Source organism: Vulpes vulpes, chromosome 6 (genome assembly GCF_048418805.1).
Source record: "Vulpes vulpes isolate BD-2025 chromosome 6, VulVul3, whole genome shotgun sequence".
Taxonomy (NCBI): Eukaryota; Metazoa; Chordata; class Mammalia; order Carnivora; family Canidae; genus Vulpes; species Vulpes vulpes.
The window spans coordinates 130,206,965-130,261,736 of record NC_132785.1 but is presented as its reverse complement, the minus strand read 5'-3'; the positions used below and the strand labels follow the sequence as shown (position 1 = coordinate 130,261,736).

General features: G+C 59.0%; 2 protein-coding genes across 8 annotated transcripts; one reads left to right on the top strand and one right to left on the bottom strand.

Annotated features, from left to right (window-relative positions):
• Positions 1-24,850: 24,850 nt before the first annotated feature.
• Positions 24,851-38,731, top strand: TMEM179 (transmembrane protein 179). 3 transcript variants are annotated; one of them, XM_026012685.2, is made up of 5 exons: positions 24,851-25,376; positions 26,140-26,414; positions 33,340-33,477; positions 34,122-34,200; positions 36,121-38,731. In XM_026012685.2, the coding sequence occupies exons 2-5, from the start codon at positions 26,245-26,247 to the stop codon at positions 36,298-36,300; spliced, it is 567 nt and encodes a 188-aa protein (XP_025868470.1). In that variant the 5' UTR covers positions 24,851-25,376; positions 26,140-26,244; the 3' UTR covers positions 36,301-38,731. The 3 variants fall into 3 exon arrangements, with proteins under 3 accessions (XP_025868470.1, XP_072618514.1, XP_025868469.1); XM_072762413.1 differs by lacking the exon at positions 24,851-25,376 and adding an exon at positions 25,444-25,592; XM_026012684.2 differs by lacking the exon at positions 24,851-25,376 and having other exon boundaries at positions 25,974-26,414.
• An 818-nt stretch (positions 38,732-39,549) lies between these two features.
• On the bottom strand, positions 39,550-49,365 carry C6H14orf180 (chromosome 6 C14orf180 homolog). 5 transcript variants are annotated; one of them, XM_026012689.2, is made up of 5 exons: positions 49,212-49,365; positions 44,287-44,401; positions 42,688-42,811; positions 41,134-41,169; positions 39,550-40,726 (listed from the first exon to the last, which is right to left on the bottom strand). In XM_026012689.2, the coding sequence occupies exons 2-5, from the start codon at positions 44,383-44,385 to the stop codon at positions 40,521-40,523; spliced, it is 465 nt and encodes a 154-aa protein (XP_025868474.2). In that variant the 5' UTR covers positions 44,386-44,401; positions 49,212-49,365; the 3' UTR covers positions 39,550-40,520. The 5 variants fall into 5 exon arrangements, with proteins under 5 accessions (XP_025868474.2, XP_072618517.1, XP_072618516.1 ...); XM_072762416.1 differs by having other exon boundaries at positions 44,287-44,439; positions 49,212-49,276; XM_072762415.1 differs by having other exon boundaries at positions 49,093-49,248.
• Between the last annotated feature and the right edge of the window lie 5,407 nt (positions 49,366-54,772).

The following is a 54,772-nucleotide window of genomic DNA, read 5'->3' as shown; positions in this document are numbered from 1 at the left end:
CCGACAGCGGTCTCCTCTCGCCGCGTCTGCGCGCCTGCTGCATCTGTCCACTGATTTCGAGGTTTTTGATTTTCATAGTTCTTGGCTAATATTTTAATGATTCATACACGTATTCATTAAATGATTGACACCAGTGCTGTAATTCATATTTTATAAATACCGCATGTCCCTGTCAGCCTAAACGCCTGAGTTCTTATTTCTCCACTTTAGCCAATCCTCTTGGCACGGGGGGCTCGTCGCAGTTGTCTCACGGGGTCTTCGGAGCGCCTCTGTGTTTCGGGATTGTTCTGTTCTTTCTCTTCCCGGCTCTTTCTCCAAGACGCCCCGGTTCCTTCTATTGATTCTTAATTCACTTATTCGTATTTGGGCGTGGGAACCATTCACGTGGTCCTCAAGGTCGGCAGCACCCCGGGGCAGGCTTGCTGGGGGGCGCGTCCCCGGGCCGAGCCGCGGGCTCGTCGTTCTCCTCCCCGACCCTGCCAAGCCCCGTGGGGAGCAACCTCCCGCCCTCCTGACTTCCTTCCGTGCCTCTGTTCGCACAGATGAGCAGATCCACGTAGTTCCGGGGAATTTCCTGTTTCCCGCTGACGCAGAAGGTAGCCCGACAGGTGCTCTTCTGCTCTTTGCTTTTATGACTCGCACCCGTCCCCTGGAGGTCCCGCTGCAGCCCCGGGCTCCTCGGAGCCCTCACCCCTCTTTATGAGCTGCGCGCCCCCACGGTGACTCATATTTGTCCCGCTGCTGGCTGGGGGTGCGCCCGTGGACCCCGCAGCCGCCAGCACGGGTGCAGCCAGTAGCTGTGTGCAGTTGTATTGGGGGTGGATCCCTGGACATGGGGTGCTGGGCGGGAAGGGGAGTGCATGGTTCCCTGAGATAAAACCCCCGGGGAACCCCTCCAGCAGGACCCGCTTGGCGCCCCACAGCCGCACAGCGCAGGCCGTGGTCACGCCTTCCGGTTTCATCTCTCTGAAGTGCTGTCTCGTGTTCTTGTTTTTATTGTGGTAAAATCCACGTAATATTTAGGATCTTTTTTAAAAAATATTTTGTTTATTTATTCATGAGAAACAGAGAGAGAGGCAGAGACCCAGGCAAGAGGAGAAGCAGGTCACATGCAGGGGCGCCCGTTGCAGGACTCGATCCCGGGTCCCCAGGACCACGCCCTGGACCAAAGGCGGCGCAAAGCGGCCGAGGCCCCCAGGCTGCCCAGGAGTTACGATCTTAACCACTTGTAAGTGCCGCGCTCGGGGGCTTCGTGAAGCACATTCACGCTGTCCTGCAGCCGCCACCACCGTCGGCCTCCAGAACCTTCTCTCCTTCCCTGACCTGAACCCTCCCAGCCTCCGGCGCCCCCCGTCTATTTTCTGCCGCCGTGGACATGACCCAATCCGGGGCCCTCGCGTCAGCGGAATCACATAGTCCTTGTCCCCGCGTCGGGCTTACGCCACTGAGCAGCACGTCCTCCCAAGTCCTCCCGAGTCCTCCCGCAGTGGCCCGTGTCCGCAGGTCCTGCCTCTCTGAATCCGAGGATCCGATTCTATTTTAGTGTGTGTTGTCTCGTGACCTGCGTTCGAACTCAGCGGTTGGAGACGCCTGTGTGAGGTTGAGCATCGGGCCAAGTTCACTTCTTTTCGGGGGGTTGTCTGTTCACGTCTTCGCTCCATTTCCTAGCGGGTTGCTTTCCTTCCCCCTGCAATTCTAAAGATTGTGAATAGGTGAGGAATATTAACCTTTGCCTATGAAATGACTTGTAAATATGTATATCGGGACCCCCGGGTGGCTCAGCGGTTGAGCGTCTGCCTTCAGCCCAAGGTGGATCCTGGAGACCCGGGATCGAGTCCTGCATCGGGCTCCCCGCATGGAGCCTGCTTCTCCCTCTGCCTGTGTCTCTGCCTCTCTCTCGGTGTCTCTCATGAATAAATAAATAAATAAATAAATAAATAAATAAATAAATAAATCTTAAAAAAATAAATATATATACTTTTATACCCGTTTGTCAGTCATCTCTTGACTTTAGAGTGTGTTTTGCATGTAAATTTATTGGCATTTCATTGCATCTGGAATGTGAGTCGTAGTTAGGAATCCTTTCCCTGCACCACAGTTACAAGGATTCACCCCACATCCTTCCTGCACTGGGATGGGTTGAGTCTTTGGATCCCTGCACCGTCTGGACCTCGGTCGTGTGTGTGGTGTGAGGTAAGGATCCTATTATGTTTCCCACGTGGCTGCCCAGTTGCCTCAGCGCCTCTCAGCACCTCAGCGCCTCAGACAAAAAAATCTGTCTTTTAGAACAAACTGCAGAGCTTCCAGGGTGTCTACACCATTTTACCTCCCCGCCAGCAATGCGTGTGTGAGGGATTCAGTTTCTCGGCATCATTGTCAGCATTTGGTGTCATCAGAATTTTTAATTTAGCTATTTTGATGGGAATACGGTGGGGCTTTGACTTGCATTTTCCTAACTACTGGTTGTACTGACCATCTTTCATGTTTAGCTACCATCCGCATATCTTCTTCAGTGAACTGTCTATGTCTTTTGCCCGTTTTCTAGTAGGACCATTATTATTATTTTACTGCTTAGTTTTGACAGTTTTCTTTTCCTTTTTTTTTTTTTTTACAAATTCTAGATACAAGCTTATAGACAAATATAGGGTTGCCTGTATTTTCTTCCTGTCTGCAATTTGTCTTATCATCCTCTTAACTGGGTCTTTTGCAGAGAAAAAGGCTTAAATTTTGATGAAGTCCAATTTATCAGTTTTTTTGACAGTTTCTTTTAAAGTGAATAATGCCCTTACCGTGGCCCAACAATTGCACTCTTTGGCTTTTATGTCAGAGACGAACACTTAAGTTCATGCAAAAATCTGTCCATGAATGCTCACAGCCGCCTTGTTTGTAATAACCCCAAATTAGGGGCGACCCAAATGCTCTTCAGAGGGTGAACGGTTTAACAAACTAGTTCACCCCCACCAGGGAGTACTGCTCAGTAATAAAAGGAAACAAGCTACTGATATACATAATAGCTTGGAATCAGGCTGAGTGAAATTCTCAGAAGGTTGCCTACTGTATGAATCCATTTATAGAGCATTTTGGGGTCATGCAGCAGGAGACACAGGGAACAGACTAGTGGTTGTCGGGGGTTAGGGTCTGGAGGTAGAAGGGGTTGGGGGGCTGTAGAGTGAGGAAGCTGGTGGAAGCCCTCTGCAATGTGATCGTGGCGGTGGGTGGGCTTGTGCGTGGAACATGTTAGGACATGCACAGATCTGCCACACACATGCACACGCACGCACGTGCACACACAGCCCATCTCAGTCCTGTGATCTGAGCTGTCATCTTTCTGATACACTAAATTTTCATATATGTACGTGATTCCTTCTGCACTTCCACTCCATTCCACAAGCAGCTTTATATAGTACGTTTGAAGCTCGGGTAGAGACACTCTTGCCAGTGTTTTCCTGGCACTGTTTGTATATACATATATTTTTTTTCCCATATGAACTTCAATATTAACTTGTCTTGCTCTATAAATAACCTTGTTGGGATTTTTTTGAGATTCCAATGAACTTATAAATCAACTGAAAGGGAACTGATGTCTTTGTGGTGAGGCATTTTATCCAAGAACTGGGGATGTCTTTCCACTAGTTTAAGTCTTTCAGGAGCATTTTAAAGTTCCCTTCATGTAGGTTTTGCACATTTTTTTTTTTTTTTTTTGCTGAGTTTTTCCCTAAGTACTTAATCTTCTTTTTTTTTTTTTAGACTTATTTATTTATTCATGAGAGACACAGAGAAGGAGAGGCAGAGACACAGGCAGAGAGAGAAGCAGGCTCCCTGTGGAGAACCCAATGTGGGACTTGATCCAGATTCCAGGATCACGCCCTGAGCCAAAGGCAGATGCTCAACCCCTGAGCCACCCAGGCATCCCTAGTTAATCTTCTTTATTGCTACGTAATTGGGGTTTTCTGTCCTATTACATCCTCTACCTGGTTGTGTTTTGTATACACGAAGGCTATGGGTTTCTGTATGTTAATTCTGTATCCTGTCACCTTACTGGAATACTCTCCTGTCTGAGATTAGTTTTACCATGTGTTCTTCAGAAGTGTTAAAAAAAATATGGTATATCATCTGTACATTGACATAGTTTTACTTCTTTTCTAATCCTTATGCTTCAATCTGATTTTTCTTGTCTAATTGCATTGGCTAATACCACTGGTACAATACTGAACAGCAGCAGAGATACTGGACATCCTCGCATTGTTCCTAATCTTAGAGGATATTCCTTACTGTTTCTGCATTGAGAGAGATACAGGCTTCAGGACCAGGGCTGTGTATAGATGTCTTCACCTGGAGTCTTCTCTCCGACTCAGTGCACAGTGTGTATGCTGTGGTATACATTTTTCTTAATACTGAATCAACTTTGCACACCTGGAGAAACTTCACTTGGCTGTGGTCCATTATTTTCTTTGTGTGGTATTGCATTGTTTATTAATACTTTCCTTAGCACTTTTGCATATTTGTAAGTGCGACCACTCTAGTTTCCATTTCTTAAAAAGATTTTATTTATTTATTTATTCATGAGAAATGAATAAATAGACAGAGAGAGAGAGAGAGAGAGAGGCAGAGACACAGGCAGAGGGAGAAGCAGGCTCCATGCAGGGAGCCTGATGTGGGACTTGATCCTGGGACTCCAGGATCAGGCCCTGGGCTGGAGGCAGGCGCTCAACCACTGAGCCACCCAGGCATCCTTATAGTTTCCATTTTTCATACTGTCTGTATAAGATTGAGGTTTCAATGTTACCTTTCCATGTTTTCCTTATTTTTCAGTAATCTGGATCAATTTGTGAGACACTGGAACTATATATTTGGTCTTTGAAAATTTGGTAGCAGTTTCCTGCGAAACCATCTGGGTCTGGGGCATTTCACGTAGGGAAGTTCTCAATTTCTTCTCCTGGAATTATTCTGTTTGTTTCGTATCTCCAGCTGGGTCAATTTTGGAAATAGGTATTTCTCTAGGAACTTATCTCTTTAATCACATGTATTGGTTTCCTAGGATCTCTAACAAAGTGCTACAAACCGGGGGGGGGGGGCTTAAAACAATGGAAACTGGGATCCCTGGGTGGCTCAGTGGTTGAGCGTCTGCCGTCTGCCTTCCGCTCAGGGCGTGATCCCGGAGTCCTGGGATCTACTCCTGCACGAGACTCCCTGCAGGGAGCCTGCTTCTCCCTCTGCCTGTGTCTCTGCCTCTCTCTGTGTGTCTCCTATGAATAAATAAATAAAGAAAATCTGTAAAAAACCAAAACAATGGAAACTTGTTGTCTCAGTCTGGAGTCTGGAGTCTGAAACAAGATGTCAACCAGACTGTGCTCCCTCTGAAACCTGTATGGAATCCTTCCTTGCCTCTTCCCAGCTTCTGGTGTTGCTGGCGACCTTTGGCATTCCTTGGCTTGTGGATGCATCACTCTCATCTCTGCCTGTTTTCATGTGGCATCTTCCTACTATGTGTGCATGCCTCAAATTCCCCTCTTTTTACCAAAACAGCAGTCAGATTAGGGGCTCCCTCTCACCAAGCAGTGTTGAGGGGACCACAACTTAACCAATTTTACTGACAACAATTCAGTTTCCAAATAAGGTCACCATCTGAGACACTGGGGGTTAGGGCCTCAACATATCTTTTTTTGGGACAGGGGACACAATTTAGCCCATAATATCAGTGTTTTCAAATTTATTTGCAGAGATGTCTGCAAACCAATCCCACAACTTTAAGCTTTCTTTTTGTCCAATGGTTGCTTTTCTTGTCATTTCTCATTTTGTGTACTCGAGCTTTCTCCTTTTTCATGATCAGGTTAGTTAGCAGTTTGCCTATTTTGTTAATTAAAAAAAATTAGGCTTTTGATTTATTAATTAGGTCGAGTGCTTTTCTGTTCCTCTACCTCATTAATTTCTACTTTTATCTTTATTATTTCATTCCTTGAGCTTTCTTTTGGTTTACTTGGGGTTCTATTTCTAGTTGCATGAGCTGGGAATTTTATTGCTTTTTTTAAAAAAATTCTTTCATGTTTATTGATAAAAGTGTTCACAGTTCTGAATTTTCTTTGATCACTGCTTTAAGTATATCCCATGGAGCCAATACTACATATCTTCCCTGTCATCATTTTTTTTTTAAGTAAGTGATTTCAGTGTGCATTTCTACTTTCACCCAAGAATTGTTTTACAGATTAAAAAAAAATTGTTGCCCCCAATTTTTCATTTTGTCAATAGTTTCTAGTTTTATTATATGATGATCAGACTGTTGATTGCAATAGTTCTACTTTATGGAACTTACTAATTTTTAGTGACTTAATAGATGATCTGTTTTTGTGAATGCTTCGTGAATGCTCGAGCAGGTGCATCTGGGATCCTCCAGGTTTAAAGCTGTGTGTGTGCAAATATTAGCTAAATCCACAAGCTCTGCCTACTGGTCGTGCCGGTAGCTCTTCTATATCCTTACGTGTCGCTCAAAGCTCCCCTCCAGGAGGAGCGTATAGCTCGGTGGGGAGAGCACAGGTGGCTGATGCCCTCTAGCCAGAAGCACCTTCGAGACCACCTTGCTCCTTGTGGGGAGGTCCAGCACCGGGCCGGCTTTGCCCCATGTGCAGGCGTTCATACCTCCCACGGGCTGCTGGCGACCGTGTCTGACGCGCATCTCCCAGTCGGAGGCTATTCCTGACCCATCCTGTGTCCTCACCTTTATCTCTGACGGGTGTCCCCCATAAGGCTCCTGTGGTCCCGAGTTCCCCTCCTGCCTTTGCAGGCCCTGCCCCGTCACGTGCCTTCTACTTCACTTGGTCCGTCCTGCTGTGGGCGTGAGGTGGCCTCGTCTCGGTGGTCGGCGGTGGTCTGCGGTGGTCGGCGGTGGTCGGCGTGCTTCTGCGCCTCCTCCTGAGCGCTGAGTTTTCGTCTCATAAAGGTGGTTGCTGTGTTATTTGTTCCTCGACTTTTTCACTTTTGTTGAGGATTGTGTCTTTTTTTGTGTGTTAAAACGTCCTTCTTTGTCATGGTTAGTGATTTTGGTCTTTAATTCTACTTTGGTGTCCCGGGACCACTGCCCTCTTTCTGGGGGCTTCTGTTTGCCTGACATGCCTTTATTCAGTCCTGCTCATTGTAGCTTTTTGACTCACTTCATTTTATGTGTGTCTCTTGTTCACAGCTTGTAGCTGGGTGCTGCTTGTGAGCGAAATTGAAATCTTTTTCTTTTCTTTTTTAAAGATTTTATTATTTATTCATAAGAGACACAGAGAGAGGCAGAGACACAGGCAGAGGGAGAAGCAAGCTCCTTGCCTGGAGCCCGACGCGGGACTCGATCCCAGGACCGCGCCCTGCGCCAAAGGCAGACACTCAACTGCTGAGCCACCGGGCGTCTCCACATCTTTTTATTTTAATAGACAAGTCAAGCCCATTAATTGTTTTCATTTTTAAAGATTATTTATTTGAAAGAGACAGAGTGAGAGCAGGAGCAGGGGGGAGGGGCAGAGGCAGAGGGAGAACTCGATCCCAGGACCCCGGGATCATGACCTGAGCCGCAGGCAGACACTCAACTGACAGAGCCACCCAGGTGCCTCCCACTAACATTTACAATATGACTTATGGGCAGCCCGGGTGGCTCGGCGGTTTAGCGTGATCCTGGGGTCCTGGGATCGAGTCCCTGCGTGGAGCCTGCTTCTCCCTCTGCCTGTGTCTCTGCCTCTCTCTCTCTCTGTCTCTGTCTCTGTCTCTGTCTCTCATGAATAAATAAATAAAATCTTAAAAAAATATATGACTTATATGTTTGGTGTTATACTTGATAATTATATGCATGCGGTAACATTTGCTATGTGATGTGTGTTCTTTGCTCTTTTGTTTTTGTTGTTTTTCTTAAAATATTTGTATTTTTTTTTAAAGATTTTATTTATTTATTCATGAGAGACACACAGAGAGAAGCAGAGACACAGGCAGAGGGAGAAGCAGGCTCCATGCCGGGAGCCCGATGCGGGACTCCAGGATCACGGCCTGGGCTGAAGGCAGGCACCAAACCGCTGAGCCACCCAGGGATCCCTGTATTTTTATTCTTATGATTTTCTCTGTTCTTGTACTTTTTAAATGCTCCTATTTCTGTTTTGTTTTTTTATCCCCCTATTTTTTCATTTGTCACTGCACCCTTGGGTTGCTGATTTTTAATGGTAACTGACACCCGCCGACTGCCTTTCCCTCTGCTGTTTCCCAAGCGCCCCGTTCCCGCTGTGTCCCAGCCCAGACAGGAGTAGGCTACTTCCCGGCCTCCTCCCCACATTCATCCTTTTGCAAAATCTTTCCCTGTCAATTTTTCAGATGGATGCGATGTTGTTTTAGGAAGAACGTGGGTGAGGTGGTTAGTGGTGGGCGAGGTCCGGAGCTGAATTCCTGAGATGTGTCCTTGGTGCAAAATGGTGTTTTATTAAAACCCGAGCACGGGACCGTGGGCAGGAAGAGCTGCTGCCCGGGGCCTGTGGGGGTGGGGGGCTACGTACCTGGTTGTTGGGAGAGGTCAGGACAGCGGGAGGTGGCCAAGCGGAGTTGGTACCCTGACCAGGACTCTCCGGACCCCGGGGGCCTGGCCACCGCCCAGCTAAGGTGTTTTCTCCCCCTGCTAGCAGGGGATTCACAGTAAGACAGTTGGGAGCTTCCTTCCCGAAGTCCGACTCTAGATAATACTGTTTTTCCTCGTAAACCCCTAAGACCCTGGGGCCCCGAGGGGGGCTCCTGTCCTGCTGTGGTCTGGACCATTCCCCTAGCCTCAGCGCGGGCAGGAGCGCCTGCGGGGTGGGGGCCCCGAGCGGTTTCCTCAGCCTGCTGCCGTCGCTGCCCCATCACAGGAAGTTGACCTTCTGGTGGATCCCTCAGGAAGGGCTCGTGGTTCGGGACTCCCCGAGCTCCTGTGTGCGTGGACGTGTTCTCTGGGCACTTGGAGGACACCGTGGACACCAGTCCATTCTGTGTCTCTGCTTGTTTCCCTCATCCTGAGAGCAAGCACAGGGGGTCCGGGTCGGAGGAGGACCCGCCGTGACTCACCCACGGAAGGCCTCCGCGTTGGTCCCTATGACCCGTGTCCACGCGGGCATCGTGGGGGGAAAGCCCCGTGAAACGGGAGCTCCGCATCCCTGGAGGGGTCTCGGGGCTCATATAGGATCTGCTGTCCAGACCCGGCCAGGGGCATCCTTCCCGGGCAAACATATTCTCCGCGGGAGAGGACGGGGCCCCCTGCGCTCAGCCCTCTGGGATGTGGGGCAGGCGCCTGGGCCTTCTCCCCTCCCACGGCACAGGGGCCGGGTGTGGGATCCCCTGTCCTGGGTCTTCACGGTCTCGGACTCCCAGGCTGCTGGCTTTCAGGCCCCTCCGCTCGGGCTTCCAGGGACTGCTGCTCAGAGAGCCACAGTGTCGCAGGAACACACACACTTCCTCTCCCGAAATAGCGAACGCTCCATCGCGACTTCCTCTCGCTGACATTCTGGGGCTGTTGCCGCACTGTCGCTTTGCTGTTATCTTCGAGACGTCGGGCGGTTCCTCTGCTCCTAGTTGTGTTTGCTTTATCTTGGAAACATCTGAGCTTCCTTGGGGGATGTGATGTCTCAGGTTGGTCATTTCAGGGTACCGACCCCAGATGTCCTCGGGGATATGGACTTAAGCACGTCATCCGTGGGCCGTGCTCCTTCTCCACCCCCCGGCTCTTTATATTGTCCTCGTTGTCTCTTTTTTCATTCTCTTGGGTGCTCCCCAACTTTCTTCTAAGGCCACTTGTGCATTTATTTTAGAGCGAGCATGCGTGAGAGTGAGGTGGGGAGAGCAGAGGGAGGGGGACGGAGAGTCCGAAGCCGACTCCCCGTTGAGCAGAGACCTAGGAGGCTTGGTCCCCCAACCCTGAGAGTCAGACGCGCCCCTGACGGTGGCCCCCCTCAGCCCAGGTGCCCCGGCCCCCTCCCCCTTTGAAACTGTAAGTCTGTGCCTTCTTGGGTCTCTTGAAACCCGGGTGCACTGCAGACGGACCCTTCCTCCCCGACCTGTGTGGAGGGTCCTCTGGCCACAGCCGTCCTCTGGGAGGATCTGAATTCGGTTTGGAGCAGGGTCTCACGGTCTCGTGTTGGTCGCTGCTGTTGCTGGCATGGCCAACGTGCCCCTTATCAGGTGTGTCGGTTTTCACATGCTGTTTTCTCTTTTTAAAAAGATTTTATTTATTTATTCATGAGAGACACACAGAGAGAGGCAGAGACCCAGGCAGAGGGAGAAGCAGGCTCCCTGCAGAGAGCCCGACGCGGGACTCGATCCCAGGACCCCGGGGTCACGCCCTGGGCCGAAGGCAGATGCTCCACCGCTGGGCCCCCCGGGCGCCCCTCACATGCTGGTTTTGGTGGTGACTTAGAAGAGACGAAACTTCTTTCCGACGATGCTGTGGCTTCGGGCGGTTTACAGGCCCCTCTCGATGGGGTCGCCAAGGCTGCTTTCCTCAAGTGGCTCTACTTTCTGGTGGGAGTGGGAGGGACCGTGTGTCCTCCAAATCTGTGGTTCCTTCTTTTTTAACGGGACCTGAAACTTCCCCCTTTTACCCCTCTTGCCCTCGCCACCTAGTTCCTGAGGGCACACCCGCCTTCTTTCCTGCTCCGCGGGGCTTCGAAGCTTTGCCCTTCAGAGACCCCGAGCTAGGTTGCACGGGACCCGCGTGCAGGGTTGGTGCGCTGAGGGCCCGGGACTCGCGGCCAGCGCTCGTGCCCCGCAGCTGCAGCCCTGCGCGCCCACCCCACGCCCTCATGTTCCCTCATCCCCGAAATCAGTGATTATTCCTGGGCTGCCCTTACTCTCTGCAAAGCGTGTGAGCAGCCGCCCGCTGGGATGTCCCCCCTTTCCTCTGTTCCTTCCTCACGTGCAGTGGTGTTGAAGCCCGGCGTTCCTTGGGGTCCCATCGCGCCAGGGAGTGGCTTTCGCGTGGTTTTGTTTGTTCTCCTCCTTGTTCTGCGTGGATTCTGGTGGCCGGGCGGCGGGGGACGCGGGCCCAGGCGGCTTCCGTTCTCTCTGGTGCCCAGAAATCTGTGCAACTCTGAGTGATTCTTTTTTTTTTTTAAATTTTATTTATTTATTCATGAGAGGCACAGGGAGAGAGAGAGAGAGGCAGAGACACAGGCAGAGGGAGAAGCAGGCTCCATGCAGGGAGCCTAATGTGGGACTCGATCCCGGGTCTCCAGGATCATGCCCTGGGCTGAAGGCAGGTGCCAAACTGCTGAGCCACCCGGGCTGCCCGACTGTGAGTGATCTTAAGGCCTTTCTCACGTGCGAACAATCAGTCCATTTTATTTTCTGGGATTATTCATCTTGCTCGTGCATTTTCCTCCTCTGGCTGCAGGCCCTTCTCTTACTGATGCTCAAAAGTCTTTCCAGGACGGAGGCTCGAGGCACGCAGGCCCTCCCCGGGTTGGCAGGCTGCTACTGAGCTTGCTGATGGAGGCGCTGTTGTCAGCTCTGAGGCAGGGAGTGTGGCTGGGCCTATATGTGCATCCGGGACCCAAGGGATTTGAGAACAGGGCTTTCGGGAGTGGAAGGCGGCCTCGGCGGCGGGGACTCTTGGCTGTCTTCCTAGGGCGCTGCGGGAGCGCGGGGGCTCGCAGGGACACAGAGGAAGAAAGTCTGAGCAGCGAGTGCCATGGGGGGGGGGCCCTCGCCCGCGGTTCTTCAGATAAAAGGAGGGTGGTGACAAATGTAAATGTGAACGCATAATCTGTGCAGCTTTGCAGAATGTGGGGCCATTTGCATAAATATTGTTTGCAAAAAGCAATTAGCGGTTCATTTACATGCAGCGAAGTAGCAATTTGCACTTTTTTCAGGACAATTTCTTTGCCTGTGTGCACAAATTTGATGCCTTGCAACTGGCCTTCTAATAGTAGGGCATGGTGCTGTTTTATTTTTGGTCCTTCTATTGGTTTCCTGAGATAATAAAATTTTTCATTTTAAAAAGGAAGTGCCGAATGAAAGCAGAAGTTCTCCACACTTGCATCCCCTGCCCTCATCCCTTTACTCGCCCCCTCACTCCCACCCAGAGCCAGATGTTCCCCAGTTGGAGACTGCTCCCACATCTCTCCTGTGAGGGCCGACAGGGATGGGGGAGGGGGTCATCTGGACCCCAGCTCAGGGGGGAGAGCCCTCCCTGGGCTGTGGGGCACTCGGGGTGCAGATATCTGGGCAGATGTACCACCTGCCTGTCCTTCCCTGGTGAGCACCTACTCCTTCTGACTGTACTCAAGCTTCCACACCTGTGCAAACTGTTTTCTTGACTTCTTTTTTTTTTTTAGAAAAGATTTTATTTATTTATTCATGAGAGACACAGAGAGGGAGAGACACAGGCTGAGGGAGAAGCAGGCTCCCTGCGGGGAGCCCGATGTGGGACTCGATCCCACAACCCCGGGATCTTGACCTGAGCTGAAGGCAGATGCTCAACTGCTGAGCAGCCACCCAGGCGTCCTTATTTTCTTGACTTCTTAAATCGGTGCACGTATGTAAGTGAGCTGTCTCACCTGCACAGTGACGGGGTTCCCTGTTCCCAGCAGGGAGGCTGGATCCGCCTGAACCGGGAGCATCAAGGTGGGGGCTTAGTTCAAAGAGGCCGGGCATGTGCTGGCATCTGGCAGCCCAGGGGGTGCAGAGCCCCCACACCCAGCCCGTAGCAAGGAACGCCACCCAGGCCTGGCCTGCCCGCCCTGCTCTTACTGAGGAAAGACACAGTGAAGCTGAGTCTTAGCCTAAGCATTAGCCTTCCTTCTCTAAAAGAAAAATACTTTGCCCTGGACGCTATTAAAAATGGCAAAGAAGGCAGACTTTATTGAAGACTATTGCAGTAGAGGGGACAGCGGGCTTGACTCCGGGTAGGGTCAGACAGTGACAGGTGGGCACCGGAGCCAGTGGGCAGCGGACAGTGGATGAGGGGAGCATTAACAGGAGAAGGGGGCCCTGATTGGCCATGAAAGGTGGGGGGTTCTTGAGAAACTGGCTTAGCAGGATTCTTGGCTAAAACTAGACTATGGAGGCCTAGGTGGCTCAGCAGTCGAGCATCGGCCTTTGGCTCAGGGTGTGATCCCGGGGTCCTGGGATCAAGTCTTGCATCGGGCTCCCCACAGGGAGTCTGTTTCTCCTTCTGCCTGTGTCTTTGCCTCTGTCTCTGTGTGTCTCTCATGAATCAATACATAAAATCTTAAAAAAAAAAAAAAACCCTGGACTCGGCTGGCTGAGGAGGAGGCTGACTGAAGTTTGATCAGGGACCATAGCTTGTGGCAAACAAATACAGCAGGTGCCCTCCCCGGGGAAGCGCCACCGCAAAGCTGGGGTCAAAGCCAGGCAGGCATCGCCCAGTTTCCAGGAAAGTCTGCACGGTGAGAGATGTGAGGCTGCGAGGAGAGAAAGCCAATCAGAACCGAAGGATCCTGCAGGAAGGACGCTAGGGGGTGACTGGCACCTGTGACAGGTGTGAGACAGCCAAGCATTTCAGAGACACGAGGAGAGGTCTAGAAATTAAAAAAACCCCAGCAACCATGAGAACAGGTCAAATATGTCTCCACAGAGGGGCTCATGGACGATGGCCACGGCGTGGGGAAGGAATGAGCTGGGAGCGGCACGCAGGGACGGCCGAGGCGTGAGGACAGAGCCAGCGTCCCTGCACCTGTGTGCTGGGATTCCGGGAGGACACTGTAGAGGGACGTGGGGGCCACAGTCCAAGCAGCTTTATGGGCTTTTCCAGGGCAAAACGCAGGCGTCTGCCCTGCCAGGTGCCAAGCAGGATAAATACAAACAAGCAAACGCCACACTTGCTCCCTGACCCATCAGAGCACAACGTGGATCATCCCCGATACGGAGGAAATCTCAACGGCTTCCGACACTGAATGGGTGGCGGGGGGCCAGGGGCCACACTGATGCCGGTTCTTCTCAGTGTTGGGGGTGACACATGAGGACAACAGGATGATCTTCCCAGTTCAGAGGTGAAATCCTCAGACAACCTGTTATTCACGTGTGAACAGAAAATGAAGATGTTTAGCTCCCACGGTCCACCGACTCTGAAGGAACCGCTGGAAGGTGTTCCCTGGGAGGAAGACAGGGAGCCCAGGGGCTGAGGGTGACAGCCGTCGTCACCGTGACCTGCTGAGTGCCGTCTGTGGGCTGCTTGCGTCATCTTTAGCGCAGCGCTGCAGGTGGGGCGCCACAGGGACGGGAGCGAACGTGCATGTACGGATTGTGCAAAATGCTTCACGACCTGCAACTACCATCCCGGGTGGGGGCAACACACTGGGACCTGCCTGATGCTCGACACTGTCGGCAGAACTGGAGCTTAAGTCTGTTTGGTGAATCTGTGGGCAGCCAAGAGCAGACTGGAATGAGGTATAAGTGTTTCAAAGCCACTTAAACAAAAGATGGAATAAGATAAACCTCTTCTCTAAAATAAGGTGGAAAAGGGGAAAGGCAAACAAAATAGAAAATATGGAGTAAGATTTTATTTTATCAGAGGCCGTAACACATGTGAATGGGTTAGGCCAACATGTCAAAAGGTAGACTTTCAGATCGAGCAGAAATAAAGAACAAGTTGTAACTAAAACTTAGAAAAAGCGTAAGGAAGCCGGGACGTGAAAGCCTAAAGCACTGAAGACGTTCTAACAAAAATGCCAGCACAAAGTCGGCAGGCCTCGTCATGTTTACATCATGCAAAATAAAGTTCAAGGCAAAATCTTTAAAAGGGACGAAAGGGGGAGTATTTCCTCTTGGCAAGTAGGACAACTCATGAAGAATCCTGGAGGGTTGGGGATCCCTGGGTGGCTCAGCGGTTTAGTGCCTGCCTTTGACCCAGGGCGTGATCCTGGAGTCCCGGGATCGAGTCCCATGTCGGGCTCCCGGTGCATGGAGCCTGTCTCTGCCTCTGCCTGTGTCTCTGCCTCTCTCTCTCTCTCTCTCTCTCTCTCTCTCTGTCTATCATAAAAAAAAAAAAAAAAAAAAAAGAATCCTGGAGGGTCATCAACAAGCAGAGTGTGAAGCAAAGGAAAATACGTAAATCTGTAGTCATGGTAGGAGAGCCCCCCTCGACCCACCCGTGGAACCCAAGAGGCAAACGGACTGTAAAAGTGTTATCAAGAGAAAAATGGATAGACGGAAGTCATTTATCAAAATTGAAGGCAGATTATGATTTTTTAACTGAAGAAGCTAGAAAAAGAATAAGCTCAGAGAAGTGAAGTGTTAGCATGAGGGCATCCGTAGAGCCACAGAAGCAGACCCAGCATCCTTGTTGGCTGTGCCCTTCCTGGCATGGTGGAGGGAGACAGAGGGCCCCCCAAGTCCCCATTTGGGGTTCATGCACTTCCAGTCTCCTGGGCAGATGGATACTATCGATACTATTGCAAGATGTAGGCACCACCTCCTTTAGCCCGAGCTCAGTGTTATGCCAGTGAGCTCAGTCCCTGTCTGAGTCCATGCTCTGCAAGATGCCATCTGAAGACACTTTCCCACGTGGGATTCCTGACCAGCAGCCAACACCCATTGCTGATTGGTGTCTGGTGTTCTCGTCCTGCCGACGGTCACCCGGTCTCGTCCGGGTGTATAGTAAATTGACACTCTGGTTTACTAGGTCAGCCATCTGAATCTGGTTAGAGTGTGGTTACTGGGTCCACTCATAGTAGGCCCATAAGTAATGCGTTTCTGAGCTGGCAGTGTTGAAGTCCACACCCGAAAATAGCAAACTCAAAAGACTGTGAATATCATTAGAACCAAAATGTAGCTGCAAAGATTTTTTTCCTCATTCTTAATCTCTAATCTCTCCACCCAGATGTCCATCCACCTGCCTATTCACACATCCATCCACTCATCCATCCCTACTGCTTTTTTAAAAATTTTATTTTATGATTGTCACAGAGAGAGAGAGAGAGAGAGAGAGGCAGAGACACAGGCAGAGGGACAAGCAGGCTCCATGCACCGGGAGCCCGACGTGGGATTTGATCCCGGGTCTCCAGGATCGGGCCCTGGGCCAAAGGCAGGCGCCAAACCGCTGCGCCACCCAGGGATCCCCCTACTGCTTTTTCAATACATTTATTCATCCTTCATCCTTTCTGCCATTCTCCCATCCACCTGTTATCCATCCATCTATCCATCCATCCATCCATCCATCCAGTCATCCATCCATCCATCCATCCAGTCATCCATCCATCCATCCAGTCATCCATCCATCCATCCATCCAGTCATCCATCCATCCATCCAGTCATCCATCCATCCATCCAGTCATCCATCCATCCATCCATCCAGTCATCCATCCATCCATCCATCCATCCATCCATCCATCCATTCATCCATCCAGTCATCCATCCATCCATCCATCCATCCATCCATCCATCCATCCAGTCATCCATCCATCCAGTCATCCATCCATCCATCCATCCATCCAGTCATCCATCCATCCATCCATCCATCCATCCATCCATCCATCCAGTCATCCATCCATCCATCCATCCAGTCATCCATCCATCCAGTCATCCATCCATCCATCCATCCATCCATCCATCCATCCATCCATCCAGTCATCCATCCATCCATCCATCCATCCATCCATCCATCCATCCAGTCATCCATCCATCCATCCATCCATCCATCCATCCATCCATCCAGTCATCCATCCATCCATCCATCCATCCATCCAGTCATCCATCCATCCAGTCATCCATCCATCCATCCATCCATCCATCCATCCATCCATCCAGTCATCCATCCATCAATCCATCCATCCATCCATCCATCCATCCATCCATCCATCCATCCAGTCATCCATCCATCCATCCATCCATCCATCCATCCATCCATCCAGTCATCCATCCATCCATCCATCCATCCATCCATCCATCCATCCAATCATCCAACCAACCAATCAATCTTCCATCCATCCATCCATCCATCCATCCATCCATCCATCCATCCATTCATCCATCCTACTGCTCTTTCAATACATTCGTTCACCCTTTATCCTTCCTGTCATTCTCACATCCACCTGCCATTCATCTAACCATCCAACCGTCCATCCGTCCATCCATGAACCCATCCATCCACTCATTCATGCATGCATGCATCCATCATCCATTCATTCACCCATCATCCATCTATTTATCCATCATCCACTGACCAATCCAACCACCCTCTGATCCATTTGTCAAACCACTCTACTGATGCATCAGTTCATTTTTTTCATCCATGTATCTCCCCATCCCTCCAACCATCCTCCACCCATCCACTCTCTCAGCAGCCCACCCTTTGTTTGGCAGCTGTTGGTCAGTTTTTCCCTCAGCCTAGTCCTGTTGCTCTTGGTCACTTCATGGGTGTTGTTCCCAAGAGGATCTTTCCCCTGGCTTCCAAATCCTCCTGCCCACAGAGATCAAAGCCTGGCATCTGTTTCCCAGGAACTCGACCTGGGGGCGGTCTCAGGAAGCAGATGCTAACACAGGATTTTGGCGGGACCCACCACTGCTGGGTTGGTTGGCAGTGTCTCCTGTCTTGGTGCTAGTGGAGAGGTGACAGCCCGGGCCACGTCAGGGACACCTCCACTGTGATGTCTGGGGTGGGGCACCAGGGGAAGGAAATGCACTTGCTGCTGCCCCATATTGGGAGCTTGACAGGTGGAGGGAGGCGGTAAGTGCGGAAGTGTGGGATCAGATGCTGGCGTGGGGGCAGGTGCTGCCGGAGAAACACGACTCACCTCCATTTAAGGCCAAGTGTGACAGCAGAGGGCCTTGTTGGCACGAGTGGAAGGCAGAAACAGCCAGGTCCAGACCCCGGCCTGGATTCTTGACCGAGGAGGTTACAGGGTTCTCAAGTTTGGCAAGTCCACCCCGCCAGCATTCCATTCTGTAGCAGCTCTGCTTTGGAGGGGAAGCAGTCATTCCCGAGCATCCATGGAACACTGCCCTCTTCCCAGGCTCCTGGCTGAGGTCAAGGCCCTGTCCCAGGGCAGCTGCTTCTGTGACTGGTCAGCATGTGGCTGTGGTGGCCTCATTTGGAGATAAAGATAATCTTCACAGAGGTGATCAAGTCAAAATGAGGTCACGACAAAACGCTGTGGTGGCCCGAGGCATGCAGGGCCAGCGGAGGCCAGCCCCGAGATTGCATGTTGACCCTCACCCCATCTGGACTTTGTACTTTCTGTTCCCAGCTGCTGGTCACAGCGCCCCTCCCAGAAGCCCTCCCTGCAAGGGCCGGGTTCAGACTGCTTCCCAGGGAGCCAGACCTGGGCACAAGCTCAGAAATCACAGCGCCCAGGTCCTCATAATCCCAGGGCCCACGGAAGTGGCCCGCTCCCCCTTCCCATTCTGGGTTAAAGTCAAGTACTCCCTTGGGGATCAGTATCCTGGGGCTGCCCAAACAAACCCCCCAACACTGGGGAGCTCAAACAACAGACATTTACTCACTCCCATTTCTGGAGGCTGCATGTCTGAGGTTAGGGTGTGGGCAGGACTGGTTCTTTCTGAGGCTTCGAGAGAGACTCTCGCAGGATCTCATAAATTCCGGAGTTCGCCGCATCTTTGGTGACCCCCCCACCTGTGTGCTCTTTGCATGTGGATCTATCTGCAATCCCTCTTTTTGATAAGGACACCAGTCATGGTTGGTTAGGGCCCACCCCACAACCTCGTTTTGCCTTGATCACCTCTGTGAAGATTATCCTTATCTCTAAACGAGGTCACATTTTGAGGTACCCGGGGTTAGGACTTCAACATATCTTCTTTTGGTTCAATCCTTAGCATCTTGCTTGAGGGTGACACAGGGATCCCTGCCCCCCGAGAGAACACAACTTCTGGGAAGGGGTCTGCTAGACTCCCCTGCCGGCAATGGGACCAATGACATGGTAAGTCACAGTCAACTGCTGCTGGGAGGGGAGTGAGCATGCCCTGAGGGACCTTCAGGACCTAAAGAACACGCACCTGCATGAGATGGGTGATCAGCCCGGTGTCCCCAGAGGACAGACATCTTGCTGTCCACTCCAAACTCCAGAGCATCAAGGGAGTGAGTAGTGGACGAGACCCAGGGCAGCCCCTTGGACACATGGAGTCATGATCCCTCGCTGGAAAGGTCCCATTTCCAGACCTGAGCCAGGCTACAGACCCAGAACCCACTGGCTGAAGGACCAGCTGAAGTTTAGGACGAAAGGCCAGCCGCGCTGAGGCACATGTTTGGGGGCTGGCCCCCTATGCTTCCCTGAGAGGATCTCAGACATTGCTCAGACACCTTCACGGGGGAACGGGAGATGCCCACTTGTTTCAAGGATGGTTTGGTACAGGGTATGAGTCGAAATCAATCCCCAGGGCATCTGGGTGGCTCAGTTGTTGAGCATCTGCCTTTGGTTCAGGTCCTGATCCCGGGGTTCTGGGACGGAGTCCCACACTGGGCTCCCTGCAGGGAGCCTGCTTCTCTCTCTGCCTCTGTCTGAGTCTAATGAATAAATGAATAAAATCTTAAAAAAAAAAAAAAGAAAGAAAATCAATCCCCAGGGGGCACAGGGTCACCTTGGCCTGCTGGCTGTACTAGGTGCCCAGGTAATAAACAGAGCTTTGGGCTCATGATGGGTCACCTGTTGTCATTTACTGGGTTCTCGAATGTTTAAATAGTTGGAAATGTATACACTCGGCTGGAAGAATCTGTACTTTGTTTCCCCTGAGGGAAAGGCCAGTCAAAGCTTCCGGAAGTACCCCCATACAAAACCGATCTCCAACCCTGGAGGGAGTGGCAGAGATGAGAATCATTTTGAAGACCTAGAGGGTGTAGGGGGTGGTCCCCACCATCGCCATCTGAGTCAGCAGCCTGGCACCTGCATGAGCCGATGTGTTCTACGGGGTGACAGTGGGCCCCCCCTCCAAACACAAGCAAGCAGGAGTCTGAACCACAGCCTCCTTTCTAGATCTGCTGTCTTTGCAGAGCAGAATAATGTGTCCCTCCAGTACACGACATTCAGCCGTTGATCTGGCAAATGTCATTCCCATCCCACCAGAAGCGGTTTGCTTTTGTGTGGGAGGAACGACAGTGTTCACTCAGTCTCGCCCCAGGGCTGTGCTAACTCTCTTGTCCTCTGTCATAATGTAGCTCAAAGGACGGAACCATCTGGACACACTTCCTACTGTCACAGCGGCCCACTGTGTCAGTGACATCATGCTAATCTGACTTGAAGGAACAAGAAGTGGCAAGTATGTTGGAGGCCTCGTTAAGGCGCGTGAGCTCTGCAGGGCTCAGGAGCCCACCGCACTGGCACCTGCTTAGGAGTTCAGTGGTCCGTAGCGTGCTGGGACGTCCTCTGTGAAGGAAAGAACAGATTACTGCATCCTGCACCTGCCATCACCAAGGAGGAGGGAGTGCGGTACTTGGAGGCCTCTTGGGGTTCTGAAGCTCGCTTACTCCACATGTGAGCATCCTGAGTGACACGGAGGGAAGGCTGCCGTCTCTGATCGGGTCACAGAGCCGGAAAAGACCCTGTAGAAATGCTAAGTATGGTACGCGCATCCCTTGGGACATACACAGGGGCCGAGCTTCTGCCTGTGGTGTTAGAGGCATTTATGGTGGGAAAGATGCGTGTGGGGTTCATGATAAAGCCCAACAGGATCGTCACAATGCAGACGTTCAGGTTCCGGAGCAAGGCCCTGCGTCTACAGAGGAGAATTGGATCCACTTATGCTACAGCTCCTGGCTTGCTGCTGGCTCTGGAGGAGGCGGAGGGCCTAACTGCGAGACATTAGTTGACCACACAGCCAGAATCGACCGACACGACCGGGATTGTCCCTGACCCACCGCATCATAATAGAGTCATGCCCACCCAGCAGCCGTCCACCGTCCACCAGAACAGAGACACGGCACATCTACATCAGGAACGGTCACAGCAAAAAGTCACAGCGGAGCCGCAGGAGCAGGAGTCTGCTGGACTTAACCTGAGAACACTTACGAGGGGGAAAGGTCTGTGGGACAAAGTAGAGCCCCACCTCTGCTTCCGGCCCTGAAGGCAGAGGTGAGAGGAAATCCTCCCAAAGAGCAGAGCTTTGGAGAAGCTGTTTCCAAACTGGGGGAACTTACTATCTGCCGCAGGTGGATCTGGCCCCGAGGGCTGTAGGGGATGCGGGGTGTGTTGGTTACAGCCCCTCAGGACAGAGCTACTTACTCCTCCAGCTGCCAGAAGTGTTGCCTGCTGCCTGCCCAGAGCCACGACTCTCTAGAAATCGCCTTCTGCCAAAGGAAGCTGCCTCACCCAGGATAATTCATCCTCTCCAGGGCGGCACCCCTTGACTGGAAAATGGGGGACAATAGATGTTGCCTCAGCTTGGGGCCTCTCCAAGCGACCGTCTGACTCTCAGAGCTTCCCACGGTGGTAGCTGAGCCTCCGTTACAGCTTCTCCCTGCACCCAGCTCTGTATCTGGCTTCGCCGCGGGTGTTGCTGCGCGTACATTTCGGAGTCTCCGAGTCTATTAGGGAACTCAGCCTAACATGTCAGAGAACGGGCGTGGAGTTTTGTATATTTATCTTATATCTAGTCATTGTACAATATTGCAAATTTGAATTTTTTTGTATTGTGTGTGTGGGTTTTTTTTTTTTTTGAGATTTTATTTATTTATATGAGAGCAAGAGAACACAAGCAGGGGGAGCCGGAGCAGGAGAGGGAGAAGCAGGCTCCCCGCTGAGCAGGGCTCAACGTGGGGCTTCATCCCAGGACCCTGGGGTCATGACCCAAGCCGACGGCAGATGCTTAACTGACTGAGCCACCCAGGTGCCCCTTGAGTGTTCAAGTATATGATCATATTATCCCCCAATAAAAGTGTTTTGCCTCTTTGTTTCTATAGATATAGTGTATATTTAAATTTCTTGACTTGTTTCATTAGGTAGAATTGCCAAATAAATGGTCAGTTGTAATATTGAAAATGCTCATCTCATCGAACTTTGATATCTTTGTAAGGTGGCCTTTATCATATTCAGGTAATTTTCTTCCTGGCTACCACAGTTTTTTTTTTTTTTTTTTTTTAATGATTGGCCATTCAATTGTATGAAATGCCTTTTAGGTATCTGTTGAAAGAGAGAGGCAGAGACACAGGCAGAGGGAGAAGCAGGCTCCCTGCCGTGAACCTGACATGGGACTTGATTCTGGGATCCCGCCCTGGCCCGAAAGTGGCGCTAAACTGCTGAGCCACCCGGGCTGCCCTACTAGTGCATGTTTTTGATTATCCTTCTACATTGAGTTGTATCCAACATGCCAATATTTTAAACTTTCTTTCTTTCTTTCCTTTCTTCTTCTTTCTTTCTTTCTTTCTTTCTTTCTTTCTTTCTTTCTTTCTTTCTTTCTTCTTTCTTTCTTTCTTTCTTTCTTTCTTCTTTCTTTCTTTCTTTCTTCTTTCTTTCTTTCTTTCTTTCTTTCTTTCTTTCTTTCTTTCTTTCTTTCTTCTTTCTTTCTTTCTTCTTTTTAAGATTTTGTTTTTATTTATTTATGAGAAACACAGACAGAGAGAGAGAGAAAATAAGAGCAGCAGAGGGAGAAGCAGGCTCCGTGCAGGGAGCCTGACATGGGACTCAATCCTGGGTCTCCAGGATCAGGTCCTGGGCTGAAGGCGGTGCTAAACCGCTGAGCCACACAGGCTGCCCTCTTGCTACTTTCTTTGTCTCATTCTTCTAATGAGGCATTAGCATTAATGTAATGCTGACTTTTACAAAATGAATTGTGGAGTTTTCTGCCTTTTTTTTTTTAATGGACCAGAGGTATTTCAATAACAAGGGAATTCCCTTGACTTTTGAAGATTAAATAGAACTCATATTTAAAAATGTCAGGGTCGGGGGGATCCCTGGGTGGCGCAGCGGTTTGGCGCCTGCCTTTGGCCCAGGGCGCGATCCTGGAGACCTGGGATCGAATCCCACGTCGGGCTCCCGGTGCATGGAGCCTGCTTCTCCCTCTGCCTGTGTCTCTGCCTCTCTCGCTCTCTCTGTGTGACTATCATAAATAAATAAAAAAAAAAAAAATTAAAAAAAAAATAAATAAAAATGTCAGGGTCGGGATCCCTGGGTGGTGCAGTGGTTTAGTGCCTGCCTTTGGCCCAGGGCGCGATCCTGGAGATCCGGGATCGAATCCCACGTCGGGCTTCCGGTGCATGGAGCCTGCTTCTCCCTCTGCCTCTCTCTCTCTCTGTGTGACTATCATAAATAAATAAAAAATTAAATTATAAAAATGTCAGGGTCAGGGCAGCCTGGGTGGCTTGGCGGTTTGGCACTGCCTTCAGCCCAGGGCCTGATTCTGGAGACCAGGATCGAGTCCCACGTCAGGCTCCCTGCATGGAGTCTGCTTCTCCCTCTGCCCGTGTCTCTGCCTCTCTCTCTCTCTGTCTCTCATGAATAAATAAATAAAATCTTAAAAAAAAAAAGTCAGGGTAAAAAAAAATGTCAGGGTCTTGTGCCTTTTAAAATGGTAGAAATTTAATAATCTTTCCAGTTTATTCTGTAGTTTTCCTATTGGTCGCTTCCTTCTTCATTGGCATGGTCTCTTTAGTTTTGGCCAAACCCTCAAGTTTAACACCCCCAGATATGTTCAAACTTGTCAACCTCCGGGATAATGGATGGATGGGATGTTCACTCTTGCCCAAGTTGTCTATGGGTGTATGGATGCTGAATTTCCTAGGAGGGCTTCCTTTGGTTGAATTGGGGTACTCAATAATAGCAGAAACTGAGCGAATTCTCCAAGAAAGGGTTGCTGTCACAGACCTATGGGTGGTCTGCGGTGTATGCTTTGAAGTGACTGCGAACTGAAGGTGCAACTTCACAGGAGACTTATTACGATGGCAGCAAGCATAAGAAAAGATGTTCAAGCTCATGATGATAAGGAGAATCCAAGTTTACAATCAATGAGATATTGTCTCCCATGCAAGACTGATAGAATTTTAAAACAACCAATATTTCTCAGTTTCGGAGAAGGTGTCCATGACATGGATATAAGATTAGATTTGTGGAGTATATTTGGAGACCAGTTTGGCAATTTCTGTCAACACTTCACATGTGCATACCCTATGACGCAGCAATTCCTCTTCTAAGAATTTCCTTTATAAGAAATACCTGCACAAGCATCTATGCATAAGGATGTCCACTCAGCAGTATTCAAAATAGCAGATATTGAAAAATTAAACATCCATTCAAAGAGGAATAGTTCAGCAATGGTGGAATCATCATTATTATGGAATGTTATGCAGTTATTAAGAAAACTAAAATAGGGCAGCCCAGGTGGCTCAGCGGTTTAGTGCCACCTTCCCCGGGGCGTGATCCTGGGGACCCGGGATCAAGTCCTGCGTCGGACTCCCTGCGTGGAGTCTGCTTCTTTCTCTGCTTGTGTTTCTGCCTCTTTCTCTCTTTCTGTGTGTCTCTCATGAATAAATAAATAAATAAAATCTTAAAAAAAAAGAAACTAAAATAGATCTGAATTATAGACAGGGGATAACAGCCATGACGTATTGCTAAATACAAGAATCAACCTGCAGAAAAAAAAAAAACCAAACAAACAAACAACAAAAAAACAAAAAACAAAACAAAACAAAACAAAAAAAGAATCAACCTGCAGGATGGGAGTATAGTATGAAGCATTTGTGTAAATGGTGTATGTGTGTGTGGTTAGGCGCTTAGCAAAATGTCTAGAAATGTGGTTACCCCAGATAGTTGGCAGGGTGGTGTGGGAGAAGGAGAAGGACACTTTTATCTTTTTATTTAATTTATATCTATACTGCTTGACTTAAAAAAAAAAAGGCATGTATTGCTTTGGCAATAAAACAAAAAGGTTTTTTAGTGCTTGCAGCAAAATGCTGATGTAATTTTAAACCAGTTGGCAATTTCTTTTGGAAGGAGCAATACTAGAGCTTCTGCACTGGGAATTGGACTAAACTGTGACTTGGTCTGAAGGGAACTAGACAAGGCATTAATTCTATTAATTAATGCATCAGCAGATTCCATCTCAGCAAAGGCTTGTCTTAATGAGGTGCTCGGGGCATCCATTATTTATCTTACAAATATCAACTCAGGGCCCTACTTGTGTCAGGCAGTATAACAGATGTACCCTCTGAGGGCGCGGTGCTGGAGAAGCGCAAATAGCTCCCAGACTGCTCCCTCTTCCCTGCGCCCACCCCGACCTCTCCGACCTCTCCGCAGATGACCTCCGCTGTCCTGTTGACCCCACCTCCTCCACGCTCCAGGACCCCTGCGGAAGAATCTTAGCGGCCTGGACTGCAGCCTCACCCCCGCGCAGCGCTGTGGGCATGTTGGACAGGGCCCTCCTGGACCCCTCGGCCTCCGGTCCTTCAGGCGCACGGGGGACTGGGGACAGAGGCAGCCCGTGGGAGGCCCGCACAGGTAGCTCCTGGTACCTTAGCGGCGGAGGCGGGGCTCCAAACGCCGGCCTGGCCACCCTCCCGTCCCCGCCTGCGTCCCCACCGCGCGCCTCCTCGGCTGCATCCCTCCCCAGGCGCGCACCCCGCGCCCTGCCCCCGCCCGCCCTCCGGGAGCTGTCCGCGGTGCTGACCGCAGGCGCCGCCCGCGCTCGGCCGCTGCGCACGCGTCCCGGGCGGGGTGCGCGCAGGACCCGCCGGCGCTTCCACTGCGCAGCCTCCCGCGCGGCCCCGGCCCCGCGCCCCGGCCCCATCCCCGCGCCCCGAGCCCCAGCCCCGCGCCCCGAGCTCCAGCCTCGGCCCCAGCCCCGCGCCCCAGCCCCGGTCCCAGCCCAGGCCCCATCCCCGCGCCCCGAGCCCCAGCCCCGCGCCCTGCGCCCCAGCCCTGCGCCCTAGCCCCGCGCCCCGGCCCCATCCCCGCGCCCCAGCCCCAGCCTCGGCCCCATCCCCGCGCCGCAGCCCCGGCCCCAGCCCCGGCCCCAGCCCCGCGCCCCAGCCCCAGCCCCGGCCCCAGCCTCGGCCCCATCCCCGCGCCCTGCGCCCCAGCCCTACGCCCCAGCCCCAAGCCCCGGCCTCATCCCCGCGCCCCAGCCCCAGCCTCGGCCCCATCCCCGCGCCGCAGCCCCGGCCCCAGCCCCGCGCCCCAGCCCCGGCCCCAGCCCCGGCCCCAGCCCCGGCCCGCCCCGGCCCGGCCAGCCATGGCGCTCAACAATTTCCTCTTCGCCCAGTGCGTGTGCTACTTCCTGGCCTTCCTGTTCAGCTTCGTGGTGGTGGTGCCGCTGTCCGAGAACGGCCACGACTTCCGCGGCCGCTGCCTGCTGTTCACCGAGGGCATGTGGCTGAGCGCCAACCTGACGGTGCAGGAGCGCGAGCGCTTCACGGTGCAGGAGTGGGGCCCGCCGGCCGCCTGCCGCTTCAGCCTCCTGGCCAGCCTCCTGTCGCTGCTGCTCGCCGCCGCGCACGCCTGGCGCACGCTCTTCTTCCTCTGCAAGGGACACGAGGGGTAAGTCGGGGCCTGGGGCCCTTCCCAGCCCGCGGAGCCCCAGCCGTCCTCCCCGCCTCGCCTCGGAGGAGCGGAGGAGCGGGACGCCCTCCCTCTTCCACCCGGGAGCTGCAGGCCCCCAGCATATCAACCCTGGGTGCTCAGCGCCTCCGTGCACGCTGCCCTTTGCGCGCAACCTGGGGACCTTGAGGGTCGCCTGCGCTCCGGACAAGGCCACTACTTGCATCACCTCCCTCCCCCCGAGAGCAAATGTTGCATCGTCATCTCTGAGCCGACCTGGGCCCTCCCTGGGCCCTCCCTGGCCTGCTGGCTCAGGCCTACTCCAGGTGCAGGGGAGGGACGGGCCAGGCAGGTGGCTGACAAGGCAAACTGGGGAGTCCTCTCCTCATCCCCACCCCCATCCTCCTGGGAAGGATGAGGATGGTGGGGCCACAGGCTCGGCTGAGGATGCACGGCAGGGAGCAGCAAGCAGGTCCAGGAGGCCTCCCTCCTCCCGGCCTCTTGGCCTTTCCTGCCCTGGCACAGTTCTTGAGAGTGGGATGTGGTTCCCCTGGGGGCCTCAGCCTGTAGCATTCTATGGCCTCCACCCCTGGGACCCCTTGTAGACCCACCACAACCCCTCCTGCCCCTCGCCTGCCTCACATCCGCAGGGGAAATCTAGCCTTCTCCCAGACCCCACCCTGCCCTGGCCCCATCCATCAACCACTGGCAGTTTTTAGGGACTTTTCTCTTCTTTTGGGGACATGAGAGATAAGCTATTGCTCTGAGGGTCTCTGTGGGTAGGAGGTCAGGTGGGGACTCCCCAGAGCCCTCAGCTTGGCTTGGGCCTGGACAGAGGGGCCAGAGAGGAGTGACAGGGGTGGCAAGGTGAAGAGGATGGGACAGCCTACTGTGGGGACTGGAACACCCAGCGGAGGGGAGGTCCAACAGCCCTCGTGTGTGAGTTTCCCGGGCTGCTCTAGCAAAGTGCCGTAAGCTGGGGCTTAAAACAATTTATTCGGCCACAGTTCTGGAGGCCAGAAGAAAAAAATCAAGGTGTTGGCAGGGTGGGTTCCCTCTGGAGGGAGAATCCTTACTAGGCCAGCTGCTGGTAGCGGCCTACAACCCTTGACATCCCTCCGCGTGGGGCTCTGTCACTCCTATCACCGTCTCTGTTTTCATGGCCTCTTCTCTGTTTTTTTCTCTCTACTTATAAAGACACCAGTCGTTGGATTTAGGGCCCACCCTAAATCCAGTATGACCTATCCTGAGATCTTTAGCTGAATGCACCTGCAAAGACCTCAAGCCCAACTAGGGTCACACACACTGGTAGTAGGGTGAAGCCTCGGACACATGTTGTCGGGGGCGCAGTTCAGTAGCCTACAGTATGGTTCTGGACTGAAGTTCTGCGGGAAGCCACATGTCAGCCTGGGGTGCCTCCAGGTGCTGTGGGGCTGGGGCTCTGCACAGGGTGAGCCCAGGCCAGTCAGGGGGCCATCCTGCCCTCCCTCAGGCCTCCTCCTTACACAACTTGCTGGATGGCTGGTGTCCCCGGGAGGCATCTGAGATGTCATCCGCACGCATATTGCCAAGCCTGGGTGTCACCTAGTCAGTGTCTCTGTGCAGATGGGGACAGGGAGACATCTCTGGGTATGAGACAGGGTCTGAGGAAAAGGATGAACGGTCAGCGGGGTAGGGTAGCTGAGGTCCCTTCAGTCCTGGAAGCTGCCTGAGGCCAGTGGGCACAGGCTATGGGGGGAGCATGGTTTGACCATCAGCTCATGCCCATTGCTCCACCTTGTCCCTATAAGACAAATGGCCTCAAGAGACCCATCTTACAGCTATATGATGACACTCCCCCGATTTGCTGCCCAATTTGTGGGGAATGGGCAGTCCTGCATGACCAGGATTCCTTTTTTGAAGGCTCTGGGGCTCTTAGCTCTGTCTTTCTCATGCCCAGTCTCTGGGGGTGTTTTGGGGCTCTGGAATCTCACATTGGTCTGAGCCACAGAGGCTGGGCCATTCCTAGAGAGCTGCTTATAGGTCCTCACCAGCTAGACATTGGAACACCTCGAGGCCACCTGTCATGTAGGGACAGGGTGCACTGGGCAGCCAGCCAGCTGTGGCCTCCATCGAAGTGCCAAGCCTTCATCCTGGTCTGGTGGTGGGACTGGGTCACAGCTCCCCTGGTTATCCAGGAGTGTCCCTCCACCTGAGGGGCCCTGAGCTGGATGAACCCAAGGCAGGTGTGCACCTCATTTCTCTCTGGGTGCTCAGGGCTGAGCTTGAGAGTCATGGGGGGGGGGGATGTGTGTATGTGAGGTCTGCTGCCTCACAGCACCCCTGCCACCCCCAGGCCTGAGATCTGCAGATCCCCAGTCTGGCTGAGGGGTCAACCCTGCAGGCTGGCTGTCTCAGCACGTCCTGGACCCCCAGAAAGGTTGGGCCTGCCTTGTGCAGCCACAGGCAGGATGGGAACCTGGAGAAGCCAGTCCCAGCTCCGCTGTTGGTCAGGCCACATGGAGCAGGCCAGGCAGGCAGGAGGCTGGGCAGGGCCATTGGAGTGAGCTCGTGGGATGGCGAGGGCCCCAGGTGTCCAGCCCATTGGGACGTCAGTCCTGCCGCCAGACTTGGAGCTCTAGAGGGCCCTACCTGCTTAGGGCCAGCGTGCACACTGCTCTTGCGTTGGCTGCTGTGACTGCGGAGACCCGCCAGGAGCCCTGCCCTTCATCTGGGAGGGGCTCACGGCCGGGTCCCCAGGGCCTGGGTAAGACCCTGTCTGTGGTCCCCTCCCTCCTCCTGTGGGGTGTGTCCCTGGGCCAAGTGGGGGCCCGGACAGTTGTGCCCAGGAGCGTGCAGGGCCAAGGGGTTGGGGTGGCTTTTGCAGGAGGCTTCATCCCGGTGACTGAAGGAATCTGTGGCACCTGTGGCTTCCTGGGGTGCTTGCTGGTGGGGGGGGGCACCGGGGTGACCTGAGGGTGGTCACAGGCCTGGGGGCCTGGGGCAGCTTTGCCTGAGCAGAAGCCCTTGGAGAGTGCAGGTGGCAGCAGTTTATGATTGACGGCTGGGGAGCGCTGGGTCAAAACAACCCATCTGCCGGCCCACACATGTCCCCAGCCTGCAAATCGCTCCCAGGGCTTCCCGGGACCGGGATAGCTGTCACCATGGAGACGGCACATCCGGCCGGCACCCTGAGAGGCTGGAGAGGATGGCGTTAACCCTGTGTGTGCCGGCCTTCCTGGTTTACTATTTTTTTTGGCCACTGCCCTGTGGGTCCTTGGGGAGTGGGCAGGGGGGTGCATTGTGCATTCTGGGGGCCTGGGTGACACACTCAATTCTTCAAAACTCTGTGAAGCCCAGGCAGGTTCCACGGAAACAGACCAGGAATGGACTTGGGGAGTGGGAGGAGGCTGCTGGGGGGATGACCTCAGCCCCCCACCGCCACTGTCTTATAGGATGGGCTGCCACCTTCCTGTCGTGCCGGGAGAACCCTACATCCTACCTGTTTAATAGGGATATGGCTGGAGTCTCCAGACAGTCAGGTTTCCTGGCTCTCGGAGGTTCTGTTGTAAACCCCCTGAGGGCGGGAGGGGGCAGGTCTCAGAATGGAGGTGGGGGGTTCCCTGGGGGTGGCCATGCAGGGACCGACAAGCTGCCGGCGTGCCTCTCTAGAGTTCAGTACAGAGCGTGGAGGATGCCAGGGAGCAGGATTTGAGGTGGGGTTGCCTGCCCGGCATGTCCCCTGCACCCTGGCCCTCCTTCCCTCTAGGAAGGCCTGCTGGGGGCAGCAGCTGGTTCGCCCAGGATGTTGGGGACCTGCTGGGCAGGATGCCTGGCGGGACATGCAAGGCTGTGGGCAGGTGGAGGGCACCCAGGGAACCGGCTGTCCCGGCGATCTGGCCTTCTGTGCTCTGCCTGGGGAAGCTCGGTCCTGGTCCCCCCGGGACCACTCCATTCTCCTTGGTTGGAGTCAAGTGGCCATCTAAAGTCCGGGGGGAGGGACGCCTGGGTGACTCAGCGGTTGGGCGCCTGCCTTCGGCTCAGGGTGTGACCCCGGGGTCCTGGGATCGAGTCCCACATCGGGCTCCCTGCGTGGGGCCTGCTTCTCCCTCTGCCTGTGTCTCGGCCTCTCTCTCTGTCTCTCAGGAATAAATAAAATCTTAAAACAAAACTAAAGTCGGGGTGTAGGCTCTGGGTAACCTCTGCTTTCCTTGGAGCATTAGCTCCTGGGAGTGGACTCCCAGAGCCCGCAGGGGGCACAGCTGGGCCCCAGCCACAGTCTCCAGGTATCTGGTTGCCCGGCCTGCTCCCCCCGCTTCCCCCGCTTCTGTGTCCTGTGGCCGCAGGCCCAGCCCCGTGCGCACAGCTCCAGGCAGGCCAGGTCAGGGTTGTGGGGTGGGTGGAGGCCTGTCCTGGGGAGGGAGCGTGTGCTCAGGAGCCAGCACCCTGGCGGTTATTGCCCGGGGTCCCTTGCCCACATAAGCTCCCTCAGTTTCCACAATGACCCAGTGGGAGGCTCTTGACACCCAATTTACAAAGGGAGAAATTGGGGATCCCTGGGTGGCGCAGTGGTTTGGCGCCTGCCTTTGGCCCAGGGCGCGATCCTGGAGACCCGGGATCGAATCCCACGTCAGGCTCCCGGTGCATGGAGCCTGCTTCTCCCTCTGCCTGTGTCTCTGCCTCTCTCTCTCTCTCTCTCTGTGACTATCATAAAAAAAACAAAACAAAACAAAACAAAACAAAACAAAACAAAGGGAGAAATTGGGGCTTGGACAGCAACTTGCTGAGGTCACACAGCTGGCCAAGAGGCGGGCGGATTTGACACCCTGCTGTGCCTGGACCTCCTCAGAGCTGGGGCGGCCAGAACCTACCCCTCTTTATAACTATTTATAACCCCCTGACCTCTTATTGGCTTTGCAGGGCCCAGTAGATTTTCGCAGTTTAGGCTTGTCCATCGGGGTCCCAGCTAGAAACAGATGGCTCGCCCACGTGAGGGGAACCTGAGGAGAGCGGTTGGCAGAGACGAGCATGTGGGCCAGCCGTGGGCCCTGCAATGGCCCTGTCACCTCCTCTGGCTGCAGGGTCCACATGGGGAGGGTTATGTGGATGAGGCCTCCTGGAGAGGCGTGCTGACCTTTGGTAGGGGGACAGCAAGTGGGGCACCCGCCGGCAGGGCCCTGGGGATGAGCACCTCCCACCTCTCCTTGTACCCCAGGCCCCTGCTGGGCCCCCACTGGCTGAGCTCAACCCAATCCAGGGAGAGAGGTCACTGCATGGTCTACTTGGGGCAGCCCCTCTGGCGGAGATGGAGGCGTGAGGATCTGCAGAGTGTGGGGCCCTCGGGTAATCTGCTGTGGGCAGGGGGCCTGGAGCCCACCCACAAACACCAGTCAACTCAGGCAGCACAGATAAGTTCGGGCAGCAAACATGTGTGCCCTCGACACTGAGCTGTCTTGAGGGTGGCCCCAGTCAGCTCAGATGGGGGCCTAGGCCGGGTGCTGAGCGCACTGGCACGGGGTGCTCACCTTTGCCGCCTCTGGTCGAGGCCCCCGGGCGTCCTTGTGAGTGAGAGTACGAACACGCTGGCTGGCCCCACTCTCCTGCCCTTTTGTTTTGTTTTTTTTTTTAAAGACATGATTTTTTAAAAAATTTTTATTTATTTATGATAGTCACAGAGAGAGAGAGAGAGGCAGAGACACAGGCGGAGGAAGAAGCAGGCCCCATGCACCGGGAGCCCGATGTGGGATTCAATCCCGGGTCTCCAGGATCGCGCCCTGGGCCAAAGGCAGGCGCCAAACTGCTGCGCCACCCAGGGATCCCTCTCCTGCCCTTTTGGGTGTGATTCTGGAATTGCAGCCTGGTCCCCTCCTGCCTCCCGTTCATGCCCCCAGCCCCTCCTGCCCCTGCGCCTGTGCAGCAGCGTGGCCTGCTGGCGCCTGCTTCCACCTGGGTGCCGCTGATCTCGGTTTATCGCCTGCCCGTGGCTGGGAGGCCTCCGGGGCCGGGACTGGGGCATGGTTCATGGTTATTTCCCTGTCGTCAGGGCCTAGCACGGGGGCGGGGGGGCGGATGCTCGGAGAGTGCTTGGCGAGTGAACAGGTGGACCAGGACCAGTGCGTGGATCTGTGCTTCGCGCCGGCCGCAGTTCCGGCCCCTGACAGCAGCCGCACTGCTTTCCTGGCTGGTGTGATCGTGCCCCTCAGACCTGATGGGTTGATGGCAAAGATGTCCACTGCGGCGAGGGTGGCCGGTGCTGCCGCCCCTCCTGAGGACGCCCTTGGGTCCCCCTGCACGCACCCAGGCTCAGCCAGGCCTGACCGAGGCTCCCGTGCAGGACTCTGAGTCTCCAGGGGATGATTCGGAGATGGCGGGTGGTGGGGTGGGCTGGTGTGTTGCGACCCCAGGCCCTGTGCCGCCAGAGGGCAAACACTGGTGTCCGTGTAGGCACCCGGGTCCGTGTGGACCTGCCTGTCCTCTTGGCCCTGCCTCCGGTGCTCTCCACACCCCCACCCCATCACAGCTGGGCCTTTTAGATGAGAGCAGGGTCATACCACAAGGCCGTGACTCAGGTCCAGGCCAGCAGTGTTGGTGACCATGTGGGCACAGGGCCTCAGGGCAGCCGGGTGGGGCAATGGCCTGGAAAGGGTGTCCTGCTTTTCAGCTTGTGCTGGTCCTAACGTGCTGGAAGCAAACACCACTGGGTTGGGATCTTGGCTCTGCTTCCTCTGTAGGGCAGGGTTGACATGCGCTTCCACTCCAGGCCTTGGGGAGGCTGGGATGGGGCTTCGAGGTGCGGGACAGCAAGGCAGGGGAAGGTGGCCCCGGTGGTCCCGTATGGCCCCATTACCCCATCCAGCCCAGGCCCGAGCTGTCTCCTGGCCCCCCTGTTGTGGGGACCCCGGGGTGGTGGCGCACGGTGACTGTCCTCTCCTGTCCTCTGCCGAAGCTCCTTCCTCTATGCCTTCCTGAACCTCCTGGTCAGCGCTTCCGTGGTCTTCCTCGTCTTCATCGCCAGCACCATCGTGAGCGTGGGCTTCACCATGTGGTGTGACGCCATCACTGAGAAGGGCACCGTGCCCCACAGGTGGGCCTGGGCCCTGCCCCACCCCTGCTGCCCCCAGACGACGTCCTGGTGCGATAAATACATCCTAAAAAAAGAAACATAAATGGATTATGGGGGAGCCTTATACTACAGTATAAAACCCATAAGTTTTCCCTTAATATTTTTGTTATTTCCTCATGAAAACCAGTGCAGTAGAGGCCACCCCCTGCCTTCTCTGTGGATGGCAAATATAGGAGAATCCCGTTGGAGCCCGAGGTTTCCTGCCTGGGCCCCCACCTGTGCACACCCGGCCAGAGCCTTTCCTGGACCTGCCTCCTTCATGTCAATGCCCCTTCACAAGAGAAGAGGGCCTGGCACACCCGGGGTGGACCCGGGCTGGGGGACGGAGGCCCAGTGCGCTCTGATGTGGCCACACAGCAAGGCCCGGGGACCCCACTCTGGGCTGCCTGCAGAGGGGCCTGGGGAGTGCTGAGCCGGGTTTGCTGCTGGAGGGTTGGCAGGCAGCGATAGCAACGGGAGAGGAGCGTGAGCAGCAGCTTTTGGGCCGGAGGGGGTCAGGGATGAGGCCTTTGGGGCCAGGACAGCTGCGTCACTGTTTGGGGGTGCTGCGTGCCCTGTGCTCCGTGTCCCAGTGTCACCTGCCACCCCACGTCTTGCTGTTTCAGCTGTGAAGAGCTCCAGGACATCAATTTGGAGCTAAACGTGGACAACTCTGCCTTCTACGACCAGTTTGCCATCGCCCAGGTAGGCGGGGCTGCCGGGTGGGCGGGGCCCTTCTGGTGGGGGCTTCCAGGTGGGCGGGGCCATTCTGGTGGGCGGGGCTTCCAGGTAGGTGGGGCCAATCTAGTGGGAGGGGCTTCCAGGTGGGCGGGGGTCATTCTGGTGGGAGGGGCTTCCAGGTGGGCGGAGCCATTCTGATAGGAGGGGCTTCCAAGTGGGCGGGGCCATTCTGGTGGGAGGGGAGCCACCAGGTGGGCGTGGCTGTTCTGGTGGGAGGGGCTTCCAGGTGGGCGGGGCCATTCTGATTGGAGGGGCTTCCAGTGGGCGGAGCCATTCTGGCGGGAGGGGCTTCCAGGTGGGCGGGGCCATTCTGATTGGAGGGGCTTCCAGGTGGGTGAGGCTGTTTTGGCGGGAGGGGCTTCCAGGTGGGCGGGGCCGTTCTGGTGGGGGGCTTCCAGGTGGGTGGGGCCGTTCCAGTGGGAGGGGCTTCCAGGTGGGTGAGGCTGTTTTGGCGGGAGGGGCTTCCAGGTGGGCGGGGCCGTTCTGGTGGGAGGGGCTTCCAGGTGGGTGAGGCTGTTTTGGCGGGAGGGGCTTCCAGTGGGCGGGGCCGTTCTGGTGGGGGGCTTCCAGGTGGGTGAGGCCGTTCTGGTGGGGGGGCTGCCTGGTGCTCGGTGAGGCATGCACTTTGGGGAGGGGTCCATTCCTCTGGACGTTCACTGGGCGCGCAGCCCTCCCCCAGGGGAGGTTGAGGATGGGGCCAGGCAGAGGAGATAGAGCTGAGTGAGCGGTATAGCCTGGAAGGCTTCCCGGAAGGGGATGGGGTCTGGATCTCCGAGACTGAAGCAGGGGGTCTTGCAGGTGGCAGTGGAGAGGGGGTGAGGCAGGGGCATCCTGGGAGAGCGGGCACCTGAGCTCACTGCAGGAGTGAGGTCCGGGGGCTCAGGCAGTGGCTGCAGGCCAGGTGGAAAGGAAATGAGGCATCAGATCCTGGATCTGTAGCGCCGAGTCGGGAGCTTGGTGCCAGGTGGGCACCCTCCGAAAATGCTGGGGCGCTCGTGGGTATTCCCGGGCCGGGGAAGCTGATGCGGTGTCTGAGGAGGGGCATAGGGGTCCAGCCTGTGATGTGGGGGGACAGCCTGTGTAAGCTGCATGCCCTGCCCTCCGGTACATCTCTGGGGACCCCGCGGGCTGGGATGCAGGAGCGTCAGGGTTTGTTAGTGGTCAGTGAGGGTCTGTTTCTCAAATCTGCATCTGTGTCCAGGCAGATGACGCTGGTGACGCGTGCTGGGTGGGACTGGCTCCTTCCAGCGCTGAGCAGGGCTCCCTGGCATCCAGGTCCATTACCGGACCCCAGACCCGCCTCTCAGGGCTCACGGTGGCCAGTGGCCGGTCTGAGGGCCCTTCCTTCAGGGGAGGAGCCTCTAGGGGTTGGACATCCAGTGGGTCCAAAGGTTCTTTGCTGAGAGGAGCTGAAACTGCCAGAGACACCTGCACGAACATTTATGGAGACCGCTTCAGCCTCATTTACACCAATTAGATTAGGAAGGCGTGAGCTGAGGCTGGTGACAAGTAACCCCCAAGGAGAATCTGCTTGATGTGGCTCAGGCCTGGTTCTAATTGAATTGTTTCTCCTTCAGTGTTTGGTGACGGCAGCTAAAGGTTGCTTTGCCCTAGCGGTGGGGGAGGCCGTGTTTGGACGGACTCTGTGCGGAGCCGGGGGCCGGAGTCCCCCCCCGAGCGTCGCGCAGCTTGGGGTTCAGAGGGCTGGCCGCCACGAACCAGGAGGGGTGGTGGTGCGAGGCAGGAGGCGAGGCGGACCCCGGAGCTCGCCCCGGTCCTGTCCCTGAAGCGGTCGCGCCTTTGCCCGGGCAGGCGGGTGGGCGCACCGGGCGGTGGATGGCGGGTCCGGCCGGCCTCCTGACCCTGCCTCTGCCCTCTGCGTAGTTCGGCCTCTGGGCCTCGTGGCTGGCCTGGCTGGCCATCACCATCCTGGCTTTCCTGAAAGTCTACCACAACTACCGCCAGGAGGACCTGCTAGACAACCTGGTCCATGAGAAGGAGCTGCTGCTGGCCAGGCCGACCCCCCGCGCGTCCTTCCAGGAGGAGAAGAGCGCTGTCATCTAGGTGTGGCCAGGGGAGCCCGGCCCTGGATGCCCCCTCGCCCCGCCCAGGGCCCTCGGGCCAACCCCAGGGACGGTCTGCCCGGCCCTGCCTGCCCCTTGCCTTGCATGTCGCCCCTCGGCTCTGTGCGACGTGAGTGACCCCGCTCACCCAAGCACCCCATTCCCGCCCTGAGTGTGGTGGTGAGTGGGGTGGGCGCCAGCCCTCACACGGGGACACACAGAGACCGCGGGACCTCCTCCGGGCTTCCCGCACACGCAGCGCACCTGTCCAGGGGACACGGGCTGGGCGAGCCTCGGTGCGGGGAGCGCCCACCCCCTTGGATGCCTCTGGCCGCAGGGCTTGCAGCTCGTGCCTCAGCCGGATGCCGTCTCCACACTGGCTTGCCCGATTCTGTGGCAGCAGCCGTGTCCCCAGGATGACCCCAGCCCGCGATGGCCGCACGCCACTCTTGTCCCTTGCTCCTGAGCAGCGCGTGGGAGCAGGGGCCCACCGCAGGAACGAGCTCTCTGCCCTGTGTCTCGACCTCCTGGCTCTGCACTTCCCCCACCGCACCGCCTCCGCAGGGCCCAGTCCCCGGGTGGCCGGCCCTGGGTCTCGGCATCACAGGGCCAGTCAGGTGGTGGCCGGGTGGCCATCCTGGGAAGCGGCTGTGCTTCCAGAGCTGGGAGCCCACACCCCGTGCCACAGGACTTGCTGGGGGAGCCACGTGTGCTCCTGCCTGGGAGGAACCTGGGCCCCAGCGTGTGTCTCACAGTGTAGGGGGGTGGGGGGTGGGGGCGTGGGCTGGGGCTGTCCTACCTCCTAGGGAGGGGACGAGGCAGGTGCCACGGCGCTGTCTGTATGTGCGTGTGAGGGTGTGTGTGATGTGTGTGTGCGTGCGTGTGGGTCTGCACGGGGAGGGTGTGTGAGCCTCTGAATGTGCTAACTGCACACACGAGTGCAGCTCTTTGTGAGTGCCTGTGTACGGGTGTGAGTGCATGTGCACCTACGCACGCACACGTACAAGTGTGGGAGCGAGCTGTGTGAGCATGCATGTCCACGGGTGAGTGTGAGCATGAGTGCGCATGAGACGTGAGTGCATGTGAGTGTGCGCATGCTTACGTTTGTGAGCCTGAGTGGAAATGTGTGCACAATGTGAGTATGAGTGTGTATGTGTGAGTGTGTGTGCAGCGGAAGGTGTGAGCAGAGCTCTGTATCCCCACCCACGGAGGTGCCCCCAGTGCCCCTGGCACCCCAACGAGGGGATGCCTTCCCATCTGATGTGTGCACAGCACCGAGGCCCCCAGAGGGCACAACCCCATCCACACATCATCCGGAGGGGGAGCTGGGGTAGGGAACTGGGACCAGAGCTCAGTGGTGAGCGACCTGGGGCTGCTTGGCTATGGGCCCCCCCTCACAGGGCTCCCCGACTTCTGCATCTGCACACAGTCCTCCGAGTACTGTCCAGGAGCGGGGCCCCCTGCCCCGGGCTCAGTGAGCCATTCTGCTTTCCCGGGCTGACCCTCCTGCGGCTCCCACCCTCCAGGGAAGGAGAGACCCGGCGGCCCACGACCATGCCTTGTGCTGCCGGAGGCCGGTTTGGTCTCCCAGATGGGGGGCACAGGATGTCCGGAGGCCACGGGGGTCTGGACTGAGGCGCTGAGTAGGGCAGGCACTGGGCCAGGCAAGGGGGCCCGCAGGTCGCCTGTACGGATGCTGCTCGGCTGGTGCCTGTCCGTGGAGGAGATCGGGGCGCGTGGATGAGGCTCCTGGCGTCTCGGAGGCCCTCGGCCGAGGACGCCAGGCAGAGCCGCTGGGTCCTTGCGGGACTTGTTTTGGCATAACTGAGGCGCCCAGCAGATCGGGTCTCACCCCAGCCCTCATGCACAGGCTGTGGGGACCCTCCAGTCCCCGAGAGCTCCGGTCTGTTCCCAGCAGCCAGGCCCCGGGAAGGAGGAGCAGGGGCAGGACGTGGGCTTCTGGAGCCGAGGGTCCACGGCAGCCTGGGGTCTGCCCTGGCAGCTGCCACTCATGGGTTGTTCGGAGCCGGCCTGGGGCAGCCCCTCTCTCAGGCTGGCAGGGACGTCACCTACGTGTCACTTGCAGAGTGGGGTGGTCACTGGCACGGGCCTGTCCCAGGCCGGGGGTACCCGGCACCTCCCGACGTCCGTGCCCCGGGGGCTGCCAGGGAGGGACAGCTGAGCCCCTGGATGGGTAGTGGGACTGAGCTGTGTGCCCTGCAGCGGGCGGGGGACGGGGGGCCTGGGGCAGGACAGGAAAGGCAGGGGCCCGCCCCAGGCTTCCTGAGAGCGCCACAGATCGCTTCTGGGGTGCCTTGCTTCTCCCAGCTGGGGGGGCCGCGCGGCTTTAATTCTGCTGAGGAAACCGACAGTAGCGAGTCTTCCCCTTAAATGTGTGTTTGTCAAAGTCAAAATAAACGCAGAGGTCCTGAGCCCGGGTGTGGACTCGGGCGCCGCCCCCCCACGTCCCTGCCCCCCCTCGCCTCCCCGCTTCTAGGTTTCCTCCGTTTCTGAGATTTGAAAACCTGCCCGCGTGTGTTCCCGTGGCTTCAGGGGCTGGCCGGGGTTAGGGGCCTTCCCGTGGCGGGGCCCTCCCCTGTGCACGTGTCCTGGGGGCTCCATTCTCGCCCGGCCCATCTCGGCTGCCCCAGGTGTGAGGACGGACGTCTCGGGGTCCTGGCGCACCTGCTGAGCAGCGTCTCCCCGAAGCCGTGGCTCATAGTCTTGCGGACCCTCCAGAGCTGGGGTGTCGTTGCAGAGACGGGGCAGTGGCGGGGCTTCCCCCGGTCGGGACCGGGCTAGACAGGGCCGAGCCTGAGGCCTGGGCCTGCCCCACGGTTTGGGCACGTGACCCAACCTCTCCGAGCCTGTTTCCCCACCTGGAACAGGGGACAGTAACCTGCCTGTCCTCTTCGGGGGGTGGGGTGAGACGAGGCGGGGTCCTGCGGGGACAGCTGGGCAGGTGCCGGAGGTGGCAGTCACCACCGTGGTCACGCTGGAACCAGCTGGTGACCCTGGAGGGTCTGCGAGGGCGGGACCTGGACCCCCCTCATGGCCCCCTGAAGGCTGCCGCTCCTGGAGGCGGGCCCCTCCTCTCCACTGGGCTCCCCAAACCCCGAGCCCTGGAAAGCACCTCCCCAGCCCCGAGGCCCAGAAGGACAGGCTCCCTCTGTGCCCCCACCTCTACTTTAGCTGAGGCAGCGGACTCCCCATATCCTCCCTTGGGGTAAGAACGCCCGGACCAGTAAGAGAGGTGGCAGCGTGTGCTTTAATAGAAAATCAGTGTGTCCCCACTGAGGTCGAGGGGACAGGCCCTCAGGGCATAAGCCCCTGGAGGGGGCGGGACTGGCCGTCCCGTGGGCACTTGTCTGAAGGTTGCTGGGCGGGATGGTGTCTTCCTGGCAGTCCCTCCTGGTGTCTGACCGTGGGCCTCCCCGCTTTGTTCAGGGGTCCCCCTCCACGCAGGGTCTGCAGTTTGTCACCACATGCCTCCCCATGGCCTTGCAACGCCGGTGGGGCACGCCGTCTGCCTACGGTCATGGGACCCAGAGGGCCTGCAGCTGGTGTGCGGCGCAGCCCGGGGTCCGGGCGCAGACGACCGTGTTCTGAAGGTGGCGGGGTCCGGGCAGAGCCAGGTCCCTCTCAGCCACTGCCTGGTGGACAGCTGAGGAGGAGGGGGGCAGCACATTTCCCCACCGGGGCATGAGGGGGTCCCGCAGGCCTTGGGGTGCAGGGGAGGGGCCAGAGCTGGGCTCAGAGCCTGGCACCCCAATGCCACCTACAAGAGGAGATGCCAGGCCCTGCCCTGCGTGCAGCTTCAGGAGGGGGGGCACCACCCCAACAGCCGGACCCGTCTGTCTCCACGGGGTTCTGAGGTCCAGGTCCCGCAAGCCCGGAGCAGCAAAGGCCACTTTCATCTCCGAGGGGTCCCACAGGTACAGGCTCTGTGTCCCTGTCTTCAGGAGGCTCCGCGTGGCCACATCCAGGCCCCGCCCAAGGATATGAAGGAGGGTGCCCACGGGGGTGAGGGAGGGTCTGGGGGGCCCCCGGGGGGGCTGAAGCAGGTGTGTAATTCTAATAAAACCTCACGGGGGACCCTGACAGGTGCAACAAGAGGGGCTCTGAGTGGAGGGGGTGGGGCCCTCTGGAAGCCCCCAGACCTGACCTGGGCTCTCGCCCTCCTGCCCTGCACACGCGAAGCCCTGGGGTGGGGGGCGGCCGTCACAGCTGCAGCAGGCAGTGCCAGCAGCTCAGGGCTGTATGCCTCAGGCGCAGGGCGAGGACGAGGAGCCGGGCCCGGAGGTCCTCCAGGGCCAGCGCCACCGGCTGGGCCCGGCCGCAGTACAGACCGAGCACCAGCACCAGCAGGACGCACACGGACAGCCGCAGGAACAGGGAGCCACGTGGGGGCCGGGGCCGGCTGGGCGCTGCGGGGAGGGGCACCCGGGTGAGCCCCCTCCCGCGGGGCTGGGGGGTGGCTCCAGGGAGAGCGAGGCTCACCCTGGTGGGGGGCACCTTCGGGGCGGGTCCTTGGGGTGCTCCCTGTGGTCCCCATGCGGCCCGGAGCACCCCCATCCCTGCCTGGGGCCTCTGCGGGTGTCAGGTGGCTTCCTGGCCAAAGAGCCCCCCGTTGGCTCTGCCCCCGCAGCCTCCCTTGGGGACGGAGTAACGGGGAGTGACCCCAGAGGGTCTGCCTATGGAGTGTGTCAGGGACCCTGGCGGAGGGAGTGACCTTGTCAGGGTGGGGAAGGGGGGGGGCGGCTGGAGCCACGGGGGCGTGTATGGGGAGGGTGCCGGGCACGGCGTGTGGGCGGGGGCGAGGGTTCACACTCACCCTTGGTGGTGGTGCCAGGCTCCCTGCTGGCGATGTCTGGGAACGAGAGCCACAAGTGGGCTTGGGCAGGGAGGGCCCCTGGCCTGGGGGTGCACAGGGGGGCGCACGGGGGCGCACGCACCCTCAGCCTGCACGGTGCCCTCGGGACCCCACAAAGCACCCTGGGACGGGCCGACTCAGATACACCTGCCCCACCTGGTTCGCAAGTGGGCAGCCCAGGGTCTGGCAGGCCCGCGTCCCGCCCAGTGCCACCCAGCCCTGCCAGGGGTCCAGCCCCACGGCTTCGGGTTCAGGCTGCCAGAACTCAGGGATCCCAAGAGGCGCTGCTGTCAGAGCCTGTGGGAGCTGGCAGGACCCTCCCTCCCATCCACAGTGCCCTGGGGGGTCGCGCACCCCGCCACCTGGGCCCCCTGCCCCGCCTGCGGTCTGTGCCTATCGGGCTGCTGGGAAGCTCCCGGGGGAGTGCAGGGCTGTGTGTGGGGGGCAGCGCTGAGCCGGGAGGGACGAGCAGGTGTGAGCAGCCTAGGGATCGGCGGCCGTGGGGAGAGGGGTTGAGGCCCGGACTGGACCTTTAGGGCAGGCCATCCAGGGAGACCCTAACAGGTGCCGGGCCTGAGTTTTACCCATAACTCGGCAGGTGTCAGGAGAGCCCGGCTAGGTGCGCAGAATCTAAGATGCCCCGTGAGCCCCACCCCTCTGTGTCCTCAGCTCTGTCGTCCCCTCCCCGTAGTGCGGGGGCCTGTGACTTGCTGCTTCCCCGCAGAATAAGGCAAAGTGGAAGATGCAAACCCCAATCAGCTGACTTTGAGTCAATCAAAGGGTCTCCAGGTTATCTGGGGTGGGCCTGCCCTAATCAGGCAAGCTGCCTAGAACCGGCGGTCTGCGAGTTCTGCAGCAGCTCTGGGTGCTTGGAAGAGGGCCCCAGGCCTCGGCTGAGAGGCGGCCCGGCCCGCACCAGACGGCAGCCCCGCGGGACCTGAGCAGACGACCGGCTACACCGTGCCTACACCCCTGCCCATGGGGTCACTGTGATAATAAATGGGGGTTGCTCGAAGCTTCTAAATCTGTGCTAATTTGTTACGTGGCGTAGCTAGAGGTTACAGGGGCCGGTCCCATGGGAAAGGCCAGAACAGGAGCCAAGGGGCCAGGGGAGGAGAAGGCAGGTGGCCATGAGGGGCTCCGGGGCAGGGGGACCCCCAGGACCTGCGGCGGGGGCTGGGAGAATCTGGGAGGGGGCAGTGAAGGATGCAGGTGTGGGAGGAGCCGAGGGGCAGTGCTGGGGGGAAGAGTGGGTGGGCGCCGGGGGCCCTGCCCACCGGCCTTCCCTCGATCGACTGGGATTTGGGCAGCTCTGGATTCTCTGTTTCCTGCCAGTGGCTGTCGTGTTCACCGTTACTGTGTCCAGACTGACCCACCGGCCCGGGTATTATTGGGGTTATGTCTGTGAGACAGGACGGGTGGCTGCGGGCCGTCCGGGTGGCCCTCTGGGGTCCTGGGACGCGTGTCCCCCTGCCCCACCTGGCCCCGGGTCTGCTCCCCGGGTTCCCTTCTTACAGTGCACGGCCACCTCCAGGGGTTCCCGGAACCGCACCCGCCTCGAGGTCCTCTGTGGCTCCACGCCGCGGCGCTCTGTCCGGCTCCGCCTCAGGATGGACGGGGGGCACCTCCTGTCGCCCTCCTGGGGCGGGGGTGGGAGGCAGAGGGAAGCGGGCCGAGGTGAGCCCCCAGGGGCTGGAGACGAGGCGCCCCGGCCAGGATCCCCGCCGCCGCCTCTGGGTTTATGCAGAGCGACGCCTGTGGGGGGCCCGACGGGCAGGGGGTGTGGAGACCCCGTGGACCTGCCCCACCCGCAGCGCCAGCCTGGAAGGGTGACCCTGGGGCTGCTCCCGAGTGCCCGGGGCTGGAACAGAGCCACTGGGGCGGTCACAACCGGACGGCAGTGTTCGTGGTGCCGCGGCTGTGGTCAGTGGCCGCACGGGCCTGTGTCTCCCGCCCAGGCTGTGCCCCCACCCACGGTGTCCGTGATAACGATGGTGAGGGTGACGGTAACTGTGACTCTCCACCGAGGCCATCTTCACGTCCGAGCCGCCTGCACAGAACCTCACCGAATCCCAGCACCCGGGGCCCCTGGCTCTCCTCTGGGCCTGGGTGCGGGGGGCAGGCGGGCCTGAGCCGGGCCATCCGAGGTCAGGGCCTGGCTTGTGCCCCACAGTGGGCCTCCGTCACTCACCGCGGACAAGGCGGGGATCTGAGCCTGAGACCCAGGCTGGGGAGGGACGGAGCCTGGACACAGGGGCCTGCCCAGGGGCTGCCCTCCCACCCACGCTGGAATGTGCAGTTACCAGGCCGCTCTGAGCCTCAGCGTCCCCGTCTGTAAAATGGGGACAACAGGCTGTTCTGAGTGTGAGTACACCCATGTGGAACGGCTCCTGGCTGGGAGGCCTTACTGCTGGCCTCCTGGGGGGCCGGAGACCCACCGAGTCCTGGGGTGGGCCCTGCTCACAGCTGCCCCCTCCCTCTGGCTGGGACACCTGTGCCTGTGGCCTGCTCTGGCTGGGCGGTGAGCACACATGCTAGGTGGGGACTCAGGTCTGAAGTCGGGCCCCCCTTTGGCCTGGCCTGGGCCCTTCCCAGCTGTACCCTCACAGGATGTCCTGGCCGTCCTGTCTCCACCCCCCACCCCCCCGCCCCCTCAGCTGCAAGGTGACCTTGCTAGGGCAGCATCCAGACTTGTTGCTGCCCTGTTCCAGAGCACCCCCCTCCTGCCCCCTCTGCCTTGCCCGCCCACGCTCTCCCAGGGGCTCAGACTTCCTGGGCCACCCTCCCTGCAGTCTCACTCGCTGTACCCCCGCCCTGGGCCCTGGCTTTGCACCTTTGAGTGTACCGTCTCCCTCCCCTCCCAGGGCCCTTGCACCCTCTCTGTGAGACCAAACCGGCCCAGGGCCACCAGCCACCAGCCAGGAGCCCACAGCTCCCCACCTGGTGATTCCCTCTCCCGGGGTTCCTGGGGCCGCGCTGCTCAGGGAAGAACAGGGACCATGCGTCCTGCCTCTGCTCCCCTTTCCCTGGCCCCAGTGGGCACCCAGATCACCGACCCTGGTGCACTTGGCTTTGGGACCCCGGGGTGGAGGCTTGTGCAGACCCCTGCCTCACCCTCCCCGCCCTGGGCACCGGCGAGCCCGGAGCGGCCTCTCCATTCGTCCTGGTCTGATGTCGCGTCTCTGGCCGGGAGTCGGGGCTCAAGGTCCTCATTTATTGGAACATGGTCCTAAGAGAAGCGGAGACCGTATGTGTTGTTGGGGCAGCCTGGTAGGAGGAGAGGGAGGGAGAATTCTCCAGTCGGGCCTGTCCCCGAGGAGACGCGCTGTCCTCCTCCCAGCACGGAGCCCCCTGCACCCTCCCTGGGGGCCAGTGTCCCTCTCATCAGCTTTCAGGGCTGCCGTCTTAAGGCACGACCACCACTCAGGAAGTGTGTGTTATGTCACTCGCAGTGTTTTGAGGCCATGATGGGGAGACCCCGGGGTGGGAGGGAGGGGGTCCCGGGCCGGGCCTTGCTGGGGCGCCCCTGGGGCTTGCCCAGACTCTCTGATCTCCGTCTGTCCACCTCCATCCAGCCCTGTGCCACGCTTGCCTCGATTACTTAGTGGGTGTGAGGTGGCCCCTCCCCACTTCCGCCCATGGGCCCGTGATTGCTCACCCCCTTCAGTGTCCACGTGGGGACACTGAGGCTGGGGCTTCCCCTCTGCCCCTCCCCCTGGATAATGAGAGGACTTGGGGGGGCATGGGGGCCACCTCCCCCTCCTATCCCCAGTCCCAGGCTCCTCCCAGACTCTCTGCTCTGGGGTCCTCAGGGACATCCCTGCTCCCACCCGCTGTACATGGTGAATGTTTGGGTTTTGTGAGGAGCGTCCTGCTCGTATCCTCCAAGGATGTCCACCCCCTGCCCAGGGCTGAGCAGGGCTGCTGGGGAGGCTCCCGCAGTGTCCTCAGCATGGTGCCGTCAGGGTCCCCAGGGGGCGGGCCGCCCCGAGGAGTGAGCAGGGCCCCCCCCCCATGCAGTCTCCCCCGGGGCATGTGACAGGACAGGGTGGCTGCAGCCCTCGGACCCCGCAGGCGTCCACATTGCAGCCGCGCAGAACCCCATAATGATGTCTGCCCTCCACGGCCGGGGCAGCTTCAACTGTTTCTAAATGGAGCAGTTTTCTCCTTCTCAGCATCGGGTGTTTATTGCAAATAGGGTCAGGGACGGAGCCATGGGCCCAGGGAGGGGGACACAGAGGGAGGACGGCTTCTCTTAAGAACTTGCTGGCCTCCCAGGTAAGGAAACAGGCCCAGAGGCTCGCAGAGCAGCACCCAGCTGGGGGCCCTGCAGCACCTTGCCCTCCTGCCCGGCGCTGGGGACAGCAGTGAGTGTGCATGCGTGTGTGTGTGTATGTGTGTGTGTGAGCATGAGGGTGTGCATGTGTGCATATGCATACCTGTGTGAGCATGTGTGCGCACCAGTGTGAGCATGAGTGTGCATATGCATAGATGTGAGCATGCGTGTGCACACGTATGTGCCTGTGTGAGCACAAGAGTGTGCATATGCATAGACGTGTGAGCATGAGTGTGCACATATGTGTGCACATGTGAGAATGAGTGTGCATATGCATAGACGTGTGAGCATGCATGTGCACATGTGTGTGCACGTGAGCATGAGTCTGAGCATTGTGCATGTGCATGTGTGTGAGCATGAGTGTGTGCATGTGTCCATATGTATATATGTGCAAGTACGTGTGTGCACTGTGTGTGCGACGGTGACTGCACATACTCCTTAGTATGTGTGTGCATGCTTGTGCACGCTATTTGTATGCATGTACATGAGCGTGCACATGTAAGTGTGTAGTGTGGGGACGTGTGATCGCACAAGCCTGTGGTGCCTGCCCTGTGCACGTGAGCACACGTATGAGTGCGTCTGTATGACTGTGCCTGTGTGCATGTGTGCGTGTGCAGCGTGTGCAGTGTGTCCGTGCATGTCCTGGCAGGGACTGGGTGGGTCCCACCAGCTTCATCGCGTGCCCGTGTGACCGTGCGTGACCTTGGACAGGCCCCCTAGGCTCTCCGTGCCTCGGTCTACCCAGCTGAAAGTGGGGTCACAGCAGCCACGTGCTCCGTGGGCTTGGTGAGGGCAGCTCGCCGTGCGTGTCGGGGGCTCAGGGTGAGCCCGAGGTGGTGCTGGGGCTCCGTCTCTCAGGGAAACAGTGGCTCTGCTGGGGCGCCGAGCCCAGGGCCCCTCTGCCCCTGTGAGGACGTCCCCCCTCCCTGGGGCCTTCTCTGGCCATGCCTTTGCCTGGGCCTCAGTTTCCCCAGCAGTCGCACAGCAGGAGGCGAGCACTGCTGCTGGCGGGCGAGGGCAGGGCCGTGCAGGGGAGTGGGGAGGCCCCGGGGCCTCTGGCAGCGAGCGTGTAACAGGAGTGTCCGCGGACAGATGGGTGATAACGGGTGGAAAATAGCTCAGGCCTGGGGCCTGCAGAGTGTCACCACCGCCCTGGGCCCCGAGGACACGCCCCGAGGGCCCGCCTCCCCATGACAGTCACCTCCGTGGAGGGGACACTCGCTTCCCCCTGGGGGAGGGACACTGAGCCTGCCGGTCCCTGGAGCCGGAGCCTGGAGCGCAGGGCTGCCCAGCGTCGTCTCTGGGTGGGGGCCCCCCGGCTGTCCCCGGAGCTCCTGCTCTAGGCCCGCGGGTCAGGGGTGCTGAGCGGGGAGCCCCACGCTCACCCGCCGTCCTTCAGGGGCACAGGGCTGGCCGAGGCCATGCATCCACAAGAGCCCCGACGGTCTCTGGGGTGTGGCCCGCCGACGCTGAGCCTCTGTCCCCCGGCTCTCCAGCCCAGCCGCGCCCCCCGCCCCCCGGCCCCCAGCTCTGCACACGGGGACCACCAGGCTCCCCGCCTCCGAGAGTGCAAGCCCCAGGGCTGGGCCGCTGTCCTGCCTTTGCTGTGTGGTGCCACCCGGTGGGGTCGTCGCCTCCGCCCGGGCCAGGCCGACCACGCCTTTGCGCCCCACTCGCCCCCATGCCCACCGACCACCACCGCCGCTGGCGCGTCTCCATCCTCACCGGGGTCCCTCGGACACCCCCGAGTAGTGCAGCCCTGCATGGGGAGGGGGCCTTCGTCAGCCCCGACGGTGGCCGGCAGCGGCTTCGGCACCCACGCCTGCCCCCGTCACCCCTCACACCCTGCACCGTGCCTGTTCACCCCCGGGACCCCGGGGCTCAGGGGATGGGGAGCCTGCCGGGCGTCCTGTAGCCCCGGGGAGGCGGAGGGTCTCCTCCCGGCCGGTGGCTCTGGAGGCTGAGCCAGCAGAGCCACAGCCCGGGATCCTCCCACTCACCTGTCCTGGTGACACCTCCTCCAGGGGGGCCCTGGGCTGGCGCAGGTGGGAGAAGCATGTCAGGGGCTGGAGAGGCTGGAGCTAGGACCCCACGGTCCACACACCACATACATGCACGGCGCCCCCATGCACACGCACACACCCTCACACACAGACCCCGGCCCACCTGGGCTCCTGCAGGTGCCGCACCCCTGCGTGGCCTTGCCCACCTGCCGGGCCCCCAGTCCGCGGGCGATCAGAGCCTCGAGCGGAGTGGGAACCGGAGCCTTCGGCTCACAGGCCCGCTGGGAAGTTTCCATTACAGCCGCGGGGCCGCGGCCTCGGGTGGCCGTGGAGGAAGCTGTCAGCGCCGGCTCCGTGCCTTGGGCCGTTTGCCTTCCCCCTCCCCCAGCAGCTTGGCTGAGTTGGGGGGACGCTGAGGCCTTCCTGCAGCTGGACGAGGGGACAGGAGGCCATGGGCACCCCCAAGCTGGCCTCCCCTCAGGAGGACGGGGGTGCCCGGGGGGGGGCGGCCGGAGCAGGCTGGCAGCTGCCCAGATAACACACGTTTCTGATTTAAGCAGGAGGAGGGCCCCCGGGGACACCCCGGCTGACCGCTCGCTCACGGGCTAGCCCAGGCGCCTGCCTGGAGATGGGGACACGGGGACGGAGCTGTCCTGGCAGCCTCCAAGGACACTCCCCCACATCTCTGGACATGCATCTAGGACACGGGTCAGGGGCATGGCTGGGTGTCTGCTGGGTGCAGAGGGGTGCCCCAGAGTGCGGCGCGGCCGGCCTTGGCCTCCAGCCCCCAGGCAGGAGGGAGGGAGGAGGTGGACCCTAGCCTAGACCCTGGCCACAGTGAGACCCAGGTGGGCCCCTCACCCCGCGTCCCAGGCCCTCGTGTAGAATGGACGTTGTTCGCCAACCGCCCAGTACGCTGCCAAGACGGAGAGAACGTGCTGACCCCCCTGGAGGGACCTGCAGGCAGTGGGTGCCCGATAAATGCTGTGCTCTGAGGTGAAAGGGTGACCCAGGTGCGCGGTGGGCCGGGTCAGCTCAGGAGAGGGCCATGCTGCGGCCGGGCTGAGTGACCGGGCCCGACTCCAGGGTGCCTGCGCGGACCCACCTCAGCGGGACGCTCCCCCCACCCGCCCCGGCCTCGGCCCCTGCAAAATGACGGGAACCCCGTGTGTTGGCAGCTTCCGAGGAGACCGCGCTTGGCTCCGATTTGTGGAGTCGCGCCCCCCAGCCTCGTGGGGGCTGGCCGGGTTCCCACTTCACCCGAGGACGGCCAGGCCTCAGCAGGAGCATGCACGGACCCTCGGCCCGGGCCAGGCCGCTGAGGAAGGGCGCAGAGTGCCAGGCCCCTGAGGCGTCTCCGCGAGCACCCGCCACCCCCACTTTTCAGACAGGATGTGAGGTTCAGAGGGGCCTGGGTCTTCTGGGGTCACTGACCACGCTGGCTGGCTTGGGAATGTGCCCATTTTAGCACCAAAGGCCATGTCCCCGGTGAATGGGATGGACGCCTCCCCCCAGTCCTTGTCCACGGCCTCACAGTGTGGCCCGCCCTCTGCCCACCTGTGCACCTGCCCACCTGCCCACCTGCTCGCCTGCCCATGGCACGTTCTCTGCCTGCATCTCTGCTGGGAATCTCCACTCTGGAAGCTTCGTTCCCAAATGGGAAGTGAGTTTCTACCTATGCCCCTGAGCTGGGCTCTCACCTGGCTCCCTCCTGGGTCCGCGAAGCCAGGCTCTGTGGCGTCATCCCCTGAGAGGGGTTCAGTGTGGTCCTGGCCCGATCTTGGCCGCAGCACCCCCCCCCGCCCCCCTGGAGGGGCGGTCCCTTGCCTGTCCAGTCCCTTGCTGCTCCAGTCTGGAGCTGCTGCCGGGCCGCCCGTGGGGCCAATCTGTGGCCGGCCTGCGTCCCCGCCCCAGGCCCCTCTGCAGGGCTGCGGAGCCTGGCCAGCTGGCAAGAGCTGAGCTATAATTACCTCTCCCCTTTGGCAGAAATAGCAGTGACCCTGCGGATAGGCCGCTGGCCCGGGCGCAGAAGAGGAGCTACTGGTTTCCCAGGCCCTGAACACAGACAAGAGACGGGGTCAGTGCCCCCTCCCTGCCCTCCTGGGTTCTGGGTCCAGAGCTCTGCGGCCTTGGAAGCCCATGGCTGGAACCAGAGGCAGAGCGGGGGTCGGGGAGGCAGAAGGGTGGGGTGATGTGGGGGCTGTAAGAGGCCCAGTGAGCGGAGAGTCCAGCCTGGCTCGACCCTGCCCCAGAGAGGAGCCCCGGGGAGGGAGGGGCCACCCTGCTTCTCACCCCTGCACCCCCTACATCCTGCTCTGGGGTCCCAGGTGGAAAATCCAAAGCGTGGATCCCATGCTGCTGATTAGGGGTGCAGGGCTGAGCCCCACATGGGCCTGGTAGGCGGAGCTGGCATTCGGGTCAGAGGGGGCGGCAGGGCAAAGGGACCAGCATTTCCAGGGTCCCCTCTGGGCTGGGGCTCCTTGTGTCTGAATGGCAGCTGCTCTGCTGCGCAGGTGCTGAGCTGGCCTGCATCCGGGGCTGAGGACAGTGCCCCCCTCCCGCTCCCGACCCGCTGGCACACGGGGCAGCCCGATGGGGCGAGGCCCGAGAAAGGACAAGGAAGTCAGGTGTGGGTGTATCCCAGAGGGGTCAACCCGTCCTGGGGAGCCCGAGGAGGTGTGGAGAGACGCCCCACCTGGGCACTCAGGCAGCGCTGCAGGGTCACCAGGGGCATCCGGGGAGGACCAGGGCCAGGAGGGGCAGTGGGAGCCGAGGGGTGACTGCCTCTCCGGGTCCTGGGGCCCCCTGCGGGCCACGAAGCCACGGCACCTGGAATGCAGCGCTGACGCACGGTGTGTGCGGAGGTTGGCGAGGTGTCATGTGGGGGCGCGGCCCCCGCGCTGTCTCCGTGCTGGGGGAGCAGACCCCCTTGTAAAGGGTCAGATGGCCAATGTGGCAGGTTCCCTGGGCTTGACTCCGCCTCCTGGGGCAGGAGCAGCCGAGGCGCGGACGGAGGATGCACAGGCATGGCCTGTTCCACAGAAGCTCTTTCCACCTTCATTTATCAAAGGGACACAGTTTGGTGTCCCCTGTTCTGGGGATACCACCCGGGAGGGCTGGGGACAGGGGGGGTCCTGCCTGCAGCTTGGCTTCCTGAGGTCCTGGAGCTACAGGAGCCCTGCCCCCACCCTGCACCCGCCGGGCTCCGGGGCCGCTCTCTTGTGGCCCTCCTGGCCGGGGCCGGGGTGGCCCAGCGCCTGCTGCCCGGGAGCCCCGTCGCCTGCCCCTGCAGCCGTTAGCTCCAGGTGATTTACTGGCGAGCCCCAGGCCCAGCGGCCCGAGACCCGCCCCGGCCTGGTAACGTGTCCGGCCTCATCTGGTCAGACGTGGCGCCCTCTGCTCGCCCCTGCATCGACTGAGCTTCAGACCCGCCCGGCGTCTGCAGGGCGAGATAAGGCAGGCCCAGGGGAGTCCTCAGACGCTCCTTGGTCCCTGTGCCCCTGGGGAGGCGCCGTGGGGGCCAGGAGCCTGGGTTGGGTCCTGGCTCGGTTGCAGACCAGCGAGGGGACCCCAGGCAACACGCCGTGACTCCCCTGGACGCCGGCAGCGCCGAGACCCGCTGCAGCCCGCCAGGCCTTCCATCTGCGGATCTTCACTGTGCCCCTGCCCTGTGCGGGCCCTGGGCACACAGCGCTGTGCTCGCTTGGCCGCGGGTTCTCGGGGAGGCAGCACGTCCCAGAACCCATGTGGTTCCAAGAGCTGGGAGGCCTAGAAGAGAAAAGGCTGGGGGTCTTTATTAGGGTTCCCCAGAGAGGCGGGCGGGTCTGAATACGAGTGTGTGCGTGTAGACGTCGCCCTGGTGGACCGGTCACCCCGGCCTCGTGCGGGCTGCGAGGTCCCACGGCCGGCGGGCGGCCAGCTGCAGGCCCGGGGCCGCCGTGGGTTCCGCTCCAAGCCCATGGGCTGGGCAGACCCGGGTCCTGGCCGGAGGACGGCGGAGGGCGCGGCTCTCTCCCCTCCACACGCTGCCCGGGCCCCCACGGATCGGACGAGGCCCCCCACACCGGGCCGGAGTCTGCTTTACTGGGCTCGCTGGGTCGGGTGGCCGTCCCACCCGGGGACGCCGGAGTTGTGTCCCGCTGCAGCCGGGGCGCCCGCGGCCCCCCACGCCGACAGTCCGGTGAGCCAGGGCAGGGCTGACATCGTCGGAGGCCGGGGGGGCCGTGGGGCTCTCTAATGGGGTCCCAGTGACTCAGGGTGGCCTGGGAGCGTCACAGAGGCCTCCGTGCTGGCCCAGCTCTGGCCGGTCCACCAGGCGACCCGGGACCAGGACCGAAGTCCTGCTGGATGAGGGAGCCTGAGGTCGGCGCTGGGAGCCGAGGCCCAGATGCGGCCCCTCCCTCGCCGTGGCCGGGCTCCAGGGCCGGGTCCAGCGTGGGCAGGTGGCCCAGCCAGGCTTGAGGGGAAACTGCCGAGGGCACTCGCCAGCTCACCCCTGTGTGGCCCCCGTGCAACCCCTGTGCGACCTGGGTCACAGGGCTGCATCCCCACGGGGAGTAAATTAATTTCCCTTGTTTGCTATTGCTCCAGTCACCCTGTTTGTGGCACCTGGTTATGGCAGCTGCAGCCAACGGCCAGGCCGTTCTCAGGGAGGAGAGCTGTGGGGCTGGCGGAGCCACCCTGGGGTGCCCGGGACAGGGGCACGGAGGGGCCCGAGGATGGGCCCCGGACCCTCCAGGGTGAGCACGGGGCCTGTGGGTCCCGACGGGTGTGGGCAGAAGCGAGAGGGCTCTCAGCGCCACTGCGGGGCCAGGAGGGATGAGGCGGGGGACGTCCCCCCCGGACTTGGCCGGAGCCCTTTGGTGGATCGGGAGTGAAGGCTGTGGCTGGGTGGGGGGCTCGGGAGAAAGGAAGGGCGGGGGTGGGAGAGCACGAGCCTTACACTGGAGGGGCTGGTGCACACGCTGGGTGGGACCCAGAAGGGGGCCGAGGCTGAGGTCCACAGGCCGCCCTTTGTGGGAGACATGGGGGGGCGGCGGGATTTTCAACCAGGCAGAGGAACAGCTGACAGTGAGGTAGTGAGTCCTCCACAACTGGAGGCAACCAAAGGATGGTTCCTGCCCTTGGGGTCTCTGAAAGGCTCCCCTCAATTCTGGGGTAACACCGGGGTCGGAGGTGCAGAGGGAGGGAGAGCTGGCAACGTTGAGTGCGGCGTCTGGCCTGCGTGTCCAGCAAGGTGCTCGCGACCTGCAGCTGCCGGGAGACGCCTCCCTGCTGGTCCACAGGTGCGGGCGGAGGGTCCTGCCTGAGGTGACAGGCCAGCTGCGCCTGGCCATGCCCGCGGCGCGTCGTTCCCGGGCTAAAGCACGGACCCACTGGCCCTTGGGGCCACGCCTGGCCACCCGCCACCCAGCCGGAGCCCCCAAGCAGAAGCCGGGCTGCCGGGTGGTGCCCCCCGCCCCGAGGCCGGGGGCCGCGCCAGTCGGAACCGCGGGGCGCGGGGCGCGGGGCCCCAGTCATCTGTCTCCAACAGCTGCGATAATGGGAACCGCTGGGCCCCATTGTGCACTAACAGAAGCGGCCCCTTCTCCCATCTCCTAAATTATTCATGACCTCCAAGAGGCTGTAAAAGTCCTCAGCTCTCTACAGGAGCCATAATTACAATGATAAATTTTATTTATAAAGCCGGTCCCTCCCGCGAGCCAGCTGCCTGGGGGGCCGTACATAAGCCATAACTGAGCGAGGGGCCGCGGAAAGCTGCCTGTCACAGCTGGCTTTCCGGCGGGGTCGGGGGGCTGGCTGGGGAGGCGGGGGACGCCGAGTGGGGGAGCTCCCCGGCTCGCCCAGCCCCCCGGGCCGTCTGTTTGGGCTTTAATGGGGTGGCCGCGTGGCCCCAGGGCGCTGCTGTTGGGGGCCTGGCTCTGCCATGTGGGTGCCCCGGTGTCTTGTCCTTGGGCTGGGGGCCCTGAGGACCCGTCGCAGGCACACGGGGACGTGGCACGGGCCCCAGGGCCTCCCCCTCACTCAGGTGTGGGCACGTGCTGGGTCCACAGAAGTGATGGGCGTTCGCGGAGTGTTCTTGCCTCCTTGTCCCCCTCACTGAGGCCAGTGGGGAGGCGCCAGTGTCACCCCCTGGGCTGACAGGTTCTCGGGTGTTGCAGGGGTGCGCCCCACACAGGGCCCTGAGGTGAGCTCCGGGAGTGAAGGTTTGCACCAGGGCCTTGGCGGCCTCCTTTGCAGCCTGCACCTCACGGCTCCTGGACACTTGGCACTGGGGGGCCCTGCTCCCCGTCTCCTGACTGCATGACCTGCAGCCCGGCACCGCCCTGCCCGAGAGCAGCTGCCCCCCACCCCCGCGGGGGCTGCTAGGGCACCAGGGGACTGGTGATGCCCACGTCGGAGCTGGCCTGGCAGTGGCCCAGCAGCCCGGGACCCGATGCCCACCACCTGCATGGCCCAGGCGCGCTTGTCACTGAGTGCACCCTCCCCGGGTGTCTGGGTGCTGCTGACCCTCCTGCCGTGCGCAGGTCGGCGTGTCCCCAGGCCGGTCTGTTGGTTAGAGAGCTGGCCTCGGTGCTGGCATTGCTGCGAGGGGACCCAGACGCGGCCACGGTCAGCGTGAGGGCGTACGGGGACACATAAACCCGGGCGCAAGCCTCCTTGCCGGGGGCCTGGGCGTGGGCCTCCCATCGTGATGTTAGAGCCCCCGGCGCACACCTGGGCTGCACACTAGCCGCTGGCAGGGCCCTTCAGTGCTTCCCTGGCTTGTGCAGTGAAAGTCATTACGGTCGACAAAGCCAAAGAAACCTGTGGAAACTTCTAAACCACCCACCCTGGCCGAGAGTCATTCCATACCCCCTGAGTGGTTGCAGAAGTCAGGACGATCCCCAAACACTCACAGGACACAGGGTTAGGGGTCTCGCCCCGTCCCCACTCAATTCACCACGTGGCCCCTTCCAAAACCAGACACCAGGTGGAGACCTCCCGTGAAGCCCCCCGCCGTGGGCCAGGGGCCAGCTGTGGCGCTGGAGGTACCTGTGGCAGATCGTGGTGACGGGGGTCTCCGGCAGGCTCCACGGGAGGACCTGGGCAGCGCATGCTCCGGGCACAGAGGTGCCACTCTGCCAAGCCGTGGTGGTGGCCGCGGCCCCCAGGAGACCCCACCCTGGGACGCCTCCCGTGGAGGGCCAGCAATGGGCACCTGGTCAGCCCGCGCGAGCCGGAGGGCATCGGTAGGTCATGCTAACAGGTGGCCCAGACC

Bases quoted from the DNA above. Each gene is read 5' to 3' on its own strand.
- C6H14orf180 (XM_026012689.2), bottom strand. From the start codon at position 44,385: ATGAGGACCTTGAGCCCCGACTCCCGGCCAGAGACGCGACATCAGACC. The intron at 41,170-42,687 runs GTAAGAAGGGAA...TCTCGTTCCCAG, and splicing joins CCTGGAGGTGGCCGTGCACT to ACATCGCCAGCAGGGAGCCT. The intron at 40,727-41,133 runs GTGAGTGTGAAC...CCCTCCCCGCAG, and splicing joins GCCTGGCACCACCACCAAGG to CGCCCAGCCGGCCCCGGCCC.
- TMEM179 (XM_026012684.2), top strand. From the start codon at position 26,110: ATGGCGCTCAACAATTTCCTCTTCGCCCAGTGCGTGTGCTACTTCCTG. The intron at 26,415-33,339 runs GTAAGTCGGGGC...CCTCTGCCGAAG, and splicing joins CTCTGCAAGGGACACGAGGG to CTCCTTCCTCTATGCCTTCC. The intron at 33,478-34,121 runs GTGGGCCTGGGC...TTGCTGTTTCAG, and splicing joins AAGGGCACCGTGCCCCACAG to CTGTGAAGAGCTCCAGGACA.